The sequence below is a fragment of the Oncorhynchus masou genome, chromosome 27 (assembly GCF_036934945.1).
Source record: "Oncorhynchus masou masou isolate Uvic2021 chromosome 27, UVic_Omas_1.1, whole genome shotgun sequence".
Classification (NCBI taxonomy): Eukaryota; Metazoa; Chordata; class Actinopteri; order Salmoniformes; family Salmonidae; genus Oncorhynchus; species Oncorhynchus masou.
In genome coordinates, this window is record NC_088238.1 from 396,628 (window position 1) to 468,716 (window position 72,089).

Here is a 72,089-nt window from a genome sequence, read left to right on the forward strand (position 1 = left end):
AGAGGAGGAAGGAGCTAGAAGAGAAATGGGTGAGGAGAGGAGGAAGGAGGGAGAAGAGGAGAGGAGAGGAGGATGGAGTTAGAAGAGGAATGGGTGAAAAGAGGAGAGGAGGAAGGAGCTAGAAGAGGAATGAGTGAGGGAAGGAGGGAGAAGAGTAGAGGCAGGAGAGGAGAGGAGGAAGGAGCTAGAAGAGGAATGGGTGAGGGAAGGAGAGGAGGAAGGAGCTAGAAGAGGAATGGGTGAGGGAAGGAGGGAGAAGAGTAGAGGCAGGAGAGGAGAGGAGGAAGGAGCTAGAAGAGGAATGGATGCGGAGAGGAGGAAGGAGGGAGAAGAGGAATGGGTGAGGAGAGGAGGAAGGAGGGGGAGGAGGAGAGGAGGAAGGAGGGAGAAGAGGAATGGGTGAGGAGAGGACGGAGGAAGGAGTGGGAGGAGAAACAGACACATTTAGAAGACTATCTTTAGAAACTCTGACTACTGATGGAAAGAGTTATCTGATAGACTTGGAGAGAGCTCGCTATTGTATCAAGCCAAACTGTTCATGTGTCAACTAGCTCAGTTACTCAGTATCAGCAGTCTCATCCAGAGACATTATTATTTAGGAAACTGTGTCTATACGCTACAGAAACTAAACATCAGGTCCGTTTCAGTTCTGTCAGTGAGTCTGTTAGAGACAAGCCGTCGTCTGGTGATGTGATGACCAAACTATGGGGATTAGACTCACTGACTGCAGGGAGAGGACCATGTCTCCATTTCAATCTGTCTGACAGGATGGAGCTGTCTGACAGAGGATGGAGCTGTCTGACAGAGGATGGAGCTGTCTGACTGTGGATGGAGCTGTCTGACAGAGGATGGAGCTGTCTGACTGTGGATGGAGCTGTCTGACTGTGAATGGAGCTGCCTAACAGTGGATGGAGCTGTCTGACAGTGGATGGAGCTGCCTGACAGTGGATGGAGCTGTCTGACAGTGGATGGAGCTGTCTGACTGTGGATGGAGCTGTCTGACGGTGGATGGAGCTGCCTGACGGTGGGCGGAGCTGTCTGACGGTGGATGGAGATGTCTGACAGTGGATGGAGCTGCCTGACTGTGGATGGAGCTGTCTGACAGTGGATGGAGCTGTCTGACTGTGGATGGAGCTGCCTGACGGTGGATGGAGATGTCTGACGGTGGATGGAGCTGCCTGACGGTGGGCGGAGCTGTCTGACGGTGGATGGAGATGTCTGACGGTGGTTGCAGCTGCCTGACGGTGGGCGGAGCTGTCTGACGGTGGATGGAGCTGTCTGACGGTGGTTGCAGCTGCCTGACGGTGGGCGGAGCTGTCTGACGGTGGATGGAGCTGTCTGACTGTGGATGGAGCTGTCTGACGGTGGATGGAGCTGCCTGGCGGTGGGCGGAGCTGTCTGACGGTGGATGGAGCTGTCTGACTGTGGATGGAGCTGTCTGACGGTGGATGGAGCTGCCTGACGGTGGATGGAGCTGTCTGACGGTGGATGGAGCTGTCTGACAGTGGATGGAGCTGCCTGACTGTGGATGGAGCTGTCTGACTGTGGATGGAGCTGTCTGACGGTGGTTGCAGCTGCCTGACGGTGGGCGGAGCTGTCTGACGGTGGATGGAGCTGCCTGACAGTGGATGGAGCTGTCTGACGGTGGATGGAGCTGCCTGACGGTGGGCGGAGCTGCCTGACGGTGGATGGAGCTGTCTGACGGTGGATGGAGCTGCCTGACGGTGGGCGGAGCTGTCTGACGGTGGATGGAGCTGCCTGACTGTGGATGGAGCTGTCTGACTGTGGATGGAGCTGTCTGACGGTGGTTGCAGCTGCCTGACAGTGGATGGAGCTGTCTGACAGTGGATGGAGCTGTCTGACAGTGGATGGAGCTGCCTGACAGTGGATGGAGCTGCCTGACAGAGGATGGAGCTGTCTGACAGTGGATGGAGCTGTCTGACAGTGGCTGGAGCTGTCTCACTGTGGATGGAGCTGCCTGACGGTGGATGGAGCTGTTTGCCGGTGGATGGAGCTGTCTGACAGTGGATGGAGCTGCCTGGACATGACCACTTTGGTTCTGTAGAACAGCAAACTGTCTATCCGGAGAGAGATTGCAGGCCCTTTAATGGCCCTTTCTCTGTGGCGAAAAGAAGAGCCTTGGAGAGCAGCTGGAAGTGTTGTCCTACAAACACTAGGCTGAATCGCTGGAGTGGATTGTGCTGTTGGACTCTAGGCAGGATCAGTTAGGTGCCACTGCCAAGAGAGAGGAGAGGAGTCAGAGAGGAGAGGAGTCAGAGAGGAGAGGAGACAGAGAGGAGAGGAGAGGAGAGGAGAGGAGAGGAGAGGAGAGGAGGAGAGGAGACAGAGGGCTCAATAACACACTGCTCTCAAGACACTTGTCCTCTGATTTACAGAGCAGGCTCTATAACACACTGCTCTCAAGACTCTAATTCCTCTGATTTACAGAGCAGGCTCTATAACACACTGCTCTCAAGACTAATTCCTCTGATTTACAGAGCAGGCTCTATAACACACTGCTCTCAAGACTCTAATCCCTCTGATTTACAGAGCAGGCTTTATAACACACTGCTCTCAAGACACGTTCCCTTTGATTTACAGAGCAGGCTCTATAACACACTGCTCTCAAGACTCGTTCCCTCTGATTTACAGAGCAGGCTCTATAACACACTGCTCTCAAGACTCTAATTCCTCTGATTTACAGAGCAGGCTCTATAACACACTGCTCTCAAGACTCTAATTCCTCTGATTTACAGAGCAGGCTCTATAACACACTGCTCTCAAGACTCTAATCCCTCTGATTTACAGAGCAGGCTCTATAACACACTGCTCTCAAGACTCTAATTCCTCTGATTTACAGAGCAGGCTCTATAACACGCTGCTCTCAAGACTCTAATTCCTCTGATTTACAGAGCAGGCTCTATAACACACTGCTCTCAAGACATGTTCCCTCTGATTTACAGAGCAGGCTCTATAACACACTGCTCTCAAGACTCTAATCCCTCTGATTTACAGAGCAGGCTCTATAACACACTGCTCTCAAGACATGTTCCCTCTGATTTACAGAGCAGGCTCTATAACACACTGCTCTAAAGACTCTAATTCCTCTGATTTACAGAGCAGGCTCTATAACACACTGCTCTCAAGACTCTAATTCCTCTGATTTACAGAGCAGGCTCTATAACACACTGCTCTCAAGACTCTAATTCCTCTGATTTACAGAGCAGGCTCTATAACACACTGCTCTCAAGACTCATTCCCTTTGATTTACAGAGCAGGCTCTATAACACACTGCTCTCAAGACTCTAATTCCTCTGATTTACAGAGCAGGCTCTATAACACACTGCTCTCAAGACTCATTCCCTTTGATTTACAGAGCAGGCTCTATAACACACTGCTCTCAATACTCTAATCCCTCTGATTTACAGAGCAGGCTCTATAACACACTGCTCTCAAGACTCTAATCCCTTTGATTTACAGAGCAGGCTCTATAACACGCTTCATCTAAGCTTTGATTGATTTTTAAGGGCTCACACGGTGAATAGCTATATTTTAAGGCAGGGAGCTTTTCAGACAGTGATGAAACTACACGGGAACAAAAAAATAAGTTTTTGTGTCTACCTTGATAAGACCTTAAAGGAACTTTATGTGATATCTATGGTTTTGGTATATGTCACTGCCAAGGAGATGTTGATCTACAATGTGGCCTTATTAATGACAGTGGGTTCATAATTACACATAGTGTATTGATCCTCTCCTTCACCTTGTATAATAGTGCTGCTGTGTCTCAAATGGAACCCTGTCAACTATATAGTGCACTACTTTTGGCCAGGCCACATAGTGCACTATATAGGGAACAGGGTGCCATTTCAGACAAATCCTTAGCCCGTTAGTTGAGGTCGCAGGATGTCTTTAGTTCCGTTAGTAGTAGTCTCAGGGTGTCTTTAGTTCCATTAGTAGTAGTCTCAGGGTGTCTTTAGTTCCATTAGTAGTAGTCTCAGGGTGTCTTTAGTTCCATTAGTAGTAGTCTCAGGGTGTCTTTAGTTCCATTAGTAGTAGTCTCAGGGTGTCTTTAGTTCCATTAGTAGTAGTCTCAGGGTGTCTTTAGTTCCATTAGTAGTAGTCTCGGGGTGTCTTTAATTCCATTAGTAGTAGTCTCAGGGTGTCTTTAGTTCCATTAGTAGTAGTCTCAGGGTGTCTTTAGTTCCATTAGTAGTAGTCTCAGGGTGTCTTTAGTTCCATTAGTAGTAGTCTCAGGGTGTCTTTAGTTCCATTAGTAGTAGTCTCAGGGTGTCTTTAGTTCCATTAGTAGTAGTCTCAGGGTGTCTTTAGTTCCATTAGTAGTAGTCTCAGGGTGTCTTTAGTTCCATTAGTAGTAGTCTCAGGGTGTCTGTCTGTCTGCTGCCCTTCATCCTTTTCTCCTCTGTCTGTCTGTCTGTCTGTCTGTCTGTCTGTCTGTCTGTCTGTCTGTCTGTCTGTCTCTCTCTCTCGCTCTCTCTCTCCCTGGACCCTCATCCACTATGCTACATTACATTACATTACATTATGCACATAATCAATCTGTTTAACTTTCCTAAACCCCTCAGTTACCCTGGAGACTGATATTAATTACTTCCAATAACCTCTTCTACAGATAGAGAGAGAGAGAACAGAACATAGGAGGTTCAGAACCATACAGATAGATAGAGAACAGAACAGAGGAGGTTCAGAACCATACAGATAGATAGAGAACAGAACAGAGGAGGTTCAGAACCATACAGATAGATAGAGAACAGAACAGAGGGGGTTCAGAACCATACAGATAGATAGAGAGAACAGAACAGAGGGGGTTCAGAACCATACAGATAGATAGAGAGAACAGAACAGAGGGGGTTTAGAACCATACAGATAGATAGAGAGAACAGAACAGAGGGGGTTCAGAACCATACAGATAGATAGAGAGAACAGAACAGACGGGGTTCAGAACCATACAGATAGATAGAGAGAACAGAACAGAGGGGGTTCAGAACCATACAGATAGATAGAGAGAACAGAACAGAGGGGGTTCAGAACCATACAGATAGATAGAGAGAACAGAACAGAGGAGGTTCAGAACCATACAGACAGAGAGAGAGAACAGAACAGAGTGGGTTCAGAACCATACAGATAGATATAGAACAGAACAGAGGAGGTTCAGAACCATACAGATAGATAGAGAGAACAGAACCACTCACTCTTCAGTCCTCCAGGTCCATCTAGGCAAGCGGTACCGGAGTGCCAAGTCTGTGACCAAAAGGCACCTGAACAGCTTCTACCCACAAGCCATTAGACTGCTGAAAACAGTTAATCACAGAGGTAGGACCAAGTCATTGTTTAACAAGTCACAAGTAAGTCTCAAGTCTTAGCACTCAAGTCCCAAGTCAAGACAGGCAAGTCCGAGTCAAGTGTCAAGTCAAGGCCGTCAAGTCTCATGTCCTAAACTTTCAGTTTCGAGTCCTAAACAAGTCATAATATGCTCTTCACCAAATGTAATACCATTTCATATTTTTAACAAGAGTAATAGTGTATTACATTTACACAAATCATGAATGCTTTTAAAAATATCGATATTTTTATTGCTTTCCAAATAAACGTTATATTTCCATGGAAATACATGTGTGGCCATGAGAAAGACCCCCCCTCTCTCTCTCTGTGACAGCAGGACAAGTGTGGTAGGCTGGGTCTGGTCATGTGGGGTGGTTGTTTAGAAATACATGTGTGGCCATGAGAAAGACCCCCCCTCTCTCTGTGACAGCAGGACAGATGTGGTAGGCTGGGTCGGGTCATGTGGGGTAGGTTGTTTAGAAATACATGGGTAGCCATGAGAAAGACCCCCCCTCTCTCTCTCTGTGACAGCAGGACAGGTGTGGTAGGCTGGGTCTGGTCATGTGGGGTAGGTTGTTTAGAAATACATCACCTGCAACAGCCTTTGCCGTGTAGAATAGAGAATCGAGTGCAGATCTATATATTGCATTTCTATCTGTAAAACCGTATCTAAATGCGGTGGCTCAGATGAAATAAACCGCCGTTCTTCATTCATTATCAGCGGAGAAAACGCTCAAAACGGCGTAAGGACAGCTGAGAGGGGGGGGGGATTTGTGTGAAGCATAAACCCAATCAGGGGTTCAAGCACTCGCCGTAATCAGCAGGTTAGGAAGACAGTACACAGCCATTCTCGGAGGCACTCTGCCACAAATGTATTCAGCAGGTTGGGAAGACGGTACACAGCCATTCTCGGAGGCACTCTGCCACAAATGTATTCAGCAGGTTAGGAAGACAGTACACAGCCATTCTCGGAGGCACTCTGCCACAAATGTAATCAGCAGGTTAGGAAGACAGTACACAGTCATTCTAGGAGGCACTCTGCCACAAATGTGCTCATTTGATCTTGTCCAGCTCTAAACAGCGTGGTGGCGAGTCGATCTGCAAGTCTAATCTTGGCAAACAGTGAGGAACAATACAAGCTCCAGACATCACTAGCAGTGAGCTTATGACAATACAGGCTCCAGACATGACAATACAGGCTCCAGACATGACAATACAGGCTCCAGACATCACCAGCAGTGAGGACATGACAATACAGGCTCCAGACATCACAAGCAGTGAGGACATGACAATACAGGCTCCAGACATCACAAGCAGTGAGGACATGACAATACAGGCTCCAGACATGACAATACAGGCTCCAGCCATGACAATACAGGCTCCAGACATCACTAGCAGTGAGGACATGACAATACAGGCTCCAGACATCACAAGCAGTGAGGACATGACAATACAGGCTCCAGACATGACAATACAGGCTCCAGACATGACAATACAGGCTCCAGACATCACTAGCAGTGAGGACATGACAATACAGGCTCCAGACATGGCAATACAGGCTCCAGACATGACAATACAGGCTCCAGACATCACTAGCAGTGAGGACATGACAATACAGGCTCCAGACATGACAATACAGGCTCCAGACAGGACAATACAGGCTCCAGACATCACTAGCAGTGAGGACATGACAATAAAGGCTCCAGACATGACAATACAGGCTCCAGACATCACTAGCAGTAAGGACATGACAATACAGACTCCAGACATGACAATACAGTCTCCAGACATGACAATACAGGCTCCAGATATGACAATACAGGCTCCAGACATGACAATACAGGCTCCAGACATCACTAGCAGTGAGGACATGACAATACAGGCTCCAGACATGACAATACAGGCTCCAGACATGATAATACAGGCTCCAGCCATCACTAGCAGTGAGGACATGACAATACAGGCTCCAGCCATGACAATACAGGCTCCAGCCATGACAATACAGGCTCCAGCCATGACAATACAGGCTCCAGACATGACAATACAGGCTCCAGACATGACAATACAGGCTCCAGACATGACAATACAGGCTCCAGACATCACTAGCAGTGAGGACATGACAATACAGGCTCCAGACATGACAATACAGGCTCCAGACATGACAATACAGGCTCCAGCCATGACAATACAGGCTCCAGCCATGACAATACAGGCTCCAGCCATGACAATGCAGGCTCTAGACATGACAATACAGGCTCCAGCCATGACAATACAGGCTCCAGCCATGACAATACAGGCTCCAGACATGACAATACAGGCTCCAGACATCACTAGCAGTGAGGACATGACAATACAGACTCCAGACATGACAATACAGGCTCCAGCCATGACAATACAGGCTCCAGACATGACAATACAGGCTCCAGCCATGACAATACAGGCTCCAGCCATGACAATACAGGCTCCAGCCATGACAATACAGGCTCCAGACATGACAATACAGGCTCCAGACATGACAATACAGGCTCCAGCCATGACAATACAGGCTCCAGCCATGACAATATTGGCTCCAGACATGACAATACAGGCTCCAGACATGACAATACAGGCTCCAGCCATGACAATACAGGCTCCAGCCATGACAATACAGGCTCCAGACATGACAATACAGGCTCCAGACATCACTAGCAGTGAGGACATGACAATACAGGCTCCAGACATGACAATACAGGCTCCAGACATCACTAGCAGTGAGGACATGACAATACAGGCTCCAGACATGACAATACAGGCTCCAGACATGATAATACAGGCTCCAGCCATCACTAGCAGTGAGGACATGACAATACAGGCTCCAGCCATGACAATACAGGCTCCAGACATCACTAGCAGTGAGGACATGACAATACAGGCTCCAGACATCACAAGCAGTGAGGACATGACAATACAGGCTCCAGACATGACAATACAGGCTCCAGCCATGACAATACAGGCTCCAGACATCACTAGCAGTGAGGACATGACAATACAGGCTCCAGACATGGCAATACAGGCTCCAGACATGACAATACAGGCTCCAGACATCACTAGCAGTGAGGACATGACAATACAGGCTCCAGACATGACAATACAGGCTCCAGACATCACTAGCAGTGAGGACATGACAATAAAGGCTCCAGACATGACAATACAGGCTCCAGACATCACTAGCAGTAAGGACATGACAATACAGACTCCAGACATGACAATACAGGCTCCAGACATGACAATACAGGCTCCAGACATGACAATACAGGCTCCAGACATGACAATACAGGCTCCAGACATGACAATACAGGCTCCAGACATGACAATACAGGCTCCAGACATGACAATACAGGCTCCAGACATCACTAGCAGTGAGGACATGACAATACAGGCTCCAGACATGACAATACAGGCTCCAGACATGACAATACAGGCTCCAGACATGACAATACAGGCTCCAGACATGATAATACAGGCTCCAGCCATCACTAGCAGTGAGGACATGACAATACAGGCTCCAGCCATCACTAGCAGTGAGGACATGACAATACAGGCTCCAGCCATGACAATGCAGGCTCTAGACATGACAATACAGGCTCCAGCCATGACAATACAGGCTCCAGCCATGACAATACAGGCTCCAGACATGACAATACAGGCTCCAGCCATGACAATACAGGCTCCAGACATGACAATACAGGCTCCAGACATCACTAGCAGTGAGGACATGACAATACAGGCTCCAGACATGACAATACAGGCTCCAGCCATGACAATACAGGCTCCAGACATGACAATACAGGCTCCAGCCATGACAATACAGGCTCCAGCCATGACAATACAGGCTCCAGACATGACAATACAGGCTCCAGACATGACAATACAGGCTCCAGCCATGACAATACAGGCTCCAGCCATGACAATACTGGCTCCAGACATGACAATACAGGCTCCAGCCATGACAATACAGGCTCCAGCCATGACAATACAGGCTCCAGACATGACAATACAGGCTCCAGACATCACTAGCAGTGAGGACATGACAATACAGGCTCCAGACATGACAATACAGGCTCCAGACATCACTAGCAGTGAGGACATGACAATACAGGCTCCAGACATGATAATACAGGCTCCAGCCATCACTAGCAGTGAGGACATGACAATACAGGCTCCAGACATGACAATACAGGCTCCAGCCATGACAATACAGGCTCCAGACATGACAATACAGGCTCCAGCCATGACAATACAGGCTCCAGCCATGACAATACAGGCTCCAGCCATGATAATACAGGCTCCAGCCATGATAATACAGGCTCCAGCCATGATAATACAGGCTCCAGACATGACAATACAGGCTCCAGCCATGACAATACAGGCTCCAGCCATGACAATACAGGCTCCAGACATGACAATACAGGCTCCAGCCATGACAATACAGGCTCCAGCCATGACAATACAGGCTCCAGCCATGATAATACAGGCTCCAGACATGACAATACAGGCTCCAGACATGACAATACAGGCTCCAGACATGACAATACAGGCTCCAGCCATGACAATACAGGCTCCAGCCATGACAATACAGGCTCCAGACATGACAATACAGGCTCCAGCCATGACAATACAGGCTCCAGCCATGACAATACAGGCTCCAGACATGACAATACAGGCTCCAGCCATGACAATACAGGCTCCAGACATGACAATACAGGCTCCAGCCATGACAATACAGGCTCCAGACATGAAAATACAGGCTCCAGCCATGACAATACAGGCTCCAGACATGACAATACAGGCTCCAGCCATGACAATACAGGCTCCAGCCATGACAATACAGGCTCCAGACATGACAATACAGGCTCCAGCCATGACAATACAGGCTCCAGACATGACAATACAGGCTCCAGACATGACAATACAGGCTCCAGACATCACTAGCAGTGAGGACAATACAGGCTCCAGACATGACAATACAGGCTTCAGACATGATAATACAGGCTCCAGCCATCACTAGCAGTGAGGACATGACAATACAGGCTCCAGCCATGACAATACAGGCTCCAGCCATGACAATACAGGCTCCAGCCATGACAATACAGGCTCCAGCCATGACAATACAGGCTCCAGCCATGACAATACAGGCTCCAGCCATGACAATACAGGCTCCAGACATGACAATACAGGCTCCAGACATGACAATACAGGCTCCAGCCATGACAATACAGGCTCCAGCCATGACAATACAGGCTCCAGACATGACAATACAGGCTCCAGACATGACAATACAGGCTCCAGACATGACAATACAGGCTCCAGCCATGACAATACAGGCTCCAGACATGACAATACAGGCTCCAGCCATGACAATACAGGCTCCAGACATGACAATACAGGCTCCAGCCATGACAATACAGGCTCCAGCCATGACAATACAGGCTCCAGACATGACAATACAGGCTCCAGCCATGACAATACAGGCTCCAGACATGACAATACAGGCTCCAGACATGACAATACAGGCTCCAGACATGACAATACAGGCTCCAGACATGACAATACAGGCTCCAGCCATGACAATACAGGCTCCAGCCATGACAATACAGGCTCCAGACATGACAATACAGGCTCCAGCCATGACAATACAGGCTCCAGACATGACAATACAGGCTCCAGACATGACAATACAGGCTCCAGACATGACAATACAGGCTCCAGACATGACAATACAGGCTCCAGACATGACAATACAGGCTCCAGACATGACAATACAGGCTCCAGCCATGACAATACAGGCTCCAGACATGACAATACAGGCTCCAGACATGACAATACAGGCTCCAGACATGACTTACCGTTCTTTGTGCAGCTTCAAACGTCGAACAAAGTTGGAAATTGTTTTCCGCCTCCGTCTGTCATTTTCTTCCCGCGTGTTTTGAAAGTTGCAATCCGTTTATGTTGATACAGCGTCGTCTTTATATCCGAAAACTAATAACTTGGGGTATCATCTTTCCAAGGGCTCCTTCTAAATTCACCCACCGACGTTCCTTGCACTGCCACACGCAATTTGATTGGCTGCTGTCCGATTCAAACTGTAATCCGTTAAATGAAGAGTTGATGCGCTGCACACTTTTGTTAATAGCATAATTTGTATTATTTGGGCTTGGGGAGGGTCGGGGAGGGTCAGGAAGGGTATCAAGTCGGGTTGAGTCAAAAGGCTCAAGTCCAAGTCAAGTCACGAGTCATTGGTGTTAAAGTCAAAGTCGAGTTGCAAGTCATCATATTTGTTACTCGTGTCCACACCTCTGGTTAATCACATGACTACCAAATTAAGACAGCTCTCCTCTCCTCAGATCAATCCACCATGGAGAAGACAGCTCTCCTCTCCTCAGATCAATCCACCATGGAGAAGACAGCTCCCCTCTCCTCAGATCAATCCACCATGGAGAAGACAGCTCTCCTCTCCTCATATCAATCCGCCATGGAGAAGACAGCTCTCCTCAGATCAATCCACCATGGAGAAGACAGCTCTCCTCTCCTCAGATCAATCCGCCATGGAGAAGACAGCTCTCCTCTCCTCAGATCAATCCACCATGGAGAAGACAGCTCTCCTCTCCTCAGATCAATCCACCATGGAGAAGACAGCTCTCCTCTCCTCAGATCAATCCACCATGGAGAAGACAGCTCTCCTCTCCTCAGATCAATCCGCCATGGAGAAGACAGCTCTCCTCTCCTCAGATCAATCCACCATGGAGAAGACAGCTCTCCTCTCCTCAGATCAATCCACCATGGAGAAGACAGCTCTCCTCTCCTCAGATCAATCCGCCATGGAGAAGACAGCTCTCCTCTCATCAGATCAATCCGCCATGGAGAAGACAGCTCTCCTCTCCTCAGATCAATCCACCATGGAGAAGACAGCTCTCCTCTCCTCAGATCAATCCACCATGGAGAAGACAGCTCTCCTCTCCTCAGATCAATCCACCATGGAGAAGACAGCTCTCCTCTCCTCAGATCAATCCACCATGGAGAAGACAGCTCTCCTCTCCTCAGATCAATCCACCATGGAGAAGACAGCTCTCCTCTCCTCAGATCAATCCGCCATGGAGAAGACAGCTCTCCTCTCCTCAGATCAATCCACCATGGAGAAGACAGCTCTCCTCTCCTCAGATCAATCCGCCATGGAGAAGACAGCTCTCCTCTCCTCAGATCAATCCACCATGGAGAAGACAGCTCTCCTCTCCTCAGATCAATCCACCATGGAGAAGACAGCTCTCCTCTCCTCAGATCAATCCACCATGGAGAAGACAGCTCTCCTCTCCTCAGATCAATCCACCATGTTGAAAGCAGCCCTGCTCTGCTCTGCTCTGCCAGGCCACTATCTCTGTCCTCTCCGTTTCACTGTCTCTGGTATGACAGGCAAGTCTCTTTGTATCAGAGTCTGGTATGACAGGCCAGTCTCTGTGTCTGGTATGACAGGCAAGTCTCTTTGTATCAGAGTCTGGTATGACAGGCCAGTCTCTGTGTATCAGAGTCTGGTATGATAGGCCAGTCTCTGTGTATCAGAGTCTGGTATGACAGGCCAGTCTCTGTGTATGGTATGACAGGCCGGTCTCTGTGTCTGGTATGACAGGCCAGTCTCTGTGTATCAAGAGTCTGGTATGACAGGCCAGTCTCTGTGTATCAAGAGTCTGGTATGACAGGCCAGTCTCTGTGTATCAAGAGTCTGGTATGACAGGCCAGTCTCTGTGTCTGGTATGACAGGCCAGTCTCTGTGTCTCGTATGACAGGGCAGTCTCTGTGTATGGTATGACAGGCCAGTCTCCGTGTCTGGTATGACAGGCCAGTCTCTGTGTATGGTATGACAGGCAAGTCTCTGTGTCTGGTATGACAGGCCAGTCTCTGTGTATCAGAGTCTGGTATGACAGGCCAGTCTCTGTGTTTGGTATGTCAGGCCAGTCTCTGTGTATGGTATGACAGTCCAGTCTCTGTGTCTGGTATGACAGGCCAGTCTCTGTGTATGGTATGACAGGCCAGTCTCTGTGTCTGGTATGACAGGCCAGTCTCTGTGTCTGGTATGACAGGCCAGTCTCTGTGTCTGGTATGACAGGCCAGTCTCTGTGTCTGGTATGACAGGCCAGTCTCTTTGTATGGTATGACAGGCCAGTCTCTGTGTATCAGAGTCTGGTATGACAGGCCAGTCTCTGTGTCTGGTATGACAGGCCAGTCTCTTTATCTGGTATGACAGGCCAGTCTCTATGTCTGGTATGACAGGCCAGTCTCTGTGTCTGGTATGACATGCCAGTCTCTGTGTCTGGTATGACAGGCCAGTCTCTGTGTCTGGTATGACGGGCCAGTCTCTGTTTCGGGTATGACAGGCCAGTCTCTGTGTCTTGTATTACAGGCCAGTCTCTGTGTCTGGTATGACAGGCCAGTCTCTCTGTCTGGTATGACAGGCCAGTCTCTGTGTCTGGTATGACAGGCCAGTCTCTGTCTGGTATGACAGGCCAGTCTCTGTGTCTGGTATGACAGGCCAGTATCTGTGTCTGGTATGACAGGCCAGTCTCTGTGTCTGGTATGACAGGCCAGTCTCTGTGTCTGGTATGACAGGCCAGTCTCTGTGTCTGGTATGACAGGCCAGTCTCTGTGTCTGGTATGACAGGCCAGTCTCTGTGTCTGGTATGACAGGCCAGTCTCTGTGTCTGGTATGACAGGCCAGTCTCTGTGTCTGGTATGACAGGCCAGTCTCTGTGTCTGGTATGACAGGCCAGTCTCTGTGTCTGGTATGACAGGCTAGTCTCTGTGTATCAGAGTCTGGTATGACAGGCCAGTCTCTGTGTTTGGTATGTCAGGCCAGTCTCTGTGTATGGTATGACAGTCCAGTCTCTGTGTCTGGTATGACAGGCCAGTCTCTGTGTATGGTATGACAGGCCAGTCTCTGTGTCTGGTATGACAGGCCAGTCTCTGTGTCTGGTATGACAGGCCAGTCTCTGTGTCTGGTATGACAGGCCAGTCTCTGTGTCTGGTATGACAGGCCAGTCTCTTTGTATGGTATGACAGGCCAGTCTCTGTGTATCAGAGTCTGGTATGACAGGCCAGTCTCTGTGTCTGGTATGACAGGCCAGTCTCTTTATCTGGTATGACAGGCCAGTCTCTATGTCTGGTATGACAGGCCAGTCTCTGTGTCTGGTATGACATGCCAGTCTCTGTGTCTGGTATGACAGGCCAGTCTCTGTGTCTGGTATGACAGGCCAGTCTCTGTTTCGGGTATGACAGGCCAGTCTCTGTGTCTTGTATTACAGGCCAGTCTCTGTGTCTGGTATGACAGGCCAGTCTCTGTGTCTGGTATGACAGGCCAGTCTCTGTGTCTGGTATGACAGGCCAGTCTCTGTCTGGTATGACAGGCCAGTCTCTGTGTCTGGTATGACAGGCCAGTATCTGTGTCTGGTATGACAGGCCAGTCTCTGTGTCTGGTATGACAGGCCAGTCTCTGTGTCTGGTATGACAGGCCAGTCTCTGTGTCTGGTATGACAGGCCAGTCTCTGTGTCTGGTATGACAGGCCAGTCTCTGTGTCTGGTATGACAGGCCAGTCTCTGTGTCTGGTATGACAGGCCAGTCTCTGTGTCTGGTATGACAGGCCAGTCTCTGTGTCTGGTATGACAGGCCAGTCTCTGTGTCTGGTATGACAGGCTAGTCTCTGTGTATCAGAGTCTGGTATGACAGGCCAGTCTCTGTGTCTGGTATGACAGGCCAGTCTCTGTGTATGGTATGACAGGCCAGTCTCTGTGTCTGGTATGACAGGCCAGTCTCTGTGTCTGGTATGACAGGCCAGTCTCTGTGTCTGGTATGACAGGCCAGTCTCTGTGTATGGTATAACAGGCCAGTCTCTGTGTCTGGTATGACAGGCCAGTCTCTGTGTCTGGTATGACAGGCCAGTCTCTGTGTCTGGTATGACAGGCCAGTCTCTGTGTTTGGTATGACAGGCCAGTCTCTGTGTCTGGTATGACAGGCCAGTCTCTGTGTCTGGTATGACAGGCCAGTCTCTGTGTCTGGTATGACAGGCCAGTCTCTGTGTATCAGAGTCTGGTATGACAGTCCAGTCTCTGTGTCTGGTATGACAGGCCAGTCTCTGTGTATCAGAGTCTGGTATGTCAGGCCAGTCTCTGTGTCTGGTATGACAGGCCAGTCTCTGTGTCTGGTATGACAGGCCAGTCTCTGTGTCTGGTATGACAGGCCAGTCTCTGTGTCTGGTATGACAGGCCAGTCTCTGTGTCTGGTATGACTGGTATGTCACAGACTCCTAATGTCTGAAGAACAGATGTAGCTATAATGATGAATAGGAACACAGGGGAGCTACTGACAACTTAACCTCTTACACTTATGGTGGCGCTATTTCATTTTTGGAAGAAAAACGTTCCCGTTTTAAACAAGATATTTTGTCACAAAAAGATGCTCGACTATGCATATAATTGCTACTGTTCGAAAGAAAACACTCTGACGTGTCCAGAAATACAAATATCTTCTCTGTGCGTGCCCTTTAACGTGAGCTTCAGGCAAAACCAAGATGACTTGGCATCCAGGAAATGACAAGGATTTTTGAGGCTCTGTCTTTCATGATCTCCTTATATGGCTGTGAACGCAAGAGGAATGAGTCTGCCCTTTCTGTTGTTTCCCCAAGGTGTCTGCAGCATTGTGACGTATTTGTAGGCAGATCGTTGGAAGATTGACCATAAGAGACCACATTTACCACGTGTCCGCCCGGTGTCCTGCGCCGAAATTGGTGCGCAAAAGTCACCTGCCAGTATTTTTCCATGGGGCACAGAGAGAGAAGCAAGCTTCCACGAACTGCATGTCAATGAAGAGATATGTGAAAAAACACCTTGAGGATTGATTCCAAACAACGTTTGCCATGTTTCGGTCGATATTATGTAGTTAATCCGGAAAAAGTTTCACGTTGTAGGTGACTGCATTTTCGGTTCGTTTCGGTAGCCAGGCGCAATGTAGAAAACGGAACGATTTCTCCTACACACAGACGCTTTCAGGAAACACTGCGCATTTGGTATGTGGCTGGGAGTCTCCTCATTGAAAACATCAGAAGCTCTTCAAAGGTAAATGATTTTATTTATTTGGTTATCTGGCTTTTGTGAAAATGTTGCGTGCTACATGCTACACAAAATGCTATGCTAGCTTTGCATACTCTTACACAAATTAGTCAATTTCTATGGTTCAAAAGCATATTTTGAAAATCTGAGATGACAGTGTTGTTAAGAAAAGGCTAAGCTTGAGAGCAAACGCATTATTTTAATTTTATTTGCGATTTTCAGAAATCGTTAACGTTGCATTATGCTAATGAGCCTGAGGCTTAGTCACAATCCCAGATCCGAGATGGGGAGTTTCAAGAGGTTAAGTGACAGGTTGGTACAACGTCACATTCCTAGAAGTCCTCACGTCCTCAGTAAATCAATGTCGTTTTCAAACTGACACAAACACTTATGATTCTTCCTGGATTCAGCTGCCTATTCTCATCCCTCAGTCGTTTCACAAGTGATGGTCTTCGTGTGGTTAAAGTCCCTAAACAAAGCTGCCCACTATAATACTAGGAGACCCTCAGCTGGGAACCCTGTGAACTGGTTGTCATGTCTACATGTGACCAGTAGAGGGGGCTGGTATATTACGACCAGGCGACATGACGTGAAGTTGACGTGACAGTATCTCCCCCTGTTTCCCACTTGCCATGAACTCGGGATTACTAGAGATGTCCAGAGAACATTCCTTAAGCCCAGGATACTTCAACTGATTCTCCTTTTCGTGTTTAAACTGGGCTGAAGTGCGTTGTGGGTATAAACAGGTTTTTTTTTTTTCTCCGTTACTAGAGATGCCTCATAGTGGTTTTAATCAGAATAAACTACACGTATGCAACGTTCTGCGGGGCAAAATGAGTGCAGATTATTCCATGCAAAACATCTGGGAGTCTGTTTGAGGTCATTATCTGAGAGGATCCTCAGAGGGAATCCAGTTAACGCCATCCGGGTCCTGTGTGGCTCAGTCGGTAGAGCATGGCGCTTGCAACGCCAAGCATCGTGGGTTCGATTCCCGCTGGGACCACCCATATGTAAAAAAGTAGTGGCCCCAGCCGACTTGTAAGTCGCTTTGGACAAAAGCGTCTGCTAAATGGGATATATATATATATATATCCTTTCATCCTGCAGTCACACCTCAACAGCTTCATATGTTTCTCCACAGAGATACACGAGAGAGAGAGAGAAATTACATTTATGTCATCCCTCTCCTCTTAGGTAAATGACTGTGAGGTGAGACGAGGTGAGGTGAGGTGAGACGAGGTGAAACGCGCTGAGGTGAGACGAGGTGAGGTGAGGTGAGACGAGGTGAGGCTGGGTGAGGCAAGGTGAGGCAAGGTGAGGTGGGGCGCGGGATCGTGAGTGTGTTCCACTTCAACTATACCACCGGGAGAGAAGAAGCGTCTCTCTAAAATGAGTTTCAGATTGATATGTCAGTTAATTGTTCTACGCTCTCCCTCTCTCTCGTCCTTCTCTTTAGATTGACACCTGAGGGTGTCGCAGACAGCCCTCTGTGGGACAAAGCGACTCGATTTAAAAAAAGAAGTGACAACTGAGTCTCTCTCAACTCTCTTGTTTTTATTAACTGTGATTTAATTAGAGGAGACCAGTTGAGACCAGAGTCTCATTTCCAATGGTGCCATGAGGATGTAACAACAAGGTGAAACTACAAGGGCACAAGACGTGACCCAAATGCAAACTCAGGAGGCAGATGGTTGAGCTCCAATATTTATTATACCAAAAGGGAGTAGGCAAAAGGCAGGTCGGGGACAGGCGAGAGTTCATCAACCAGGACAGAGTCCAAACAGTACCAGTGGATAGGCAGGCTCGAGGTCAGGACAGGCAGGGGTTCATCAACCAGGTCAGAGTCCAAACAGTACCAGTGGATAGGCAGGCTCGAGGTCAGGACACGCAGGGGTTCATCAACCAGGTCAGAGTCCAAACAGTACCAGTGGATAGGCAGGCTCGAGGTCAGGACAGGCGAGAGTTCATCAACCAGGTCAGAGTCCAAACAGTACCAGTGGATAGGCAGGCTCGAGGTCAGGACAGGCGAGAGTTCATCAACCAGGTCAGAGTCCAAACAGTACCAGTGGATAGGCAGGCTCGAGGTCAGGACAGGCGAGAGTTCATCCCTCCACCCTCCCAGAGAGACATGAACCAGACCTCCCTCCACCCTCCCAGAGAGACATGAACCAGACCTCCCTCTTCCCTCCCAGAGAGACATGAACCAGACCTCCCTCCACCCTCCCAGAGAGATGAACCAGACCTCCCTCCACCCTCCCAGAGAGATGAACCAGACCTCCCTCCACCCTCCCAGAGATGAACCAGACCTCCCTCCACCCTCCCAGAGAGACATGAACCAGACCTCCCTCTTCCCTCCCAGAGAGACATGAACCAGACCTCCCTCCACCCTCCCAGAGAGATGAACCAGACCTCCCTCCACCCTCCCAGAGAGACATGAACCAGACCCCCTCCACCCTCCCAGAGAGATGAACCAGACCTCCCTCCACCCTCCCAGAGAGATATGAACCAGACCTCCCTCTTCCCTCCCAGAGAGATGAACCAGACCTCCCTCCACCCTCCCAGAGGGATGAACCAGACCTCCCTCCACCCTCCCAGAGACATGAACCAGACCTCCCTCCAACTTCCGAGAGAGAGATGAACCAGACCTCCCTCCACCCTCCCAGAGAGACATGAACCAGACCTCCCTCCACCCTCCCAGAGAGACATGAACCAGACCTCCCTCCACCCTCCCAGAGGGATGAACCAGACCTCCCTCCACCCTCCCAGAGACATGAACCAGACCTCCCTCCAACTTCCAAGAGAGAGATGAACCAGACCTCCCTCCACCCTCCCAGAGAGACATGAACCAGACCTCCCTCCACCCTCCCAGAGAGACATGAACCAGACCTCCCTCCACCCTCCCAGAGAGATGAACCAGACCTCCCTCCACCCTCCCAGAGAGATGAACCAGACCTCCCTCCACCCTCCCAGAGAGATCAACCAGACCTCCCTCCACCCTCCCAGAGAGACATGAACCAGACCCCCCTCCACCCTCCCAGAGAGATGAACCAGACCTCTCTCCACCCTCCCAGAGACATGAACCAGACCTCTCTCCACCCTCCCAGAGAGACATGAACCAGACCCCCCTCCACCCTCCCAGAGAGACATGAACCAGACCTCCCTCCACCCTCCCAGAGACATGAACCAGACCTCTCTCCACCCTCCCAGAGACATGAACCAGACCTCCCTCCACCCTCCCAGAGACATGAACCAGACCTTCCTCCACCCTCCCAGAGACATGAACCAGACCCCACCCTCCCAGAGAGATGAACCAGACCTCCCTCCACTCTTCCAGAGAGATCAACCAGACCTCCCTCCACCCTCCCAGAGAGACGTGAACCAGACCTTCCTCCTCCCTCCCAGAGACATGAACCAGACACCACCCTCCCAGAGAGATGAACCAGACCTCCCTCCACCCTTCCAGAGAGACATGAACCAGACCTTCCTCCACCCTCCCAGAGAGATGACCCAGACCTCCCTCCACCCTCCCAGAGACATGAACCAGACCTCCCTCCATCCTCCCAGAGAGACATGAACCAGACCTTCCTCCACCCTCCCAGAGAGATGACCCAGACCTCCCTCCACCCTCCCAGAGAGATGAACCAGACCTCCCTCCACCCTTCCAGAGAGACATGAACCAGACCTTCCTCCACCCTCCCAGAGAGATGACCCAGACCTCCCTCCACCCTCCCAGAGAGATGAACCAGACCCCACCCTCCCAGAGAGATGAACCAGACCTCCCTCCACCCTTCCAGAGAGATGAACCAGACCTCCCTCCACCCTCCCAGAGAGATGAACCAGACCTCCCTCCACCCTCCCAGAGAGATGAACCAGACCTCCCTCCACCCTCCCAGAGACATGAACCAGACCTCCCTCCACCCTCCCAGAGAGACATGAACCAGACCTCCCTCCACCCTCCCAGAGACATGAACCAGACCTCCCTCCACCCTCCCAGAGAGATGAACCAGACCTCCCTCCACCCTTCCAGAGAGATGAACCAGACCTCCCTCCACCCTCCCAGAGAGATGAACCAGACCTCCCTCCACCCTCCCAGAGAGATGAACCAGACCTCCCTCCACCCTCCCAGAGACATGAACCAGACCTCCCTCCAACCTCCCAGAGAGCCATGAACCAGACCTCCCTCCACCCTCCCAGAGAGACATGAACCAGACCTCCCTCCACCCTCCCAGAGAGACATGATCCAGACCTCCCTCCACCCTCCCAGAGAGATGAACCAGACCTCCCTCCACCCTCCCAGAGAGATGAACCAGACCTCCCTCCACCCTCCCAGAGAGATCAACCAGACCTCCCTCCACCCTCCCAGAGACATGAACCAGACCTCCCGCCACCCTCCCAGAGACATGAACCAGACCTCCCTCCACCCTCCCAGAGAGACATGAACCAGACCTCCCTCCACCCTCCCAGAGGGATGAACCAGACCTCCCTCCACCCTCCCAGAGACATGAACCAGACCTCCCTCCAACTTCCAGAGAGAGATGAACCAGACCTCCCTCCACCCTCCCAGAGAGACATGAACCAGACCTCCCTCCACCCTCCCAGAGAGACATGAACCAGACCTCCCTCCACCCTCCCAGAGAGATGAACCAGACCTCCCTCCACCCTCCCAGAGAGATGAACCAGACCTCCCTCCACCCTCCCAGAGAGATCAACCAGACCTCCCTCCACCCTCCCAGAGAGACATGAACCAGACCCCCCTCCACCCTCCCAGAGAGATGAACCAGACCTCTCTCCACCCTCCCAGAGACATGAACCAGACCTCTCTCCACCCTCCCAGAGAGACATGAACCAGACCCCCCTCCACCCTCCCAGAGAGACATGAACCAGACCTCCCTCCACCCTCCCAGAGACATGAACCAGACCTCTCTCCACCCTCCCAGAGGCATGAACCAGACCTCTCTCCACCCTCCCAGAGACATGAACCAGACCTCCCTCCACCCTCCCAGAGAGATGAACCAGACCTCTCTCCACCCTCCCAGAGACATGAACCAGACCTTCCTCCACCCTCCCAGAGACATGAACCAGACCCCACCCTCCCAGAGAGATGAACCAGACCTCCCTCCACCCTTCCAGAGAGACATGAACCAGACCTTCCTCCACCCTCCCAGAGAGATGACCCAGACCTCCCTCCACCCTCCCAGAGACATGAACCAGACCCCACCCTCCCAGAGAGAGATGAACCAGACCTCCCTCCACCCTCCCAGAGAGATGAACCAGACCTCCCTCCACCCTTCCAGAGAGACATGAACCAGACCTTCCTCCACCCTCCCAGAGAGATGACCTAGACCTCCCTCCACCCTCCCAGAGAGATGAACCAGACCTCCCTCCACCCTCCCAGAGACATGAACCAGACCTCCCTCCACCCTCCCAGAGACATGAACCAGACCTCCCTCCACCCTCCCAGAGAGACATGAACCAGACCTCCCTCCACCCTCCCAGAGACATGAACCAGACCTCCCTCCACCCTCCCAGAGAGATGAACCAGACCTCCCTCCACCCTTCCAGAGAGATGAACCAGACCTCCCTCCACCCTCCCAGAGAGATCAACCAGACCTCCCTCCACCCTCCCAGAGACATGAACCAGACCTCCCGCCACCCTCCCAGAGACATGAACCAGACCTCCCTCCACCCTCCCAGAGAGATCAACCAGACCTCCCTCCACCCTCCCAGAGAGACATGAACCAGACCTCCCGCCACCCTCCCAGAGACATGAACCAGACCTCCCTCCACCCTCCCAGAGAGATGAACCAGACCTCCCTCCACCCTCCCAGAGAGATGAACCAGACCTCCCTCCACCCTCCCAGAGAGATGAACCAGACCTCCCTCCACCCTCCCAGAGGGATGAACCAGACCTCCCTCCACCCTCCCAGAGACATGAACCAGACCTCCCTCCAACTTCCAAGAGAGAGATGAACCAGACCTCCCTCCACCCTCCCAGAGAGACATGAACCAGACCTCCCTCCACCCTCCCAGAGAGACATGAACCAGACCGCCCTCCACCCTCCCAGAGAGATGAACCAGACCTCCCTCCACCCTCCCAGAGAGATGAACCAGACCTCCCTCCACCCTCCCAGAGAGATCAACCAGACCTCCCTCCACCCTCCCAGAGAGATCAACCAGACCTCCCTCCACCCTCCCAGAGAGACATGAACCAGACCCCCTCCACCCTCCCAGAGAGATGAACCAGACCTCTCTCCACCCTCCCAGAGACATGAACCAGACCTCTCTCCACCCTCCCAGAGAGACATGAACCAGACCCCCCTCCACCCTCCCAGAGAGACATGAACCAGACCTCCCTCCACCCTCCCAGAGACATGAACCAGACCTCTCTCCACCCTCCCAGAGACATGAACCAGACCTCTCTCCACCCTCCCAGAGACATGAACCAGACCTCCCTCCACCCTCCCAGAGAGATGAACCAGACCTCTCTCCACCCTCCCAGAGACATGAACCAGACCTTCCTCCACCCTCCCAGAGACATGAACCAGACCCCACCCTCCCAGAGAGATGAACCAGACCTCCCTCCACCCTTCCAGAGAGACATGAACCAGACCTTCCTCCACCCTCCCAGAGAGATGACCCAGACCTCCCTCCACCCTCCCAGAGACATGAACCAGACCCCACCCTCCCAGAGAGATGAACCAGACCTCCCTCCACCCTCCCAGAGAGATGAACCAGACCTCCCTCCACCCTTCCAGAGAGACATGAACCAGACCTTCCTCCACCCTCCCAGAGAGATGACCTAGACCTCCCTCCACCCTCCCAGAGAGATGAACCAGACCTCCCTCCACCCTCCCAGAGACATGAACCAGACCTCCCTCCACCCTCCCAGAGAGACATGAACCAGACCTCCCTCCACCCTCCCAGAGAGACATGAACCAGACCTCCCTCCACCCTCCCAGAGACATGAACCAGACCTCCCTCCACCCTCCCAGAGAGATGAACCAGACCTCCCCCCACCCTTCCAGAGAGATGAACCAGACCTCCCTCCACCCTCCCAGAGAGATGAACCAGACCTCCCTCCACCCTCCCAGAGAGATGAACCAGACCTCCCTCCACCCTCCCAGAGACATGAACCAGACCTCCCTCCAACCTCCCAGAGAGCCATGAACCAGACCTCCCTCCACCCTCCCAGAGACATGAACCAGACCTCCCTCCACCCTCCCAGAGGGATGAACCAGACCTCCCTCCACCCTCCCAGAGAGATGAACCAGACCTCCCTCCACCCTCCCAGAGAGATGAACCAGACCTCCCTCCACCCTCCCAGAGAGATCAACCAGACCTCCCTCCACCCTCCCAGAGACATGAACCAGACCTCCCGCCACCCTCCCAGAGACATGAACCAGACCTCCCTCCACCCTCCCAGAGAGATCAACCAGACCTCCCTCCACCCTCCCAGAGAGACATGAACCAGACCTCCCGCCACCCTCCCAGAGACATGAACCAGACCTCCCTCCACCCTCCCAGAGAGACATGAACCAGACCTCCCTCCACCCTCCCAGAGACATGAACCAGACCTCCCTCCACCCTCCCAGAGACTTGAACCAGACCTCCCTCCACCCTCCCAGAGAGATGAACCAGACCTCCCTCTTCCCTCCCAGAGAGATGAACCAGACCTCCCTCCACCCTCCCAGAGAGATGAACCAGACCTCCCTCCACCCTCCCAGAGAGATGAACCAGACCTCCCTCCACCCTCCCAGAGAGATGAACCAGACCTCCCTCCACCCTCCCAGAGGGATGAACCAGACCTCCCTCCACCCTCCCAGAGACATGAACCAGACCTCCCTCCAACTTCCGAGAGAGAGATGAACCAGACCTCCCTCCACCCTCCCAGAGAGACATTAACCAGACCTCCCTCCACCCTCCCAGAGACATGAACCAGACCTCCCTCCACCCTCCCAGAGAGACATGAACCAGACCTCCCTCCACCCTCCCAGAGAGATGAACCAGACCTCCCTCCACCCTCCCAGAGACATGAACCAGACCTCCCGCCACCCTCCCAGAGACATGAACCAAACCTCCCTCCACCCTCCCAGAGAGATGAACCAGACCTCCCTCCACCCTCCCAGAGAGATCAACCAGACCTCCCGCCACCCTCCCAGAGACATGAACCAGACCTCCCTCCACCCTCCCGGAGAGACATGAACCAGACCTCCCTCCACCCTCCCAGAGAGATCAACCAGACCTCCCTCCACCCTCCCAGAGACATGAACCAGACCTCCCGCCACCCTCCCAGAGACATGAACCAGACCTCCCTCCACCCTCCCAGAGAGATCAACCAGACCTCCCTCCACCCTCCCAGAGAGACATGAACCAGACCTCCCGCCACCCTCCCAGAGACATGAACCAGACCTCCCTCCACCCTCCCAGAGAGATGAACCAGACCCCCCTCCACCTTCCCAGAGAGATGAACCAGACCTCCCTCCACCCTCCCAGAGACATGAACCAGACCTCCCTCCACCCTCCCAGAGAGTTGAACCAGACCCCCTCCACCCTCCCAGAGAGACATGAACCAGACCTCCCGCCACCCTCCCAGAGACATGAACCAGACCTCCCTCCACCCTCCCAGAGAGATGAACCAGACCTCCCTCCACCCTTCCAGAGAGATGAACCAGACCTCCCTCCACCCTCCCAGAGACATGAACCAGACCTTCCTCCACCCTCCCAGAGAGATGAACGAGACCTCCCTCCACCCTCCCCGAGAGAATTGAACCAGACCTCCCTCCACCCTCCCAGAGAGATGAACCAGACCTCCCTCCACCCTCCCAGAGAGATGAACCAGACCTCCCTCCACCCTCCCAGAGACATGAACCAGACCTCCCTCCACCCTCCCAGAGAGATGAACCAGATCTCCCTCCACCCTCCCAGAGACATGAACCAGACCTCCCTCCACCCTCCCAGAGACATGAACCAGACCTCCCTCCACCCTCCCAGAGAGATGAACCAGACCTCCCTCCACCCTCCCAGAGACATGAACCAGACCTCCCTCCACCCTCCCAGAGAGATGAACCAGACCTCCCTCTTCCCTCCCAGAGAGAGACAAGCTAGACCCCACCCTCCCAGAGAGATGAACTAGACCCCACCCTCCCAGAGAGATGAACTAGACCCCACCCTCCCAAGGAATGCTCTCTAGAAGGTGCACAGCCCCTACTAGACAAAAACTGCTTGAATCAGCTTTTGTTTCCATGTAATTTCACAACAGAAAATTCATTTAGAATGTTGAATCAGCATAGAAAACTATTTGGATTTTTTTTAACGTAAGATTTTATTTTTCACTCAACGTTTAACCTAAATCACATGACACGGTGATTTTTTTTGTGTTAATTTCACTTTGCATTCTTGTTAGTTGACAACTAAACCAAATGTAAATTAAAACTCAACGTCGAACTGATGTTTGTGCCTGGTGGGCCCTCTCGTTTAGTTGCCTAGTTACTATTACATAATGTTCAGGACATAATGGCTTGCTTTTAAAAAGAGGCATGTCTCTTTGTTGAGGAAGAGACACGGCTTGACAGTTTTATGAAGTGTGATAATTAAATTAATATTCAGACTTTTTGTTGCTTCGGAAGGGTGACACTTGGTTGATTGCTTGAAAGAGGAGAGGAATGGCGGGGTGAAGGAGCAGAGGAATGGCGGGGTGACGGAGCAGAGGAATGGCGGGGTGAAGGAGGGGAAGGAATGGCGGGGTGAAGGAGGGGAAGGAATGGCGGGGTGAAGGAGCAGAGAAATGGCGGGGTGAAGGAGCAGAGGAATGGCGGGTGAAGGAGGGGAAGGAATGGCGGGGTGAAGGAGGGGAAGGAATGGCGGGGTGAAGGAGGAGAGGAATGGCGGGGTGAAGGAGCAGAGGAATGGCGGGGTGAAGGAGGGGAAGGAATGGCGGGGTGAAGGACCAGAGGAATGGCGGGGTGAAGGAGCAGAGGAATGGCGGGGTGAAGGAGGGGAAGGAATGGCGGGGTGAAGGACCAGAGGAATGGCGGGGTGAAGGAGGGGAAGCTCCGATGTTTGATTTCATGCATTAGATAGTGTCAGTCTTTCATCTAAGGGCCCTTGAGTAGCTGGTTATGGTGTGAAGGTGACCTACTGTATCCTTCCTGACATCTAGCCAAGAGATACTGTGTATGTGTGAATGTATATATATATATGTATGCATGTATGCACAGTTATCTGTCAAAAGTTTGGACACATCTACTCATTCAAGGATTTTTCTTTATTTTTACTATTTTCTACATTGTAGAATAATAGTGAAGACATCAAAACTATGAAATAACACATATGGAATCATGTCGTAACCAACAAAGTGTTAAACAAATCAAACTATATTTTATATTTGAGATTCTTGAAAGTAGCCACCCTTTTGCCTTGACAACAATTTTTGTTGGTTACTACATGATTGCCACGTTTGCCCTTCAACACTCATGTTACCATGGTGATGTTATTCACGTAATCATTGTATGTCATGTTAAATTGTCACGTTTGCCCTCAACACTCATGTTACCATGGTGATATTAGTCACGTAATCATTGTATGTCATGTTAAATTGCCACGTTTGCCCTTCAACACTCATGTTACCATGGTGATATTAGTCACGTAATCATTGTATGTCATGTTAAATTGCCACGTTTGCCCCTCAACACTCATGTTCCCAACGGTGAAGATTTTTCTGTTCATAGGATTGACAGTATGTTTATACATTCAAAGGCTTTAGCCCCAATGCCCTGCGCTCTAATCCAACCATCCGCGGTGATTGACCCCTCCAGTTTAGAGTGTACCAGCCGCCCTCGCTGACTCCACTTCAGTTCCAATTCACACTTTTACAAGAAAATGGACATGGCTTATTTCTGCCTTCCCAGAGAGCACTTGCTTGGGGTATATATTACCGATGAAGGGCAGCTCTGGCCAAAAGAGTGAAGCAGTCTGGCTTTAAAATGATATATTCTCTCCTGGGGTTCTCCCGAGGCGGTTAGCCTTACGCTTGTGTAACGGAGGTGGGTCGGTGAACTCTGCTTGCATGATAAGTCACCTTCCCCGAGACCTTTATTTAAAAAGTTATGTTTACTTCCTATGACTGTGATATGTGGTTGTCTCACCTACCTATCTTAAGACGAATGCACTAATTGTAAGTCACTCTCTGGATAAGAGTGTCTGTAGATTACTAAAATATAAACATGAGACTATCAGGAGTGATTGGCTTGACAACCATCAGAGAAAATACACAAACTTCTAAAAAGTGGATGAGTCAAAGTAATTAGCTAATTCATTTGACCCTTTATGGTGTTGGCTTGCTCTACTGCTCCAGTTGTAACATGGACACCTGATGGTGTTGGCCTGCTCTACCTCTCCAGCTGTAACATGGACACCTGATGGTGTTGGCCTGCTCTACTGCTCCAGCTGTAATAGGGGCACCTGATGGTGTTGGCCTGCTCTACTGCTCAAGCTGTAACATGGACACCTGATGGTGTTGGCCTGCTCTACTGATCCAGCTGTAACAGGGACACCTGATGGTGTTGGCCTGCTCTACTGATCCAGCTGTAACAGGGACACCTGATGGTGTTGGCCTGCTCTACTGCTCCAGCTGTAACATGGACACCTGATGGTGTTGGCCTGCTCTACTGCTCCAGCTGTAACATGGACACCTGATGGTGTTGGCCTGCTCTACTGCTCCAGCTGTAACAGGGGCACCTGATTGTGTTGGCCTGCTCTACTGCTCCAGCTGTAACATGGACACCTGATGGTGTTGGCCTGCTCTACTGCTCCAGCTGTAACATGGACACCTGATGGTGTTGGCCTGCTCTACTGCTCCAGCTGTAACATGGACACCTGATGGTGTTGGCCTGCTCTACTGCTCCAGCTGTAACATGGACACCTGATGGTGTTGGCCTGCTCTACTGCTCCAGCTGTAACATGGACACCTGATGGTGTTGGCCTGCTCCAGCTGTAACATGGACACCTGATGGTGTTGGCCTGCTCCACTGCTCCAGCTGTAACATGGACACCTGATGGTGTTGGCCTGCTCTACTGCTCCAGCTGTAACATGGACACCTGATGGTGTTGGCCTGCTCCACTGCTCCAGCTGTAACATGGACACCTGATGGTGTTGGCCTGCTCTACTGCTCCAGCTGTAACATGGACACCTGATGGTGTTGGCCTGCTCTACTGCTCCAGCTGTAACATGGACACCTGAAGGTGTTGGCCTGCTCTACTGCTCCAGCTGTAACATGGACACCTGATGGTGTTGGCCTGCTCTACTGCTCCAGCTGTAACATGGACACCTGATGGTGTTGGCCTGCTCTACTGCTCCAGCTGTAACAGGGGCACCTGATTGTGTTGGCCTGCTCTACTGCTCCAGCTGTAACATGGACACCTGATGGTGTTGGCCTGCTCTACTGCTCCAGCTGTAACATGGACACCTGATGGTGTTGGCCTGCTCTACTGCTCCAGCTGTAACATGGACACCTGATGGTGTTGGCCTGCTCTACTGCTCCAGCTGTAACATGGACACCTGAAGGTGTTGGCCTGCTCTACTGCTCCAGCTGTAACATGGACACCTGATGGTGTTGGCCTGCTCTACTGCTCCAGCTGTAACATGGACACCTGATGGTGTTGGCCTGCTCTACTGCTCCAGCTGTAACAGGGGCACCTGATTGTGTTGGCCTGCTCTACTGCTCCAGCTGTAACATGGACACCTGATGGTGTTGGCCTGCTCTACTGCTCCAGCTGTAACATGGACACCTGATGGTGTTGGCCTGCTCTACTGCTCCAGCTGTAACATGGACACCTGATGGTGTTGGCCTTCTCTACTGCTCCAGCTGTAACATGGACACCTGATGGTGTTGGCCTGCTCTACTGCTCCAGCTGTAACATGGACACCTGATGGTGTTGGCCTGCTCTACTGCTCCAGCTGTAACATGGACACCTGATGGTGTTGGCCTGCTCCACTGCTCCAGCTGTAACATGGACACCTGATGGTGTTGGCGTGCTCCAGCTGTAACAGGGATACCTGATGGTGTTGGCCTGCTCCAGCTGTAACATGGACACCTGATGGTGTTGGCCTGCTCCACTGCTCCAGCTGTAACATGGACACCTGATGGTGTTGGCGTGCTCCAGCTGTAACAGGGATACCTGATGGTGTTGGCCTGCTCCAGCTGTAACATGGACACCTGATGGTGTTGGCCTGCTCCACTGCTCCAGCTGTAACATGGACACCTGATGGTGTTGGCGTGCTCCAGCTGTAACAGGGATACCTGATGGTGTTGGCCTGCTCCAGCTGTAACATGGACACCTGATGGTGTTGGCCTGCTCCACTACTCCAGCTGTAACATGGACACCTGATGGTGTTGGCCTGCTCCAGCTGTAACATGGAAACCTGATGGTGTTGGCCTGCTCCAGCTGTAACATGGACACCTGATGGTGTTGGCCTGCTCCACTGCTCCAGCTGTAACATGGACACCTGATGGTGTTGGCCTGCTCCAGCTGTAACATGGAAACCTGATGGTGTTGGCCTGCTCCAGCTGTAACATGGACACCTGATGGTGTTGGCCTGCTCCACTGCTCCAGCTGTAACATGGACACCTGATGGTGTTGGCCTGCTCCAGCTGTAACATGGACACCTGATGGTGTTGGCCTGCTCCACTGCTCCAGCTGTAACATGGACACCTGATGGTGTTGGCGTGCTCCAGCTGTAACAGGGATACCTGATGGTGTTGGCCTGCTCCAGCTGTAACATGGACACCTGATGGTGTTGGCCTGCTCCAGCTGTATCATGGACACCTGATGGTGTTGGCCTGCTCCAGCTGTAACATGGACACCTGATGGTGTTGGCCTGCTCCAGCTGTAACATGGACACCTGATGGTGTTGGCCTGCTCCAGCTGTAACATGGACACCTGATGGTGTTGGCCTGCTCCAGCTGTATCATGGACACCTGATGGTGTTGGCCTGCTCCACTGCTCCAGCTGCTGGAAGCAACGTCTGCACCGGTATTGTTCGTCGGGAGCTTCATGAAATGGGCATCCATGGCTGAGCAGCCACACAAGCCTAAGATCACCATGCGCAATGCCAAGCGTTGGCTGGAGGGGTGTAAAGCTCGCTGCCAAGGGACTCTGGAGCAGTGGAAACGCCATCTCTGGAGTGATGAGTGACGCTTCACCATCTGGCAGTCTGATGGACAAATCAGGGTTTGACGGATGCCAGGAGAACGCTTCCTGTCCCAATGCATAGTGCCAACTGTAAAAAAAATAGAGGAGGAATAATGGTGGTCTTTGGTCTTTGTCTTGTTGGTTCATGGTTCGTGGTTCGGACCCCTTAGTTCCAATGAAGGGACATCTTAACGCTACAGCATACAATGACATTCTAGACGGGGCGGCAGGGTAGCCTAGTGGTTAGAGCGTTGGACTAGTAACCCGAAAGGTTGCAAGTTCGAATCTCCGAGCTGACAAGGTACAAATCTGTCGTTCTGCCCCTGAACAGGCAGTTAACCCACTGTTCCTAGGCCGTCATTGAAAATAAGAATTTGTTCTTAACTGACTTGCCTGGTTAAATAAAGGTAAAAAAAAAAAAAAGACGATTCTGTTCTTCCAACTGTGTGGCAACAGTTTGGGGAAGGCCCTTTCCTGTTTCAGCATGACAATGCCCCACCATACAGAAATGGTTTGTCGAGATCGGTGTGAAATAACCCTGAAATAACCCTGACCTCAACCCCATCGAACACCTTTGGGATGAATTGGAACGCAGACTGCGAGCCAGGCCTAATCGTCCAACACCAGTGCCCGACCTCACTAACGCTGCTGTGGCTGAATGGAAGCAAGTCCCCCTGCAGCAATGTTCCTACATCTAGTGGAAAGCCTTCCCAGAAGAGTGGAGGCTGTTATAGCAGCAATGTTCCAACATCTAGTGGAAAGCCTTCCCAGAAGAGTGGAGGCTGTTATAGCAGCAATGTTCCAACATCTAGTGGAAAGCCTTCCCAGAAGAGTGGAGGCTGTTATAGCAGCAATGTTCCAACATCTAGTGGAAAGCCTTCCCAGAAGAGTGGAGGCTGTTATAGCAGCAATGTTCCAACATCTAGTGGAAAGCCTTCCCAGAAGAGTGGAGGTTGTTATAGCAGCAATGTTCCAACATCTAGTGGAAAGCCTTCCCAGAAGAGTGGAGGCTGTTACAGCAGCAATGTTCCAACATCTAGTGGAAAGCCTTCCCAGAAGAGTGGAGGCTGTTATAGCAGCAATGTTCCAACATCTAGTGGAAAGCCTTCCCAGAAGAGTGTAGGCTGTTATAGCAGCAATGGGGGAACCAACTCCATAATGCCCATGATCTTGGAATGAGATGTTCGACGAGCAGGTGTCCACATCCTGTTGGTGATACATCTCATTTTATATCAAAATAAATCAAAATACAAGGTTTTTAGAAGTCTTTATTCCCATCTCTTTTATGAAAAGAGAAACTCTTCACTTAGAATAGATGAAGCACTGGGCCACCCCTACAGCCCGATGGTCTGGGAACACTGGGCCACCCCTACAGCCCGATGGTCTGGGAACACTAGGCCACCCCTATGGCCCGATGGTCAGGGAGCACTGGGCCACCACTACGGCCCGATGGTCTGGGAACACTGGGCTACCCCTACGGCCCAATAGTCTGGAAGCACTGGGCCACCCCTACTGGAGTCCTGACTACTGGGTCTACGGTCTCTGGACACTTCAATGATCTGTTACTGGAGTCCTGACTACTGGGTCTACAGTCTCTGGACACTTCAGTCATCAGACCTACTGTAGCAGCGTGCTATATGCTAATCTGACCCCCCCCTACCCCACACCAAAATCCTTTTAGTTTGTTCAATTAGTCAAACATATCATATGATGCGTTCACTGGGCTGGATCGTTAAGGAGGCTGCACACAGACACACACACTGCATACCAGATGGCTCACTGATTGGATAGATTAGTATATATTAGCATAAGCTGTTGACTGAACATGTATCAAAATAGAACCAAAGAAACAAGTAATGAAGGAGTGATGAGGGACAGGTAGGGATAAGGGACAGGTAGGGATGAGGGACGCAGTGTGTACAGGTAATGAAGAAGGGATGAGGGACAGGTAGAGATGAGGGACCGGTGGGGATATGGGACAGGTAGGGATGAGGGACAGGTAGGGATGAGTGACAGGTAGAGATAAGGGACAGGTAGGGATGAGAGGATAAGGGACAGGTAGGGATCAGGGAAGCAGTGGGTACAGGTGATGTAGGAGGGATGAGAAACAGGTAGGGATGAGGGACAGAGTGAGTGAGGGGATTTATATTACAGAGTCTAGACTAGGGAGTGATTTATATTACAGAGACTAGGGAGTGATTTATATTACAGAGACTAGGGAGTGATTTATATTACAGAGACTAGACTAGGGAGTGATTTATATTACAGAGTCTAGACTAGGGAGTGATTTATATTACAGAGTCTAGGGAGTGATTTATATTACAGAGACTACACTAGGGAGTGATTTATATTACAGAGACTAGGGAGTTATTTATATTACAGTGTCCTGTCTAGGGAGTGATTTATATTACACTGTCTTGTCTAGGGAGTGATTTATATTACAGTGTCTAGACTAGGGAGTGATTTATATTACAGAGTCTAGACTAGGGAGTGATTTATATTACAGAGTCTAGACTAGGGAGTGATTTATATTACAGAGTCTAGACTAGGGAGTGATTTATATTACAGAGTCTAGACTAGGGAGTGATTTATATTACAGAGTCTAGACTAGGGAGTGATTTATATTACAGAGACTAGGGAGTGATTTATACTACAGAGACTAGACTAGGGAGTGATTTATATTACAGAGACTAGGGAGTGATTTATAATACAGAGTCTAGACTAGGGAGTGATTTATACTACAGAGACTAGGGAGTGATTTATAATACAGAGTCTAGACTAGGGAGTGATTTATATTACAGAGACTAGGGAGTGATTTATATTACAGAGACTAGACTAGGGAGTGATTTATATTACAAAGTCTAGACTAGGAAGTGATTTATATTACAGAGACTAGGGAGTGATTTATATTACAGAGACTAGACTAGGGAGTGATTTATATTACAAAGTCTAGACTAGGAAGTGATTTATATTACAGAGACTAGGGAGTGATTTATATTACAGAGACTAGGGGAGTGATTTATTGTCACGCCCTGGTCGAAATATATTGTGTTTGTCTTTATTTATTTGGTCAGGCCAGGGTGTGACATGGGTTTATTGTGGTGTGTTTTGTCTTGGGGTTTTGTTAGGTATTGGGTGTGTGGTTTAGTGGGGGTGTCTAGCATAGTCTATGGCTGTCTGGAGTGGTTCTCAATCAGAGGCAGGACGAATTGTACGGAGATGGACCTTGGGATCAGCCTGGAGAATATCGCCGCCTCAAAGAAGAACTGGAGGCGGAGAAAACGGAGAGGCGCCGGTATGAGGAGACAGCACGGCGACGCGGATGGAAGCCCGAGAGTCAGCCCCAAAAATTTCTTGGGGGGAGGGAGGGGTTCTCTGGGAGAGAGTGGCAGAGTCAGGAGTCAGACCTGAGCCAACTCTCCCTGTTTATCGTGAGGAGCCAAGGAGGAGACCAGAACCAGAGTCGGTGTTGGAGGTGAGCGAAGCAGAGACTGTGAAGGAGTTAATGGGGAAATTGGAGGAGAGAGTAATGAGGGAGTTGCTGTGTTGGTGCTTTAAGCATGGAATTCGCCCGACGGAGCGTGTCGGGGATTTGATGGCACCTGGGTCAGCGCTCCATACTCGTCCAGGCCTCCTGTGCACCTCCCTAGCCTTGCACGTCCTGTGCCAGCACTGCTCTCAAGATCTTCAGTACGCCTTCACGGTCGAGCCCATCCTGTGCCACCTCCACACACCAGCCCTCCGGTGGCAGCTCCCCGCACCAGGCTTCCTGTGCGTGTCCTCGGCCCAGTACCACCAGTGCCAGCACCACGCACCAGGCCTACAGTGCGCCTCGCCTCTCCAGCGCTGCCGGAGCTTGCCACCTCTCCTGCGCTGCCGGAGCCTTTCTCCTCTCCTGCGCTGCCGGAGTCTCCCGCCTGTTCAGCGCAGCCAGAGCCTTCCTCCTCTCCTGCGCTGCTGGAATCTCTCGCCTGTTTAGCGCTGCCAGAGCCTTCCGCCTTTACAGCGCTGCCGGAGTCTCCTGCCTGTTTAGCGCAGCCAGAGCTGCCAGCCTGCATGGAGCAGCCAGAGCTGTCAGTCTGCATGGAGCAGCCAGAGATGTCAGTCTGCATGGAGCAGCCAGAGCTGTCAGTCTGCATGGAGCAGCCAGAGCTGCCAGTCTGCATGGAGCAGCCAGAGCTGTCAGTCTGCATGTAGCAGCCAGAGCTGCCAGCCTGCAAGGAGCTGCCAGAGCTGCCAGTCTGCATGGAGCAGCCAGAGCCGCCAGTCAGCATGGAGCAGCCAGAGCTGCCAGTCAGCATGGAGCAGCCAGAGCTGCCAGTCTGCAAGGAGCTGCCAGTCTGCAAGGAGCTGCCAGAGCTGCCAGTCTGTATGGAGCAGCCAGATCCGCCAGTCAGCCAGACTCTTCCAGATCCGCCAGTCAGCCAGACTCTTCCAGATCCGCCAGTCATCCAGACTCTTCCAGATCCGCCTGTCAGCCAGACTCTTCCAGATCTCCAGTCAGCCAGGATCTGCCAGTCAACCAGTCAGCCAGGATCTGCCAGTCAGCCCGACTCTTCCAGATCTGCCAGTCAACCAGACTCTTCCAGATCCGCCAGTCAGCCAGACTCTTCCAGATCCACCAGTCAGCCAGGATCTTCTAGATCCACCAGTCAGCCAGGCTCTGCCAGATCCGCCAGCCAGGATCTGCCCCATCCAACTACCTGCCTAAGCTTCCTCTCAGTGCTGAGCTTCCTCTCAGTGCTGAGCTTCCTCTCAGTGCTGGGCTTCCTCTCAGTGCTGAGCTTCCCATCAGTGCTGAGCTTCCCCTCAGTGCTGAGCTTCCCCTCAGTCCCGAGCTTCCCCTCAGTCCCGAGCTTCCCCTCAGTCCCGAGCTTCCCCTCAGTCCCGAGCTGCCTCAGTCCCGAGCTGCCCCTCAGTCCCGAGCTGCCCCTCAGTCCAGTGGGGTTCTGGGTGAGGACTACTAGGCCATGGTCGGCGGCGAGGGTGGACTATCCAAGGACGCGAGGAGGAGGGACTAAGACATTGATAGAGTGGGGTCCACGTCCTGCGCCGGAGCCGCCACCATGGACAGACGCCCACCCGGACCCTCCCCTATTGTTTTGATGTGCGTCCGGGAGTCCGCACCTTAGGAGGGGGATTTGTCACGCCCTGGTCGAAATATATTGTGTTTGTCTTTATTTATTTGGTCAGGCCAGGGTGTGACATTGGTTTATTGTGGTGTGTTTTGTCTTGGGGTTTTGTTAGGTATTGGGTGTGTGGTTTAGTGGGGGTGTCTAGCATAGTCTATGGCTGTCTGGAGTGGTTCTCAATCAGAGGCAGGTGTTTATCGTTGTCTCTGATTGAGAACCATATTTAGGCAGCCATATTCTTTGAGTATTTCGTGGGTGATTGTTCCTGTCGCTGTGTTTATGTTCACCAGATAGGCTGTATAGGTTTTCACACATTTATTATTTTGTTTAGTTATTTCATGTCGAGTTAATTTATTAAAGAACATGAATAACCACCACGCTGCATTTTGGTCCGCTTCTCTTCCACCAGACGAAAGTCGTTACAGAATCACCCACCACAACGGCACCAGGCGGCGTGGTAACAGGCAACAGCAACAGCAGGAGCAACAAAGAGAGGAATGGACATGGGAGGACGAATTGTACGGAGATGGACCTTGGGATCAGCCTGGAGAATATCGCCGCCCCAAAGAAGAACTGGAGGCGAGGAAAGCGGAGAGGCGCCGGTATGAGGAGGCAGCACGGCGACGCGGATGGAAGCCCGAGAGTCAGCCCCAAAAATGTCTTGGGAGGGGCTCAGGGAGAGAGTGGCAGAGTCAGGAGTCAGACCTGAGCCAACTCTCCCTGTTTATCGTGAGGAGACAAGGAGGAGACCAGAACCAGAGCCGGTGTTGGAGGTGAGCGAAGCAGAGACTGTGAAGGAGTTAATGGGGAAATTGGAGGAGAGAGAAATGAGGGAGTTGCTGTGTTGGTGATTTAAGCATGGAATTTGCCCGACGGAGCGTGTCGGGGATTTGATGGCAGCTGGGTTTATATTACAGAGTCTAGGGAGTGATTTATATTACAGAGACTAGACTAGGGAGTGATTTATATTACAGAGACTAGACTAGGAAGTGATTTATATTACAGAGACTAGACTATAGACTAGGGAGTGATTTATATTACAGAGTCTAGACTAGGGAGTGATTTATATTACAGAGTCTAGACTAGGGAGTGATTTATATTACAGAGACTAGACTAGGGAGTGATTTATATTACAGAGACTAGACTAGGGAGTGATTTATATTACAGAGACTAGACTAGGGAGTGATTTATATTACAGAGACTAGACTAGGAAGTGATTTATATTACAGAGACTAGACTATAGACTAGGGAGTGATTTATATTACAGAGTCTAGACTAGGGAGTGATTTATATTACAGAGACTAGACTAGGGAGTGATTTATATTACAGAGTCTAGACTAGGGAGTGATTTATATTACAGAGACTAGGGAGTGATTTATATTACAGAGTCTAGGGAGTGATTTATATTACAGAGACTAGTCTAGGGAGTGATTTATATTACAGAGACTAGGGAGTGATTTATATTACAGAGTCTAGGGAGTGATTTATATTACAGAGACTAGTCTAGGGAGTGATTTATATTACAGAGACTAGACTAGGGAGTGATTTATATTACAGAGACTAGGGAGTGATTTATATTACAGAGTCTAGGGAGTGATTTATATTACAGAGTCTAGACTAGGGAGTGATTTATATTACAGAGTCTAGGGAGTGATTTATATTACAGAGACTAGACTATAGACTAGGGAGTGATTTATATTACAGAGTCTAGACTAGGGAGTGATTTATATTACAGTGTCTAGACTAGGGAGTGATTTATATTACAGAGACTAGACTAGGGAGTGATTTATATTACAGAGTCTAGACTAGGGAGTGATTTATATTACAGAGACTAGACTAGGGAGTGATTTATATTACAGAGACTAGGGAGTGATTTATATTACAGAGACTAGACTAGGGAGTGATTTATATTACAGAGACTAGACTAGGGAGTGATTTATATTACAGAGACTAGACTAGGGAGTGATTTATATTACAGAGTCTAGACTAGGGAGTGATTTATATTACAGAGTCTAGGGAGTGATTTATATTACAGAGACTAGACTAGTGAGTGATTTATATTACAGAGACTAGACTAGGGAGTGATTTATATTACAGTGTCTAGACTAGGGAGTGATTTATATTACAGAGACTAGACTAGGGAGTGATTTATATTACAGAGACTAGACTAGGAAGTGATTTATATTACAGAGTCTAGACTAGGGAGTGATTTATATTACAGAGTCTAGGGAGTGATTTATATTACAGAGACTAGACTGGGGAGTGATTTATATTACAGAGACTAGACTAGGGAGTGATTTATATTACAGTGTCTAGACTAGGGAGTGATTTATATTACAGAGACTAGACTAGGGAGTGATTTATATTACAGAGACTAGACTAGGGAGTGATTTATATTACAGAGTCTAGACTAGGGAGTGATTTATATTACAGAGACTAGACTATAGACTAGGGAGTGATTTATATTACAGAGTCTAGACTAGGGAGTGATTTATATTACAGTGTCTAGACTAGGGAGTGATTTATATTACAGAGACTAGACTAGGGAGTGATTTATATTACAGAGTCTAGACTAGGGAGTGATTTATAGTACAGAGACTAGACTAGGGAGTGATTTATATTACAGAGTCTAGACTAGGGAGTGATTTATATTACAGAGACTAGACTAGGGAGTGATTTATATTACAGAGACTAGACTAGGGAGTGATTTATATTACAGAGTCTAGACTAGGGAGTGATTTATATTACAGAGTCTAGACTAGGGAGTGATTTATATTACAGAGACTAGACTAGGGAGTGATTTATATTACAGAGACTAGACTAGGGAGTGATTTATATTACAGAGTCTAGACTAGGGAGTGATTTATATTACAGAGTCTAGACTAGGGAGTGATTTATATTACAGAGTCTAGACTAGGGAGTGATTTATATTTCAGAGTCTAGACTAGGGAGTGATTTATATTACAGATTCTAGACTAGGGAGTGATTTATATTACAGAGACTAGACTAGGGAGTGATTTATATTACAGAGTCTAGGGAGTGATTTATATTACAGAGACTAGACTAGGGAGTGATTTATATTACAGAGACTAGACTAGGGAGTGATTTATATTACAGAGTCTAGACTAGGGAGTGATTTATATTACAGAGTCTAGACTAGGAAGTGATTTATATTTCAGTGACTTGTCTAGGGAGTGATTTCTATTACAGAGTCTAGACTAGGGAGTGATTTATATTACAGAGTCTAGGGAGTGATTTATATTACAGAGACTAGTCTAGGGAGTGATTTATATTACAGAGACTAGGGAGTGATTTATATTACAGAGTCTAGGTAGTGATTTATATTACAGAGACTAGACTAGGGAGTGATTTATATTACAGAGACTAGACTAGGGAGTGATTTATATTACAGAGACTAGACTAGGGAGTGATTTATATTACAGAGACTAGGGAGTGATTTATATTACAGAGTCTAGGGAGTGATTTATATTACAGAGACTAGACTAGGGAGTGATTTATATTACAGAGACTAGACTAGGGAGTGATTTATATTACAGAGTCTAGACTAGGGAGTGATTTATATTACAGAGTCTAGGGAGTGATTTATATTACAGAGACTAGTCTAGGGAGTGATTTATATTACAGAGACTAGACTAGGGAGTGATTTATATTACAGTGTCTAGACTAGGGAGTGATTTATATTACAGAGACTAGACTAGGGAGTGATTTATATTACAGAGACTAGACTAGGGAGTGATTTATATTACAGTGTCTAGACTAGGGAGTGATTTATATTACAGAGACTAGACTAGGGAGTGATTTATATTACAGAGACTAGACTAGGAAGTGATTTATATTACAGAGACTAGACTATAGACTCGGGAGTGATTTATATTACAGAGTCTAGACTAGGGAGTGATTTATATTACAGAGTCTAGACTAGGGAGTGATTTATATTACAGAGACTAGACTAGGGAGTGATTTATATTACAGAGACTAGACTAGGAGTGATTTATATTACAGAGACTAGACTAGGGAGTGATTTATATTACAGAGACTAGACTAGGAAGTGATTTATATTACAGAGACTAGACTATAGACTAGGGAGTGATTTATATTACAGAGTCTAGACTAGGGAGTGATTTATATTACAGAGACTAGACTAGGGAGTGATTTATATTACAGAGACTAGACTAGGGAGTGATTTATATTACAGAGACTAGGGAGTGATTTATATTACAGAGTCTAGGGAGTGATTTATATTACAGAGACTAGACTAGGGAGTGATTTATATTACAGAGTCTAGACTAGGGAGTGATTTATATTACAGAGACTAGACTAGGGAGTGATTTATATTACAGAGACTAGACTAGGGAGTGATTTATATTACAGAGACTAGGGAGTGATTTATATTACAGAGTCTAGGGAGTGATTTATATTACAGAGACTAGACTAGGGAGTGATTTATATTACAGAGTCTAGTCTAGGGAGTGATTTATATTACAGAGTCTAGGGAGTGATTTATATTACAGAGACTAGTCTAGGGAGTGATTTATATTACAGAGTCTAGACTAGGGAGTGATTTATATTACAGAGTCTAGGGAGTGATTTATATTACAGAGACTAGACTGGGGAGTGATTTATATTACAGAGACTAGACTAGGGAGTGATTTATATTACAGTGTCTAGACTAGGGAGTGATTTATATTACAGAGACTAGACTAGGGAGTGATTTATATTACAGAGACTAGACTAGGGAGTGATTTATATTACAGAGTCTAGACTAGGGAGTGATTTATATTACAGAGACTAGACTATAGACTAGGGAGTGATTTATATTACAGAGTCTAGACTAGTGAGTGATTTATATTACAGTGTCTAGACTAGGGAGTGATTTATATTACAGAGACTAGACTAGGAGTGATTTATATTACAGAGTCTAGACTAGGAGTGATTTATAGTACAGAGACTAGACTAGGGAGTGATTTATATTACAGAGTCTAGACTAGGGAGTGATTTATATTACAGAGACTAGACTAGGGAGTGATTTATATTACAGAGACTAGACTAGGAGTGATTTATATTACAGAGTCTAGACTAGGGAGTGATTTATATTACAGAGTCTAGACTAGGGAGTGATTTATATTACAGAGACTAGACTAGGGAGTGATTTATATTACAGAGACTAGACTAGGGAGTGATTTATATTACAGAGTCTAGACTAGGGAGTGATTTATATTACAGAGTCTAGACTAGGGAGTGATTTATATTACAGAGTCTAGACTAGGGAGTGATTTATATTTCAGAGTCTAGACTAGGAGTGATTTATATTACAGAGTCTAGACTAGGGAGTGATTTATATTACAGAGACTAGACTAGGGAGTGATTTATATTACAGAGTCTAGGGAGTGATTTATATTACAGAGACTAGACTAGGGAGTGATTTATATTACAGAGACTAGACTAGGGAGTGATTTATATTACAGAGTCTAGACTAGGGAGTGATTTATATTACAGAGTCTAGACTAGGAAGTGATTTATATTTCAGTGACTTGTCTAGGGAGTGATTTCTATTACAGAGTCTAGACTAGGGAGTGATTTATATTACAGAGTCTAGGGAGTGATTTATATTACAGAGACTAGACTAGGGAGTGATTTATATTACAGAGACTAGACTAGGGAGTGATTTATATTACAGAGACTAGGGAGTGATTTATATTACAGAGACTAGACTAGGGAGTGATTTATATTACAGAGTCTAGGGAGTGATTTATATTACAGAGACTAGGGAGTGATTTATATTACAGAGTCTAGGTAGTGATTTATATTACAGAGACTAGACTAGGGAGTGATTTATATTACAGAGACTAGACTAGGGAGTGATTTATATTACAGAGACTAGACTAGGGAGTGATTTATATTACAGAGACTAGGGAGTGATTTATATTACAGAGTCTAGGGAGTGATTTATATTACAGAGACTAGACTAGGGAGTGATTTATATTACAGAGACTAGACTAGGGAGTGATTTATATTACAGAGTCTAGACTAGGGAGTGATTTATATTACAGAGTCTAGGGAGTGATTTATATTACAGAGACTAGTCTAGGGAGTGATTTATATTACAGAGACTAGACTAGGGAGTGATTTATATTACAGTGTCTAGACTAGGGAGTGATTTATATTACAGAGACTAGACTAGGGAGTGATTTATATTACAGAGACTAGACTAGGGAGTGATTTATATTACAGTGTCTAGACTAGGGAGTGATTTATATTACAGACTAGACTAGGGAGTGATTTATATTACAGAGACTAGACTAGGGAGTGATTTATATTACAGAGACTAGACTAGGAAGTGATTTATATTACAGAGACTAGACTAGGGAGTGATTTATATTACAGTGTCTAGACTAGGGAGTGATTTATATTACAGAGACTAGACTAGGGAGTGATTTATATTACAGAGACTAGACTAGGGAGTGATTTATATTACAGTGTCTAGACTAGGGAGTGATTTATATTACAGACTAGACTAGGGAGTGATTTATATTACAGAGACTAGACTAGGGAGTGATTTATATTACAGAGACTAGACTAGGAAGTGATTTATATTACAGAGACTAGACTATAGACTCGGGAGTGATTTATATTACAGAGTCTAGACTAGGGAGTGATTTATATTACAGAGTCTAGACTAGGGAGTGATTTATATTACAGAGACTAGACTAGGAGTGATTTATATTACAGAGACTAGACTAGGGAGTGATTTATATTACAGAGACTAGACTAGGGAGTGATTTATATTACAGAGACTAGACTAGGAAGTGATTTATATTACAGAGACTAGACTATAGACTAGGGAGTGATTTATATTACAGAGTCTAGACTAGGGAGTGATTTATATTACAGAGACTAGACTAGGGAGTGATTTATATTACAGAGACTAGACTAGGGAGTGATTTATATTACAGAGACTAGGGAGTGATTTATATTACAGAGTCTAGGGAGTGATTTATATTACAGAGACTAGACTAGGGAGTGATTTATATTACAGAGTCTAGACTAGGGAGTGATTTATATTACAGAGACGAGACTAGGGAGTGATTTATATTACAGAGACTAGACTGGGAGTGATTTATATTACAGAGACTAGGGAGTGATTTATATTACAGAGTCTAGGGAGTGATTTATATTACAGAGACTAGACTAGGGAGTGATTTATATTACAGAGTCTAGTCTAGGGAGTGATTTATATTACAGAGTCTAGGGAGTGATTTATATTACAGAGACTAGTCTAGGGAGTGATTTATATTACAGAGACTAGACTAGGGAGTGATTTATATTACAGAGTCTAGGGAGTGATTTATATTACAGAGTCTAGGGAGTGATTTATATTACAGAGTCTAGACTAGGGAGTGATTTATATTACAGAGACTAGGGAGTGATTTATATTACAGAGACTAGGGAGTGATTTATATTACAGAGACTAGACTAGGGAGTGATTTATATTACAGAGACTAGACTAGGGAGTGATTTATATTACAGAGACTAGGGAGTGATTTATATTACAGAGACTAGGGAGTGATTTATATTACAGAGTCTAGGGAGTGATTTATATTACAGAGACTAGTCTAGGGAGTGATTTATATTACAGAGACTAGACTAGGGAGTGATTTATATTACAGAGACTAGGGAGTGATTTATATTACAGAGACTAGACTAGGGAGTGATTTATATTACAGAGACTAGGGAGTGATTTATATTACAGAGTCTAGGGAGTGATTTATATTACAGAGACTAGTCTAGGGAGTGATTTATATTACAGAGACTAGACTAGGGAGTGATTTATATTACAGAGACTAGGGAGTGATTTATATTACAGAGACTAGACTAGGGAGTGATTTATATTACAGTGTCTAGGGAGTGATTTATATTACAGAGTCTAGACTAGGGAGTGATTTATATTACAGAGACTAGGGAGTGATTTATATTACAGAGTCTAGGGAGTGATTTATATTACAGAGTCTAGACTAGGGAGTGATTTATATTACAGAGACTAGGGAGTGATTTATATTACAGAGACTAGACTAGGGAGTGATTTATATTACAGAGACTAGACTAGGGAGTGATTTATATTACAGAGTCTAGGGAGTGCTTTATATTACAGAGACTAGACTATAGACTAGGGAGTGATTTATATTACAGAGTCTAGACTAGGGAGTGATTTATATTACAGTGTCTAGACTAGGGAGTGATTTATATTACAGAGACTAGACTAGGGAGTGATTTATATTACAGAGTCTAGACTAGGGAGTGATTTATATTACAGAGACTAGACTAGGGAGTGATTTATATTACAGAGACTAGGGAGTGATTTATATTACAGAGTCTAGGGAGTGATTTATATTACAGAGACTAGACTAGGGAGTGATTTATATTACAGAGACTAGACTAGGGAGTGATTTATATTACAGAGTCTAGACTAGGGAGTGATTTATATTACAGAGTCTAGGGAGTGATTTATATTACAGAGACTAGACTAGGGAGTGATTTATATTACAGAGTCTAGACTAGGGAGTGATTTATATTACAGAGTCTAGGGGGTGATTTATATTACAGAGACTAGACTAGGGAGTGATTTATATTACAGAGTCTAGACTAGGGAGTGATTTATATTACAGAGTCTAGACTAGGAAGTGATTTATATTTCAGTGACTTGTCTAGGGAGTGATTTCTATTACAGAGTCTAGACTAGGGAGTGATTTATATTACAGAGTCTAGGGAGTGATTTATATTACAGAGACTAGTCTAGGGAGTGATTTATATTACAGAGACTAGGGAGTGATTTATATTACAGAGTCTAGGTAGTGATTTATATTACAGAGACTAGACTAGGAGTGATTTATATTACAGAGACTAGACTAGGGAGTGATTTATATTACAGAGACTAGACTAGGGAGTGATTTATATTACAGAGACTAGGGAGTGATTTATATTACAGAGTCTAGGGAGTGATTTATATTACAGAGACTAGACTAGGGAGTGATTTATATTACAGAGACTAGACTAGGGAGTGATTTATATTACAGAGTCTAGACTAGGGAGTGATTTATATTACAGAGTCTAGGGAGTGATTTATATTACAGAGACTAGTCTAGGGAGTGATTTATATTACAGAGACTAGACTAGGGAGTGATTTATATTACAGTGTCTAGACTAGGGAGTGATTTATATTACAGAGACTAGACTAGGGAGTGATTTATATTACAGAGACTAGACTAGGGAGTGATTTATATTACAGTGTCTAGACTAGGGAGTGATTTATATTACAGAGACTAGACTAGGGAGTGATTTATATTACAGAGACTAGACTAGGAAGTGATTTATATTACAGAGACTAGACTATAGACTCGGGAGTGATTTATATTACAGAGTCTAGACTAGGGAGTGATTTATATTACAGAGTCTAGACTAGGGAGTGATTTATATTACAGAGACTAGACTAGGGAGTGATTTATATTACAGAGACTAGACTAGGGAGTGATTTATATTACAGAGACTAGACTAGGGAGTGATTTATATTACAGAGACTAGACTAGGAAGTGATTTATATTACAGAGACTAGACTATAGACTAGGGAGTGATTTATATTACAGAGTCTAGACTAGGGAGTGATTTATATTACAGAGACTAGACTAGGGAGTGATTTATATTACAGAGACTAGACTAGGAGTGATTTATATTACAGAGACTAGATAGTGATTTATATTACAGAGTCTAGGAGTGATTTATATTACAGAGACTAGACTAGGGAGTGATTTATATTACAGAGTCTAGACTAGGGAGTGATTTATATTACAGAGACTAGACTAGGGAGTGATTTATATTACAGAGACTAGACTAGGGAGTGATTTATATTACAGAGACTAGGGAGTGATTTATATTACAGAGTCTAGGAGTGATTTATATTACAGAGACTAGACTAGGGAGTGATTTATATTACAGAGTCTAGTCTAGGGAGTGATTTATATTACAGAGTCTAGGGAGTGATTTATATTACAGAGACTAGTCTAGGGAGTGATTTATATTACAGAGACTAGACTAGGGAGTGATTTATATTACAGAGTCTAGGGAGTGATTTATATTACAGAGTCTAGGGAGTGATTTATATTACAGAGTCTAGACTAGGGAGTGATTTATATTACAGAGACTAGGAGTGATTTATATTACAGAGACTAGGGAGTGATTTATATTACAGAGACTAGACTAGGAGTGATTTATATTACAGAGACTAGACTAGGAGTGATTTATATTACAGAGACTAGGGAGTGATTTATATTACAGAGACTAGGGAGTGATTTATATTACAGAGTCTAGGGAGTGATTTATATTACAGAGACTAGTCTAGGGAGTGATTTATATTACAGAGACTAGACTAGGGAGTGATTTATATTACAGAGACTAGGGAGTGATTTATATTACAGAGACTAGACTAGGGAGTGATTTATATTACAGAGACTAGGGAGTGATTTATATTACAGAGTCTAGGAGTGATTTATATTACAGAGACTAGTCTAGGGAGTGATTTATATTACAGAGACTAGACTAGGGAGTGATTTATATTACAGAGACTAGGGAGTGATTTATATTACAGAGACTAGACTAGGGAGTGATTTATATTACAGTGTCTAGGGAGTGATTTATATTACAGAGTCTAGACTAGGGAGTGATTTATATTACAGAGACTAGGGAGTGATTTATATTACAGAGTCTAGGGAGTGATTTATATTACAGAGTCTAGACTAGGGAGTGATTTATATTACAGAGACTAGGGAGTGATTTATATTACAGAGACTAGACTAGGGAGTGATTTATATTACAGAGACTAGACTAGGGAGTGATTTATATTACAGAGTCTAGGGAGTGATTTATATTACAGAGACTAGACTATAGACTAGGGAGTGATTTATATTACAGAGTCTAGACTAGGGAGTGATTTATATTACAGTGTCTAGACTAGGGAGTGATTTATATTACAGAGACTAGACTAGGGAGTGATTTATATTACAGAGTCTAGACTAGGGAGTGATTTATATTACAGAGACTAGACTAGGGAGTGATTTATATTACAGAGACTAGGGAGTGATTTATATTACAGAGTCTAGGGAGTGATTTATATTACAGAGACTAGACTAGGGAGTGATTTATATTACAGAGACTAGACTAGGGAGTGATTTATATTACAGAGTCTAGACTAGGGAGTGATTTATATTACAGAGTCTAGGGAGTGATTTATATTACAGAGACTAGACTAGGGAGTGATTTATATTACAGAGACTAGACTAGGGAGTGATTTATATTACAGTGTCTAGACTAGGGAGTGATTTATATTACAGAGACTAGACTAGGGAGTGATTTATATTACAGAGACTAGACTAGGAAGTGATTTATATTACAGAGTCTAGACTAGGGAGTGATTTATATTACAGAGTCTAGGGAGTGATTTATATTACAGAGACTAGACTGGGGAGTGATTTATATTACAGAGACTAGACTAGGAGTGATTTATATTACAGTGTCTAGACTAGGGAGTGATTTATATTACAGAGACTAGACTAGGGAGTGATTTATATTACAGAGACTAGACTAGGGAGTGATTTATATTACAGAGTCTAGACTAGGGAGTGATTTATATTACAGAGACTAGACTATAGACTAGGGAGTGATTTATATTACAGAGTCTAGACTAGGGAGTGATTTATATTACAGAGACTAGACTAGGGAGTGATTTATATTACAGAGACTAGACTAGGGAGTGATTTATATTACAGAGACTAGACTAGGGAGTGATTTATATTACAGAGACTAGACTAGGGAGTGATTTATATTACAGATTCTAGACTAGGGAGTGATTTATATTACAGAGACTAGACTAGGGAGTGATTTATATTACAGAGACTAGACTAGGGAGTGATTTATATTACAGAGTCTAGACTAGGGAGTGCTTTATATTACAGAGTCTAGACTAGGGAGTGATTTATATTACAGAGACTAGACTAGGGAGTGATTTATATTACAGAGACTAGACTAGGGAGTGATTTATATTACAGAGTCTAGACTAGGGAGTGATTTATATTACAGAGTCTAGACTAGGGAGTGATTTATATTACAGAGACTATGGAGTGATTTATATTACAGAGTCTAGACTAGGGAGTGATTTATATTACAGAGACTAGACTAGGGAGTGATTTATATTACAGAGACTAGACTAGGGAGTGATTTATATTACAGAGTCTAGACTAGGGAGTGATTTATATTACAGAGTCTAGACTAGGGAGTGATTTATATTACAGAGACTAGACTAGGGAGTGATTTATATTACAGAGACTAGACTAGGGAGTGATTTATATTACAGAGTCTAGACTAGGGAGTGATTTATATTACAGAGACTAGACTAGGAGTGATTTATATTACAGAGACTAGACTAGGGAGTGATTTATATTACAGAGTCTAGACTAGGGAGTGATTTATATTACAGAGACTAGACTAGGGAGTGATTTATATTACAGAGACTAGACTAGGGAGTGATTTATATTACAGAGACTAGACTAGGGAGTGATTTATATTACAGAGTCTAGACTAGGGAGTGATTTATATTACAGTGTCTTGTCTAGGGAGTCATTTATATTACAGAGTCTAGACTATGGAGTGTTTTATATTACAGTGTCTAGACTAGGGAGTGATTTATATTACAGGGACTTGTCTTGGGAGTGATTTATTGTACACCGTCTTGTCTCGGGTGTACGTGTGTGCGGTACACTTCTAGTCAGTTTAAACCTCTGATCGTCCTCACCATGCCCTTGCAGTATGACGCAGAGTTCCCTATAGCTTAGATAGGTATGATTGAATCCAATATGGTTCTCCGTGGTTCACTCAGCACAGATACAGGAGAAGGGTCTCAGAGGAGATCTCAGAGGAGGCCAGAGAGACAAATTACCTTGATGAAATAGAGCCCGTGGTTGGTAAAGGGCGAGGCCTTCAGTTTATCAGCCCATTCCAGCAGTCTGATAACACAGCTTCCTTCTATAGGAGATGGCAGTGACGGAAGAAGCCACTCTGGGACAAAGGAACTGAATGATTCAATCAGGACTCTACAGGAGAGCCTGTAGCGAATGACTGACATGGGGCCAATTTCAGATAACTACACATTATTGAAACCATTATTGAAACCATTCACTCACATGAAAGATAACTGACTCTCCTTTGTGTGGAAAAAGGCAGAGAAGTGTGGAAGAGGAGAAAGATAGAGAGGAGAGGAGAGAAGGAGAGAGAGAAAGAGAGGATAGAGAAGAGAAAGGAGAGAGAGAGAGAAGACAAAGGAGAAAGATAGAGGAGAGGAGAAAGGATAGAGAGATGGAGAGGAGAGAGAGGGGAAAGGATAGACAGATAGAGAGAGAGATGGAGAGAAATGAGATGGTCATTGTCTTACCGACTCCTACAGTATGGTCATTGTCTTACCGACTTCTATCTAGCAAACATATGAAAATGCAGGAAGAAATGCAGGGCCCACTGATTGGAGGACACCGTTATGGACAGGGCCCACTGATTGGAGGACAGCGTTATGGACAGGGCCCACTGATTGGAGGACACCGTTATGGACAGGGCCCACTGATTGGAGGACACCGTTATGGACAGGGCCCACTGATTGGAGGACACCGTTATGGACAGGGCCCACTGATTGGAGGACACCGTTATGGACAGGGCCCACTGATTGGAGGACACCATTATGGACAGGGTCCACTGATTGGAGGACACCGTTATGGACAGGGCCCACTGATTGGAGGACACCGTTATGGACAGGGCCCACTGATTGGAGGACACCGTTATGGACAGGGCCCACTGATTGGAGGACACCATTATGGACAGGGCCCACTGATTGGAGGACACCGTTATGGACAGGGCCCACTGATTGGAGGACAGCGTTATGGACAGGGCCCACTGATTGGAGGACAGCGTTATGGACAAGGCCCACTGATTGGAGGACAGCGTTATGGACAGGGCCCACTGATTGGAGGACACCGTTATGGACAGGGCCCACTGATTGGAGGACAGCGTTATGGACAAGGCCCACTGATTGGAGGACAGCGTTATGGACAAGGCCCACTGATTGGAGGACAGCGTTATGGACAGGGCCCACTGATTGGAGGACAGCGTTATGGACAGGGCCCACTGATTGGAGGACACCGTTATGGACAGGGCCCACTGATTGGAGGACACCGTTATGGACAGGGCCCACTGATTGGAGGACACCGTTATGGACAGGGCCCACTGATTGGAGGACACCGTTATGGACAGGGCCCACTGATTGGAGGACAGCGTTATGGACAGGGCCCACTGATTGGAGGACACCGTTATGGACAGGGCCCACTGATTGGAGGACACCGTTGTGGACAGGGCCCACTGATTGGAGGACACCGTTATGGACAGGGCCCAATGATTGGAGGACACCGTTATGGACAGGGCCCACTGATTGGAGGACACCGTTATGGACCATTTCAGACACACCTGGTCTTTGTTGTTGAAGTTTAGAAAGCTGAACGACAGACATTTACCACCATAACGCTGTCGAATTTTAGGACCCAGACAAGCGGCCCACTGATAAAACAACCCATAATGAACAGTCAGCTGTGACCATGACAACGCAAAGAGACATGAGACTGAGAGAATCCCGGAGCGCTTATTGATTGGAGAGAAAAACTCATGTGTTTTTTTGTGTTCATTTCACACCTGATGTATTAGGAGTTGACAAGGGAAGGGAGAGACTCTATTTTTGTTTTTACTTCACACCAATTACACACACACACACACTCAGACACACACACTCAGACACACACACACACACACACACACTCAGACACACACCACACACACACACACACACACTCAGACACACACACACACACTCAGACACACACACAGACACACACCATACACACACACTCAGACATACATGTGAAACACACACACATACTCAAACACACACACATACTCAAACACACACACAAACACACACACATACACACACACACACACATGCATGTGAAACACACACACACACACATACTCAAACACACACACACATACTCAAACACACACACATACTCAAACACACACGCATGCATGCATGTGAAACACTCAAACACGCACACACACACACACGCATGTGAAACACACATACTCAAACACACACATACTCAAACACACACGCATGCATGCATGTGAAACACTCAAACACGCACACACACCCTGATCTGATCTCTTTTAGAGCAGCGATATGTTCTCTGATGTTATCAACAATACCATGACACTCTGTTTCATTACAACCCAGCAATGTCACCTTGTCATTGTTAGCTGGAAATAAAAACCCAACAAAATCTTCTAGAAGTTCTCTGGTGGTGAGATATACCTTCATCCTCTGGTGTTTGAAGACATATAAGAACCCTATATATACCCTAACCCTATCCTACTGGGTGGCCGAGTGGGGCAGGGGTCTAAGGCACTGTGTATCTCAGTGCAAGACGCGTCACTACAGGTGTCATGTCTTGTTATGTCTGTTCCTGTCCTTTCTCTTCACTCTGTCTCTCATTCTTCAGCTGTTCTACATCTCCCCTAACTAGCTCATTCACTCTTTCACACCTGTTCTCTCTTCCCCCTCTGATTAGGTCTCTATTTCTCTCTCTGTTCCTGCTACTTTCAGTGTCTGATTCTTGTTTGTGTTTTTGATGCCAGAAGCAAGCTGTCGTCTCGTTTGCTTCCACCTTGTCCTATCCTGTCGGAGTCTGCCTGGCAGGTGCATCCTGCACTATACTACGTTCTTTTTGTTCCATTGTCAACGTTGGAAGAGGATTTATGCCATTCCTGTTTTTCATTAAAGAACTCTGTTTTCTGTTAAAACCGCTTTTGGGTCTTCACTCAAGTTCATAACAGAAGAATCAGACCAAGAATGGACCCAGCGGCTCCGGACCCTTTCACTCCGCCGTCGAGATCCAGGGAGCGATGCTAGGCAGACACGAGGAGGAATTGTCTGCTGCTCGACATGCCGTTGAGACCCTGGCCGTCCAAGTCTCCGACCTCACAAGACAGGTTCACCAACTCCACCTCGATCCACCGCCCACTTCCAGGGTTTCCGAGTCTCCGGAGCCCAGGATCAACAACCCGCCGTGTTACTCTGGGGAGCCCACTGAGTGCCGCTCATTCCTCACTCAGTGTGACGTGGTGTTCTCTCTCCAGCCCAACACTTACTCCAGGAGCGCAGCCCGCATCGCCTACGTCATTTCTCTCCTTACCGGACGGGCGCGTGAGTGGGGCACGGCAATCTGGGAGGCGAGGGCTGAGTGTATTAACCAGTATCAGGACTTTAAGGAGGAGATGATACGGGTTTTTGACCGTTCTGTTTTTGGGGAGGAGGCTTCCAGGGCCCTGTCTTCCCTATGTCAGGGGAATCGGTCCATAACGGATTATTCTATTGAGTTTCGCACTCTCGCTGCCTCTAGTGACTGGAACGAGCCGGCTTTGCTCGCTCGTTTTCTGGAGGGTCTCCTCGTCGAGGTTAAGGATGAGATCCTCTCCCGGGAGGTTCCTTCCAGTCTGGACTCCTTAATAGCCCTCGCTATTCGCATAGAGCGACGGTTTGATCTTCGTCGCCGAGCTCGTGGAAAGGAGCTCGCGTTCTCCGTTGCTCCCCCTCTCCACATCACTGCCACCTGCCGCATCACTGCCACCCTCCTCCGCCGGCTCGGATGCTGAGCCTATGCAGCTGGGGGTATCCGCATCTCGGCCAAGGAGAAGGAACGGAGAATCACCAATCGCCTCTGTCTCTACTGCGGCTCCGCTGGTCATTTTGTCACCTCATGTCCAGTAAAAGCCAGAGCTCATCAGTAAGGGGAGGGCTACTGGTGAGCGCAACTACTCAAGCCTCTCCTTCTGGATCACGCACTACCTTTCCGGTCCATCTCCGCTGGCCCGGTTCATCTGCTTCCTGCAGTGCCTTGATAGACTCTGGGGCGGAGGGCTGTTTTATGGACGAGACCTGGGCTCGGGAACATGACATTCCTCTCAGACAGTTAGGGGAGCCCACGGCCTTGTTCGCTTTAGATGGTAGTTCTCTCCCCAAGATTCAGCGTGAGACGCTGCCTTTAACCCTCACTGTCTCTGGTAATCATAGCGAAACCATTTCTTTTTTAATTTTTCGTTCACCTTTTACACCTGTTGTTTTGGGTCATCCCTGGCTAGTGCGCCATAACCCTTCTATTAATTGGTCTAGTAATACTATCCTATCCTGGAATGTTTCTTGTCATGTGACCTGTTTAATGTCTGCTATCCCTCCTGTTTCCTCTGTCTCTTCTTCACAGGAGGAGCCTGGCGATTTGACAGGGGTGCCGGAGGAGTATCACGATCTGCGCACGGTGTTCAGTCGTTCCAAGGCCACTTCTCTCCCTCCACACCGGTCGTATGACTGTAGTATTGATCTCCTTCCGGGAACTACTCCCCCCGGGGTAGATTATACTCTCTGTCGGCTCCCGAACGTAAGGCTCTCGAGGATTATTTGTCGGTTTCGCTCGACGCCGGTACCATAGTCTCCTCCTCCTCTCTCCCGCCGGAGCGGGGGTTTTTTTGTTCAGAAGAAGGACGGGTCCCTGCGCCCATGCGTGGATTATCGAGGGCTGAATGACATAACAGTTAAGAATCGTTATCCGCTTCCTCTTATGTCTTCAGCCTTCGAGATCCTGCAGGGAGCCAGGTTTTTCACCAAGTTGGACCTTCGTAACGCCTACCATCTCGTGCGCATCAGGGAGGGGGACGAGTGGAAGACGGCGTTTAACACTCCGTTAGGGCACTTTGAATACCGGGTTCTTCCTTTCGGCCTCGTTAACGCTCCAGCTGTCTTTCAGGCACTAGTTAACGACGTCCTGAGAGACATGCTGAACATTTTTGTTTTCGTTTACATGGACGATATCCTGATTTTTTCACCGTCTCTCTCGATTCATGTTCAGCACGTGCGACGCGTCCTCCAGCGCCTTTTGGAGAACTGTCTTTATGTGAAGGCTGAGAAGTGCACTTTTCATGCCGCCTCTGTCCCTTTTCTCGGTTCCGTTATTTCCGCTGAGGGCATTAAGATGGATCCCGCTAAGGTCCAGGCTGTCATTGATTGGCCCGTTCCTAAGTCACGCGTCGAGCTGCAGCGCTTTCTGGGCTTCGCTAATTTCTATCGTCGTTTCATCCGTAATTTCGGTCAGGTGGCAGCTCCCCTCACAGCCCTTACTTCTGTTAAGACGTGCTTTAAGTGGTCCGTTTCCGCCCAGGAGCTTTTGATCTTCTTAAGAATCGTTTTACATCCGCACCTATTCTTGTTACACCTGACATCTCTAGTCAGTTTGTTGTTGAGGTTGACGCGTCAGAGGTGGGCGTGGGGGCCATTCTTTCTCAGCGCTCTTCTCTCTGACGGCAAGGTCCATCCTTGCGCGTTTTCTCTCATCGCTTATCGCCGTCAGAACGTAACTATGATGTTGGTAATCGCGAACTGCTCGCCATCCGCTTAGCCCTAGGCGAATGGCGACAGTGGTTGGAGGGGGCGACCGTTCCTTTGTCGTTTGGACTGACCATAGGAACCTTGAGTACATCCGTTCAGCCAAACGACTTAATGCGCGTCAGGCTCGTTGGGCTCTGTTTTTCGCTCGTTTCGAGTTTGTTATTTCTTATCGTCCGGGCTCAAAAACACCAAGCCTGATGCTTTATCTCGTCTCTTCAGTTCTTCTGAGGTCTCCACCGACCCCGAGGGATTCTCCCTGAGGGGCGTGTTGTCGGGTTGACTGTCTGGGGAATTGAGAGGCAGGTAAAGCAAGCACTCGCTCACACTCCGTCGCCGCGAGCTTGTCCTAGGAACCTTCTGTTCGTTCCCGTTCCTACTCGTCCGGCCGTTCTTCAGTGGGCCCACTCTGCCAAGTTAGCCGGCCACCCCGGCGTTCGGGGTACGCTACTTCCATTCGCCAGCGTTTCTGGTGGCCCACTCGGGAACGTGACGCGCGTCGATTTGTCGCCGCTTGTTCGGTCTGCGCGCAGACTAAATCTGGGAACTCTCCTCCTGCCGGCCGTCTCAGACCGCTTCCCATTCCCTCTCGACCGTGGTCTCACATCGCTTTAGATTTCATCACCGGACTGCCTTCATCAGCGGGGAAGACAGTTATTCTTACGGTTGTCGATAGATTCTCTAAGGCGGCTCATTTCATTCCTCTCGCTAAGCTCCCTTCTGCTAAGGAGACGGCTCAGATCATTATCGAGAATGTTTTCCGAATTCATGGCCTTCCGTCTGACGTCGTTTCCGACAGAGGCCCGCAGTTCACGTCTCAATTTTGGAGGGAGTTTTGCCGTTTGATTGGGGCTTCCGTCAGTCTCTCGTCCGGCTTTCATCCCCAGTCTAACGGTCAAGCCGAACGGGCCAATCAGACTGTTGGTCGCATTTTACACAGTCTTTCTTTTCGTAACCCTGCGTCTTGGTCAGAACAGCTCCCCTGGGCAGAGTACGCCCACAACTCGCTTCCCTCGTCTGCTACCGGTCTATCTCCTTTTCAGAGTAGCCTCGGGTACCAGCCTCCGCTGTTCTCATCTCAGCTCGCCGAGTCCTGCGTCCCCTCCGCTCAGGCTTTTGTCCAGCGTTGCGAGCGCACCTGGAAGGGGGTCAGGTCGGCACTTTGCCGTAATAGGGCGCAGACTGTGAGGGCCGCTAATAGCGTAGGACCAAGAGTCCTAGATATTGTTGCGGTCAGAGAGTATGGCTCTCCACTCAGAACCTTCCCCTTAAGACAGCTTCTCGCAAGTTGGCCCCGCGGTTCATTGGTCCGTTCCGTATTTCCCAGGTCATTAATCCTGTCGCAGTGCGACTTCTTCTCCCGCGCTATCTTCGTCGCGTTCATCCGGTCTTCCATGTCTCCTGTGTTAAGCCCGTTCTTCGCGCCCCCGCTCGTCCCTCCCCCCATCCTTGTCGAGGGCGCACCCATCTACATGGTTCGTAAGATTTTGGACATGCGCCCTCGGGGCCGTGGTCATCAGTACCTAGTGGATTGGGAGGGGTACGGTCCTGAGGAGAGGAGTTGGGTTCCCTCTCGGGACGTGCTGGACCGTTCGCTGATCGATGATTTCCTCCGTTGCCGCCAGGTTTCCTCTCGAGTGCGCCAGGAGGCGCTCGGTGAGTGGGGGGTACTGTCATGTCTTGTTATGTCTGTTCCTGTCCTTTCTCTTCACTCTGTCTCTCTCTGCTGGTCTTTTTAGGTTACCTTCTCTGTCTCTCATTCTTCAGCTGTTCTACATCTCCCCTAACTAGCTCATTCACTCTTTCACACCTGTTCTCTCTTCCCCCTCTGATTAGGTCTCTATTTCTCTCTCTGTTCCTGCTACTTTCAGTGTCTGATTCTTGTTTGTGTTTTTGATGCCAGAAGCAAGCTGTCGTCTCGTTTGCTTCCACCTTGTCCTATCCTGTCGGAGTCTGCCTGGCAGGTGCATCCTGCACTATACTACGTTCTTTTTGTTCCATTGTCAACGTTGGAAGAGGATTTATGCCATTCCTGTTTTTCATTAAAGAACTCTGTTTTCTGTTAAAACCGCTTTTGGGTCTTCACTCAAGTTCATAACAACAGGCCCTGGTTTGATTCCAGGCTGTATCACACCCGGCCGTGATTGGGTGTCCCATTGGGCGGAGCACAATTGGCACATCGTCATCCGTGTTCGGCAGTAGGTAGGCCGTCATTGTAAATAAGTGTTTGTCCTTTACTGAAATGCCTAATGTTAAATACATTTTTAAAAGTAAAAACATAAATTAAAAATGCACACTAGCACCAATATCAGTGTGTTCACACCCTATTCTCTATATAGTGCACTACTTTAGACCAGGGCGCATAGGGGTAGTGCACTACTTTAGACCAGGGCCCATAGGGGTAGAGCACTACTTTAGACCAGAGCCCTATTCCCTATATAGTGCACTACTTTAGACCAGGGCCCATAGGGGTAGTGCACTACTTTAGACCAGGGCCCATAGGGGTAGTGCACTACTTTAGACCAGGGCCCATAGGGGTAGTGCACTACTTTAGACCAGGGCCCATAGGGGTAGTGCACTACTTTAGACCAGGACCTATAGGGGTAGTGCACTACTTTAGACCAGGACCCATAGGGGTAGTGCACTACTTTAGACCAGAGCCCTATTCCCTATATAGTGTACTACTTTAGACCAGAGCCCTATTCCTTATATAGTGCACTACTATAGACCAGGACCAATAGGGGGAAGTTCGCTATATAGTGCACTACTTTAGACCAGGGCCCATAGAGGTAGTGCACTACTTTAGACCAGGGCCCATAGAGGTAGTGCACTACTTTAGACCAGGGCCCATAGGGGGTAGTGCACTACTTTAGACCAGGACCCTATTCCCTATATAGTGCACTACTTTAGACCAGAGCCCTATTCCCTATATAGTGCACTACTATAGACCAGGACCAAATGGGGGAAGTTCGCTATATAGTGCACTACTTTAGACCAGGGCCCATAGAGGTAGTGCACTACTTTAGACCAGGGCCCATAGGGGGTAGTGCACTACTTTAGACCAGGACCCTATTCCCTATATAGTGCACTACTTTAGACCAGAGCCCTATTCCCTATATAGTGCACTACTATAGACCAGGACCAAAAGGGGGAAGTTCGCTATATAGTGCACTACTTTAGACCAGGGCCCATAGAGGTAGTGCACTACTTTAGACCAGGGCCCATAGAGGTAGTGCACTACTTTAGACCAGGGCCCATAGGGGGTAGTGCACTACTTTAGACCAGGACCCTATTCCCTATATAGTGCACTACTTTAGACCAGAGCCCTATTCCCTATATAGTGCACTACTTTAGACCAGAGCCCTATTCTCTATATAGTGCACTACTTTAGACCAGAGCCCTATTCCATATATAGTACACTACTTTAGACCAGGGACCATAGGGGGTAGTGCACTATATAGTGAATAGGGAGCCATTGGGGAGGCAGGCCTGTTCAGAGCGTCAGAGCCTCCACTGATAATACTATCAGTAATCCTCTGCCAGGACATCAAATGGTATTCAGGACTCTCTGATTAGAAGCTTTTCAACACGTTTTGCTGCGACGAACAAACGGCCACGACATTGATCAGGAAGTAGACTGTAGAATCAATACATCATGGAGTGGTCGTCTGTGGTGATTTTCTTTTTGTGTTTTTAAAGATGATGCCACTGTGTGACAACAGAGCTCCGAGTCGCCCAGAGGTCTATAAACGCTCGGGGCCAGGATGGACTGGGGCTTGAATGGAATCAATCTGGTAACCATGGTGACGTGTTGGGATCGCCATTACGGCAACCAGATTTACTGATTGGATAAAAAACACAAACATAAATAGGATCTGAAAACACCCTGGGCCCTGAGGGAACTATTGTCATGTCCTGTTTCTACCTGTCTATACCTGTTCTGTGTTCTTAGTGTCTGTCCCTGAGGGAACAAGATGGTGAACTATTGTCATGTCCTGTATCTACCTGTCTATACCTGTTCTGTGTTCTTAGTGTCTGGCCCTGAGGGAACAAGATGGTGAACTATTGTCATGTCCTGTATCTACCTGTTCTGTGTTCTTAGTGTCTGGCCCTAAGGGAACAAGATGGTGAACTATTGTCATGTCCTGTATCTATCTGTCTATACCTGTTCTGTGTTCTTAGTGTCTGGCCCTGAGGGAACAAGATGGTGAACTATTGTCATGTCCTGTCTATACCTGTCTATACCTGTTCTGTGTTCGTAGTGTCTGGCCCTGAGGGAACAAGATGGTGAACTATTGTCATGTCCTGTATCTACCTGTCTATACCTGTTCTGTGTTCTTAGTGTCTGTCCCTGAGGGAACAAGATGGTGAGAACTATTGTCATGTCCTGTTTCTACCTGTTCTGTGTTCTTAGTGTCTGTCCCTGAGGGAACAAGATGGTGAGAACTATTGTCATGTCCTGTCTATACCTGTTCTGTGTTCTTAGTGTCTGGCCCTGAGGGAACAAGATGGTGAGAACTATTGTCATGTCCTGTTTCTACCTGTTCTGTGTTCTTAGTGTCTGGCCCTGAGGGAACAAGATGGTGAACTATTGTCATGTCCTGTATCTACCGGTCTATACCTGTTCTGTGTTCTTAGTGTCTGGCCCTGAGGGAACAAGATGGTGAACTATTGTCATGTCCTGTATCTACCTGTCTATACCTGTTCTGTGTTCTTAGTGTCTGGCCCTGAGGGAACAAGATGGTGAGAACTATTGTCATGTCCTGTTTCTACCTGTTCTGTGTTCTTAGTGTCTGTCCCTGAGGGAACAAGATGGTGAGAACTATTGTCATGTCCTGTCTATACCTGTTCTGTGTTCTTAGTGTCTGGCCCTGAGGGAACAAGATGGTGAACTATTGTCATGTACCTGTTCTGTGTTCTTAGTGTCTGGCCCTGAGGGAACAAGATGGTGAGAACTATTGTCATGTCCTGTTTCTACCTGTTCTGTGTTCTTAGTGTCTGTCCCTGAGGGAACAAGATGGTGAGAACTATTGTCATGTCCTGTTTCTACCTGTTCTGTGTTCTTAGTGTCTGGCTCTGAGGGAACAAGATGGTGAACTATTGTCATGTCCTGTATCTACCTGTATCTACCTGTTCTGTGTTCTTAGTGTCTGGCCCTGAGGGAACAAGATGTTGAACTATTGTCATGTCCTGTTTCTACCTGTTCTGTGTTCTTAGTGTCTGGCCCTGAGGGAACAAGATGGTGAACTATTGTCATGTCCTGTATCTACCTGTTCTGTGTTCTTAGTGTCTGGCCCTGAGGGAACAAGATGGTGAACTATTGTCATGTCCTGTATCTACCTGTTCTGTGTTCTTAGTGTCTGTCCCTGAGGGAACAAGATGGTGAACTATTGTCATGTCCTGTATCTACCTGTCTATACCTGTTCTGTGTTCTTAGTGTCTGTCCCTGAGGGAACAAGATGTTGAACTATTGTCATGTCCTGTTTCTACCTGTCTATACCTGTTCTGTGTTCTTAGTGTCTGGCCCTGAGGGAACAAGATGGTGAACTATTGTCATGTCCTGTATCTACCTGTTCTGTGTTCTTAGTGTCTGGCCCTGAGGGAACAAGATGGTGAACTATTGTCATGTCCTGTTTCTACCTGTCTATACCTGTTCTGTGTTCTTAGTGTCTGTCCCTGAGGGAACAAGATGTTGAACTATTGTCATGTCCTGTTTCTACCTGTCTATACCTGTTCTGTGTTCTTAGTGTCTGGCCCTGAGGGAACAAGATGGTGAACTATTGTCATGTCCTGTCTATACCTGTTCTGTGTTCTTAGTGTCTGGCCCTGAGGGAACAAGATGGTGAACTATTGTCATGTCCTGTATCTACCTGTCTATACCTGTCCTGTGTTCTTAGTGTCTGGCCCTGAGGGAACAAGATGGTGAACTATTGTCATGTCCTGTATCTACCTGTTCTGTGTTCTTAGTGTCTGTCCCTGAGGGAACAAGATGGTGAACTATTGTCATGTCCTGTATCTACCTGTTCTGTGTTCTTAGTGTCTGTCCCTGAGGGAACAAGATGGTGAGAACTATTGTCATGTCCTGTATCTACCTGTCTATACCTGTTCTGTGTTCTTAGTGTCTGGCCCTGAGGGAACTATTGTCATGTCCTGTATCTACCTGTCTATACCTGTTCTGTGTTCTTAGTGTCTGGCCCTGAGGGAACAAGATGGTGAACTATTGTCATGTCCTGTATCTACCTGTCTATACCTGTTCTGTGTTCTTAGTGTCTGGCCCTGAGGCAACAAGATGTTGAACTATTGTCATGTCCTGTCTCTACCTGTCTATACCTGTTCTGTGTTCTTAGTGTCTGGCCCTGAGGGAACAAGATGGTGAACTATTGTCATGTCCTGTATCTACCTGTTCTGTGTTCTTAGTGTCTGGCCCTGAGGGAACAAGATGGTGAACTATTGTCATGTCCTGTATCTACCTGTCTATACCTGTTCTGTGTTCTTAGTGTCTGGCCCTGAGGGAACAAGATGGTGAACTATTGTCATGTCCTGTATCTACCTGTCTATACCTGTTCTGTGTTCTTAGTGTCTGGCCCTGAGGGAACAAGATGGTGAACTATTGTCATGTCCTGTTTCTACCTGTTCTGTGTTCTTAGTGTCTGTCCCTGAGGGAACAAGATGGTGAACTATTGTCATGTCCTGTATCTACCTGTTCTGTGTTCTTAGTGTCTGGCCCTGACGGAACAAGATGGTGAACTATTGTCATGTCCTGTATCTACCTGTCTATACCTGTTCTGTGTTCTTAGTGTCTGTCCCTGAGGGAACAAGATGGTGAACTATTGTCATGTCCTGTATCTACCTGTCTATACCTGTTCTGTGTTCTTAGTGTCTGGCCCTGAGGGAACAAGATGGTGAACTATTGTCATGTCCTGTCTATACCTGTTCTGTGTTCTTAGTGTCTGTCCCTGAGGGAACAAGATGGTGAACTATTGTCATGTCCTGTTTCTACCTGTCTATACCTGTTCTGTGTTCTTAGTGTCTGTCCCTGAGGGAACAAGATGGTGAACTATTGTCATGTCCTGTATCTACCTGTCTATACCTGTTCTGTGTTCTTAGTGTCTGTCCCTGAGGGAACAAGATGGTGAACTATTGTCATGTCCTGTATCTACCTGTCTATACCTGTTCTGTGTTCTTAGTGTCTGGCCCTGAGGGAACAAGATGGTGAACTATTGTCATGTCCTGTATCTACCTGTTCTGTGTTCTTAGTGTCTGGCCCTGAGGGAACAAGATGGTGAACTATTGTCATGTCCTGTATCTACCTGTCTATACCTGTTCTGTGTTCTTAGTGTCTGTCCCTGAGGGAACAAGATGGTGAACTATTGTCATGTCCTGTATCTACCTGTCTATACCTGTTCTGTGTTCTTAGTGTCTGTCCCTGAGGGAACAAGATGGTGAACTATTGTCATGTCCTGTATCTACCTGTTCTGTGTTCTTAGTGTCTGGCCCTGAGGGAACAAGATGGTGAACTATTGTCATGTCCTGTCTATACCTGTCCTGTGTTCTTAGTGTCTGGCCCTGAGGGAACAAGATGGTGAACTATTGTCATGTCCTGTCTATACCTGTCCTGTGTTCTTAGTGTCTGGCCCTGAGGGAACAAGATGGTGAACTATTGTCATGTCCTGTATCTACCTGTTCTGTGTTCTTAGTGTCTGTCCCTGAGGGAACAAGATGGTGAACTATTGTCATGTCCTGTCTATACCTGTCCTGTGTTCTTAGTGTCTGGCCCTGAGGGAACAAGATGGTGAACTATTGTCATGTCCTGTATCTACCGGTCTATACCTGTTCTGTGTTCTTAGTGTCTGGCCCTGAGGGAACAAGATGGTGAACTATTGTCATGTCCTGTATCTACCTGTTCTGTGTTCTTAGTGTCTGGCCCTGAGGGAACAAGATGGTGAACTATTGTCATGTCCTGTATCTACCTGTCTATACCTGTTCTGTGTTCTTAGTGTCTGGCCCTGAGGGAACAAGATGGTGAACTATTGTCATGTCCTGTATCTACCTGTTCTGTGTTCTTAGTGTCTGGCCCTGAGGGAACAAGATGGTGAACTATTGTCATGTCCTGTTTCTACCTGTCTATACCTGTCCTGTGTTCTTAGTGTCTGGCCCTAAGGGAACAAGATGGTGAACTATTGTCATGTCCTGTCTATACCTGTTCTGTGTTCTTAGTGTCTGGCCCTGAGGGAACAAGATGGTGAACTATTGTCATGTCCTGTATCTACCTGTCTATACCTGTTCTGTGTTCTTAGTGTCTGGCCCTGAGGGAACAAGATGGTGAACTATTGTCATGTCCTGTTTCTACCTGTCTATACCTGTTCTGTGTTCTTAGTGTCTGGCCCTGAGGGAACAAGATGGTGAGAACTATTGTCATGTCCTGTCTATACCTGTTCTGTGTTCTTAGTGTCTGTCCCTGAGGAAACAAGATGGTGAACTATTGTCATGTCCTGTATCTACCTGTCTATACCTGTTCTGTGTTCTTAGTGTCTGTCCCTGAGGGAACAAGATGGTGAACTATTGTCATGTCCTGTATCTACCTGTCTATACCTGTTCTGTGTTCTTAGTGTCTGGCCCTGACGGAACAAGATGGTGAACTATTGTCATGTCCTGTATCTACCTGTCTATACCTGTTCTGTGTTCTTAGTGTCTGGCCCTGAGGGAACAAGATGGTGAACTATTGTCATGTCCTGTATCTACCTGTCTATACCTGTTCTGTGTTCTTAGTGTCTGTCCCTGAGGGAACAAGATGGTGAGAACTATTGTCATGTCCTGTCTATACCTGTTCTGTGTTCTTAGTGTCTGGCCCTGAGGGAACAAGATGGTGAACTATTGTCCTTTCCTGTCTATACCTGTTCTGTGTTCTTAGTGTCTGTCCCTGAGGAAACAAGATGGTGAACTATTGTCATGTCCTGTTTCTACCTGTTCTGTGTTCTTAGTGTCTGGCCCTGAGGGAACAAGATGGTGAACTATTGTCATGTCCTGTATCTACCTGTCTATACCTGTTCTGTGTTCTTAGTGTCTGGCCCTGACGGAACAAGATGGTGAACTATTGTCATGTCCTGTATCTACCTGTCTATACCTGTTCTGTGTTCTTAGTGTCTGGCCCTGAGGGAACAAGATGGTGAACTATTGTCATGTCCTGTTTCTACCTGTCTATACCTGTTCTGTGTTCTTAGTGTCTGGCCCTGAGGGAACAAGATGGTGAACTATTGTCATGTCCTGTATCTACCTGTCTATACCTGTTCTGTGTTCTTAGTGTCTGGCCCTGAGGGAACAAGATGGTGAACTATTGTCATGTCCTGTTTCTACCTGTCTATACCTGTTCTGTGTTCTTAGTGTCTGGCCCTGAGGGAACAAGATGGTGAGAACTATTGTCATGTCCTGTCTATACCTGTTCTGTGTTCTTAGTGTCTGGCCCTGAGGGAACAAGATGGTGAGAACTATTGTCATGTCCTGTTTCTACCTGTCTATACCTGTTCTGTGTTCTTAGTGTCTGGCCCTGAGGGAACAAGATGGTGAACTATTGTCATGTCCTGTATCTACCTGTTCTGTGTTCTTAGTGTCTGGCCCTGAGGGAACAAGATGGTGAACTATTGTCATGTCCTGTATCTACCTGTTCTGTGTTCTTAGTGTCTGGCCCTGAGGGAACAAGATGGTGAACTATTGTCATGTCCTGTTTCTACCTGTTCTGTGTTCTTAGTGTCTGTCCCTGAGGGAACAAGATGGTGAACTATTGTTATGTCCTGTATCTACCTGTCTATACCTGTTCTGTGTTCTTAGTGTCTGGCCCTGAGGGAACAAGATGGTGAACTTTTGTCATGTCCTGTTTCTACCTGTTCTGTGTTCTTAGTGTCTGGCCCTGAGGGAACAAGATGGTGAGAACTATTGTCATGTCCTGTATCTACCTGTTCTGTGTTCTTAGTGTCTGGCCCTGAGGGAACAAGATGGTGAGAACTATTGTCATGTCCTGTATCTACCTGTCTATACCTGTTCTGTGTTCTTAGTGTCTGGCCCTGAGGGAACAAGATGGTGAACTATTGTCATGTCCTGTATCTACCTGTTCTGTGTTCTTAGTGTCTGGCCCTGAGGGAACAAGATGGTGAACTATTGTCATGTCCTGTATCTACCTGTCTATACCTGTTCTGTGTTCTTAGTGTCTGGCCCTGAGGGAACAAGATGGTGAACTATTGTCATGTCCTGTATCTACCTGTCTATACCTGTTCTGTGTTCTTAGTGTCTGGCCCTGAGGGAACAAGATGGTGAGAACTATTGTCAGGTCCTGTTTCTACCTGTTCTGTGTTCTTAGTGTCTGGCCCTGAGGGAACAAGATGGTGAACTATTGTCATGTCCTGTATCTACCTGTTCTGTGTTCTTAGTGTCTGGCCCTGAGGGAACAAGATGGTGAACTATTGTCATGTCCTGTATCTACCTGTCTATACCTGTTCTGTGTTCTTAGTGTCTGGCCCTGACGGAACAAGATGTTGAACTATTGTCATGTCCTGTTTCTACCTGTTCTGTGTTCTTAGTGTCTGGCCCTGAGGGAACAAGATGGTGAACTATTGTCATGTCCTGTGTCTACCTGTTCTGTGTTCTTAGTGTCTGTCCCTGAGGGAACAAGATGGTGAACTATTGTCATGTCCTGTCTATACCTGTTCTGTGTTCTTAGTGTCTGGCCCTGAGGGAACAAGATGGTGAACTATTGTCATGTCCTGTTTCTACCTGTCTATACCTGTTCTGTGTTCTTAGTGTCTGGGCCTGAGGGAACAAGATGGTGAACTATTGTCATGTCCTGTATCTACCTGTCTATACCTGTTCTGTGTTCTTAGTGTCTGGCCCTGAGGGAACAAGATGGTGAACTATTGTCATGTCCTGTATCTACCTGTCTATACCTGTTCTGTGTTCTTAGTGTCTGGCCCTGAGGGAACAAGATGGTGAACTATTGTCATGTCCTGTCTATACCTGTTCTGTGTTCTTAGTGTCTGGCCCTGAGGGAACAAGATGGTGAACTATTGTCATGTCCTGTATCTACCTGTCTATACCTGTTCTGTGTTCTTAGTGTCTGGCCCTGAGGGAACAAGATGGTGAACTATTGTCATGTCCTGTATCTACCTGTTCTGTGTTCTTAGTGTCTGGCCCTGAGGGAACAAGATGGTGAACTATTGTCATGTCCTGTATCTACCTGTCTATACCTGTTCTGTGTTCTTAGTGTCTGGCCCTGAGGGAACAAGATGGTGAACTATTGTCATGTCCTGTATCTACCTGTCTATACCTGTTCTGTGTTCTTAGTGTCTGGCCCTGAGGGAACAAGATGGTGAACTATTGTCATGTCCTGTCTATACCTGTTCTGTGTTCTCAGTGTCTGGCCCTGAGGGAACAAGATGGTGAACTATCCTCATGTCCTGTATCTACCTGTCTATACCTGTTCTGTGTTCTTAGTGTCTGGCCCTGAGGGAACAAGATGGTGAACTATTGTCATGTCCTGTTTCTACCTGTTCTGTGTTCTTAGTGTCTGTCCCTGAGGGAACAAGATGGTGAACTATTGTCATGTCCTGTATCTACCTGTCTATACCTGTTCTGTGTTCTTAGTGTCTGGCCCTGAGGGAACAAGATGGTGAACTATTGTCATGTCCTGTATCTACCTGTCTATACCTGTTCTGTGTTCTTAGTGTCTGGCCCTGAGGGAACAAGATGGTGAACTATTGTCATGTCCTGTTTCTACCTGTCTATACCTGTTCTGTGTTCTTAGTGTCTGGCCCTGAGGGAACAAGATGGTGAACTATTGTCATGTCCTGTATCTACCTGTCTATACCTGTTCTGTGTTCTTAGTGTCTGGCCCTGAGGGAACAAGATGGTGAACCATCCTCATGTCCTGTATCTACCTGTCTATACCTGTTCTATCTTCTTAGTGCCCGTCCCAAAAGGCACGTTCTTCCCTATGGACCCTGGACGTAGTACCCTATTCTCTATACGAAATAGGGTGCCACGTTGCTAAACATGTTGTCACCATGCTCCCTGTACCTCTATCTCAAACACTAATTTACTACAAGCTGCTATCTCTGAGCAAACTACACACAACCATAAACATTCACTCATAAACTACACACATCCATAAACATTCACTCATAAACTACACACAAACATAAACATTCACTCATAAACTACACACAACCATAAACATACACTGATAAACTACACACAACCATAGACATTCACTGATAAACTACACACAACCATAGACATACACTGATAAACTACACACAACCATAGACATTCACTCATAAACTACACACAACCATAAACATTCACTCATAAACTACACACAACCATAAACATACACTGATAAACTACACACAGACATAGACATACACTCATAAACTACACACAACCATAAACATACACTGATAAACTACACACAACCATAAACATACACTGATAAACTACACACAGACATAGACATACACTCATAAACTACACACAACCATAAACATACACTGATAAACTACACACAACCATAAACATACACTGATAAACTACACACAGACATAGACATACACTGATAAACTACACACAGACATAGACATACACTCATAAACTACACACAACCATAAACATACACTGATAAACTACACACAACCATAAACATACACTGATAAACTACACATAGACATACACTGATAAACTACACACAGACATAGACATACACTCATAAACTACACACAACCATAAACATACACTGATAAACTACACACAACCATAGACATTCACTCATAAACTACACACAACCATAGACATTCACTCATAAACTACACACAACCATAGACATGAACTCATGAACTACACACAACCATAGACATGAACTCATAAACTACACACAACCATAAACATACACTCATAAACTACACACATCCATAAACATTCACTCATAAACTACACACAACCATAGACATTCACTCATAAACTACACACAACCATAGACATTCACTCATAAACTACACACAACCATAAACATACACTGATAAACTACACACAACCATAGACAGTTGAAGTTGAAGGTTTACATACACCTTAGCCAAATACATTTAAACTCAGTTTTTCACAATTCCTGACATTTAATCCTAGTAGAAATTCCCTGTCTTAGATCAGTTCGGATCACCACTTTATTTTAAGAATGTTGAAATGTCAGAATAATAGTAGAGAGAATGATTTATTTCAGCTTTTATTTCTTTCATCACATTCCCAGTGGGTCAGAAGTTTACATACACTCAGATAGTATTTGGTAGCATTGCATTTAAATTGTTTAACTTGGGTCAAACGTTTCGGGTAGCCTTCCACAAGCTTCCCACAATAAGTTGGGTGAATTTTGGCCCATTCCTCCTGACAGAGCTGGTGTAACTGAGTCAGGTTTGTAGGCCTCCTTGCTCGCACACGCTTTTTCAGTTCTGCCCACATATTTTCTATAGGATTGAGGTCAGGGCTTTGTGATGGCCACTCCAATACCTTGACTTTGTTGTCCTTAAGCCATTTTGCCACAACTTTGGAAGTATGCTTGGGGTCATTGTCCATTTGGAAGACCCATTTGCGGCCAAGCTTCAACTTCCTGACTGATGTCTTGAGATGTTGCTTCAATATATCCACATCATTTTCTTGCCTCATGATGCCATCTATTTTGTGAAGTGCACCAGTCCCTCCTGCATCAAAGCACCCCTACAACATGACGCTGCCACCCCCATGCTTCACGGATGGGATGGGTGTTCTTCTGCTTGCAAGCCTCCCCCTTTTCCTCCAAACATAACGATGGTCATTATGGACAAACAGTTCTATTTTTGTTTCATCAGACCAGAGGATATTTCTCCAAAAAGTATGATCTTCGTCCTTATATGCAGTTGCAAACCGTAGTCTGGCTTTTTTGGAGCAGTGGCTTCTTCCCTGCTGAACGGCCTTCCAGGTAATGTTGATATAGGACTTGTTTTACTGTGGATATAGATACTTTTGTACCGGTTTCCTCCAGCATCTTCACAAGGTCCTTTGCTGTTCTGGGATTGATTTACACTTTTCTCACCAAAATACGTTCATCTCTAGGAGACAGAAAGCGTCTCCTTCCTGGGCGGTGTGACGGCTGCGTGGTCCCATGGTGTTTATACTTGTGTACTATTGTTTGTACAGATGAACATGGTCTCTTCGGGCATTTGGAAATTGCTCCCAAGGATGAACCAGACTTGTGGAGGTCTACAAAGAATTTTCTGAGGTCTTGACTGTAACGGTTCTCTTGAGGTGAAGGAGAGGCGGACCAAAACGCAGCGTGGTGGTTATTCATGTTTAATATATAAAGACACTATACATGAATAAACTAACAAAACAAGAAACGTAAAAACTCAAACCAGCCCTATCTGGTGCAAACACAGAGACAGGAACAATCACCCACCAACACATAGTGAAACCCAGGCTACCGAAGTATGATTCTCAATCAGAGACAACTAATGACACCTGCCTCTGATTGAGAACCACACTTGGCCGAAACATAGAAATACCCAAATCATAGAAAAACAAACATAGACTGCCCACCCCAACCCACGCCCTGACCATACTAAATAACGACAAAACAAAGGAAATAAAGGTCAGAACGTGACATTGACAGATTTATTTTGATTTTCCCATGATGTCAAGCAAAGAGGCACTGAGTTTGAAGGTAGGCCTTGATAAACATCCACAGGTACACCTCCAATTGACTGAAATTATGTCAATTAGCCTATCAGAAGCTTCTGAAGACATGACATAATTTTCTGGAATTTTCCAAGCTGTTTAAAGGCACAGTCAACTTAGTGTATGTAAACCTCTGACCCACTGGAATTGTGATACAGGGAATTATAAGTGAAATAATCTGTCTATAAACAATTGTTGGAAAAAATGACTTGTGTCATGGACAAAGTAGATGTCCTAACCGACTTGCCAAAACTATAGTTTGTTAACAAGACATTTGTGGAGTGGTTGAAAAACAAGTTTTAATGACTCCAACCTAAGTGTTTGTAAACTTCCGACTTCAACTGTACATACACTGATAAACTACACACAGATACATATAAACACAAACTAGGCCAGGCTCTGTCCTGGTCTGTCTCTCTCTGAAAGAGGCTCTGTCCTGGTCTGTCTCTCTCTGACCAGAGGCTCTGTCCTGGTCTGTCTCTCTCTGACCAGAGGCTCTGTCCTGGTCTGTCTCTCTCTGACCAGAGGCTCTGTCCTGGTAAGTCTCTCTCTGACCAGAGGCTCTGTCAGTCTGCCTCAGAACATTAGACAGAGAAGATACCAGACACACCATATCTAGACAGAGAAGATACCAGACACACCATATCTAGACAGAGAAGATACCAGACACCATATCTAGACAGAGAAGATACCAGACACACCATATCTAGACAGAGATGATACCACACCTCATATCTAGACAGAGAAGATACCATACACACCATATCTAGACAGAGAAGATACCACACACACCATATCTAGAGAAGATACCACACACACCATATCTAGACAGAGAAGATACCAGACACACCATATCTAGACAGAGATGATACCACACACACCATATCTAGACAGAGAAGATACCAGACACACCATATCTAGACAGAGATGATACCACACACACCATATCTAGAGAAGATACCACACACACCATATCTAGACAGAGAAGATACCACACACCATATCTAGACAGAGAAGATACCATACACACCATATCTAGACAGAGAAGATACCACACACACCATATCTAGAGAAGATACCACACACACCATATCTAGACAGAGAAGATACCAGACACACCATATCTAGAGATGATACCACACACACACCATATCTAGACAGAGAAGATACCACACACACCATATCTAGAGAAGATACCACACACACCATATCTAGACAGAGAAGATACCAGACACACCATATCTAGAGATGATACCACACACACACCATATCTAGACAGAGAAGATACCACACACACCATATCTAGACAGAGAAGATACCACACACACCATATCTAGACAGAGAAGATACCAGACACACCATATCTAGAGATGATACCACACACCATATCTACACAGAGAAGATACCAGACACCATATCTAGACAGAGAAGATACCATACACACCATATCTAGACAGAGAAGATACCACACACACCATATCTAGACAGAGAAGATACCACACACACCATATCTAGACAGAGAAGATACCAGACACACCATATCTAGAGATGATACCACACACCATATCTACACAGAGAAGATACCAGACACCATATCTAGACAGAGAAGATACCATACATCCCATATCTAGCCAGAGAAGATGAGTCATATCGTTACAATTTTTGTATGCATGTGTGAAGTGATTTGATTGATGGCTTCACAGATCGATTCCTCCTCTCAGCTGGAGCTGCTTCACACCGAAGACAATGAATTCTCTGGTGACACAGATACAGGGATGTAAGATACAGAGAGACCCCTGGCAGGCAGGGCTGGGGGGAGACAGGGCAGGGCTGAGGGGAGACAGGGCAGGGCTGAGGGGAGACAAGGCAGGGCTGAGGGGAGACAAGGCTGGGCTGAGGGGAGACAAGGCTGGGCTGAGGGAGACAAGGCTGGGCTGAGGGGAGACAGGGCAGGGCTGAGGGGAGACAGGGCAGGGCTGAGGGGAGACAAGGCTGGGCTGAGGGGAGACAAGGCTGGGCTGAGGGGAGACAAGGCTGGGCTGAGGGGAGACAAGGCTGGGCTGAGGGGAGACAAGGCTGGGCTGAGGGGAGACAAGGCTGGGCTGAGGGGAGACAGGGCAGGGCTGAGGGGAGACAGGGCAGGGCTGAGGGGAGACAGGGCAGGGCTGAGGGGAGACAAGGCTGAGGGGAGACAAGGCTGAGGGGAGACAAGGCTGAGGGGAGGCAGGGCAGGGCTGAGGGGAGACAAGGCTGAGGGGAGGCAGGGCTGAGATGGAAGCACTGAAACTCTTATATGGGAGACAACAGCAAGGTGATGTGTTGGCTATGTGTTCGTTGTGTGTGTCTGTGCTGAGAAGAACACTGAGATGTGTCTTTTCTGTTAAACTTCTGGAAATTACATGCCACTGTGTGTCTGTGTTCGTGTGTGTGTGTGGTGTGAGTCTACTGTGTGTTAGTGTGTGTGTGTTAGTGTGGTGAGTCTGCTGTGTGTTAATGTGTGTGTGTACTTGTATTCCCTTGTGTGTGTGTGTGTGTTTCTTTGCTTCCTCTCTCAGACCCCAGTGTTGATAGATGAAGATGGTTTGTGAGTTCAAGGCCAATGAATCCCTGGTTGATTTGTCAGGATGAATGTGACACTGGAATAATGTGAAGCCATCAGAGTAATGAGGTGACGCTGACCCCCCCATCTGGGTCTGTTTGTCTGCTTCCTTCCTCACCAGACACAGGCCACCAGCTTCCATTTACCATGACAACCTGCTATAAACCCCAACATAGAGATTTACCATTACACCCTGCTGTAAACCCCAACATAGAGATTTAGCATGACACCCTGCTATAAACCCCAACATATCAGAGATTTACCATTACACCCTGCTATAAACCCCAACATAGAGATTTACCATTACACCCTGCTATAAACCCCAACATATCAGAGATTTACCATTACAACCTGCTATAAA